Raw genomic sequence first — 72089 nt, 5'->3', positions numbered from 1 at the left:
TTTGCAGCAGTGACAAACAAAAGCCAGTGAACAGGCTCTCCCTGAAAGACTGCCATGTATCAGAGGAGCAGTGGCAGAGGGGGCACTTCCTACCCCGGGCAAGGCAAGCTGAGGGCTTTTGTGCAGGAGGCCGCCTGGCAGTGTGGGTGCCTCTGGGCACTTGACTCAGGGAGCTGGGCTTTGCTGACCCCCTCAGATTTAGCCTTCAAGTCGAGGCTCCCAGTGGAGTGATAAACCCCGTTGGACGTTTGTTAGCAGACCTGAAAGACTTTGTAACTTGTCCTGATAACTCAACCCTGAGCATTTCTCACTGGCATTAAGACTTCTGTTTTCAGTGTTATTTGTAAACTCAAGATAAGCGTTTGTATTTGCAGTATGGCCTCAGTGAACCAAGTCCCACCACCCCACCCCCCCAAAAGAAGAAACAAGGAAACACACATAGTTTCAGTCAGTGAAAATTTTACTGTCTATTTAGAATTGGAAGTATTTTTCTCAACCCCCCCCCCCCAAAAAAACCCCCAAAACTAAGGAGAACACTTGGCCTAAAGTGTGTTAATAAAATGATATCTTAAAGTGAAAAAAAAAAGACTTCTTAACTTCCTTAGGAAATCCTTACATCATCTATTTTGGGACAGGGGTGCAGGGAGGGATAAAGAGGAGCTGACACCAAGGGCTCAAGTAGAAAGAAAATGTCCTGAAAATGATGATGGCAGCTTATGTACAAATGTGCTTGATTCAGTTGATGTGTGGATTGTTATAAGAGCCGTAAAAGCCCCCAATAAAATGATTCATAGAAAAAAAAGAATTTTGTCTGTGAGTTTGTGTATGCATTGCAATGGATATTGGACCTAGAGAACAAGTAGAGAATATTAGGTGATTAGGTCAATACAGTTTCAAGTCTCCTTTGATAACTTTTACCAGGGTCAGTGCTTTGTGTGGACAGGACTCCAAGACAGCCTAGAATGTAGATTAAACGGGGACAGATTTTTTTCTTTTGACTAAAAATAAGATAACCTTTTTTAATGTACAGCATGGATGTGTCGCTTATGACTGTGTTGGCTACAGAATGATCAGCTTTAGCATTGTTTCTGGATACTGGAAGCTCCTTGGTCACCAGAAGCTCAATCAGTACATTGTAGGGCATATTTGATTTACAACATGAGGGTAGCTTTTGAACTTAGAGACATTGGGTCCAATTTAAATTTACCTGTGATTGCAATCCTCTAGTATTTTCTCTTTTAAAAATAATTGTTTTCTTTTTTGTATTTATTTTTAGAGATTATCCTTTCACTCTTGAGGAAGTTTTCTAGTATCTTTACGGTAGAGATGGGTTTCCGGAGAAAAGCGCCTGTTGTAACTATTTTTTTGTTTGAACTGGTGCAAATTAAATGTGGATAATTTAAAGGAAACAATAATTTAGAATAATATAATTTGTGATTGCATTATCCCTATAATTTTTATATGATATGCAAGATGGGAGGATAGTAAAGATATGAGTAAGTTCAGTAGCTTTAACAAGCACAGTGGCTGGAGTGACTTTTGTGGAGCTTCACCTCAGAGCGAGGGCTTTTCCCATCGAGGGACCATATTTTGGACAACAAATAAAACTTAATAAATTTTAAATGACTGAAAATTTGTAGAATAAGTTCTCCAATGATAATGGAATTGACTTTGAAAAATAGCAACCTTTAAACTTAAGCCTCTGACTGCAGAGTCCTTTCAACTCAGTGCAGTCCTGTCGGACAGCATAGAACTGCCCTGCCAAATTTCTCAAGTTATGAATCGTTAGGAAAGCAGGTTGCCATCTCTCTCTTTATTTTCCCCGTATCTTTCTGACATGGAGTAGTTGATGGATTTGAACCACCAACCTGCCAGTGAATCAGTGCACCAAGAGTGGCTGTAAATATTCTAAAGTTAACCACAAGTCTGCATTACTTCTAAGTACATTGGTCAAGGAATAAATTGTCAGGGTAATTAAACATGACTTTGAGTTAATGGTAATAAAATACAGCATATCAGTTTGTGAGATGCAGCTGAACAATGCTTAGAGAGAAAAGTATAGCTTTAAAAGCCATAAAAGGGATATTTAAAGTCAATGATCTAAGATTACACTTACACTAGAAAGAGACAAGCAGATCAGATAAAATAAAAAGCGGAATTAAGAGTAGATGCCACTAAAATAAGTGTTTGGGTCCATGTATTTTGAATTTGCTGTGAAGTGAGTAATTGCTACGTTACTCGGTGACTCAGCTCGCTTTCTTCCAGCGTGAACAGTCTCTTCCTGCGGTTACTTCTTGAGTCTGCTATGTGCGATGCTGATTTAGCTATTCCAGTTTTCTCATGCTCGCCTTTTGCATTGCCTGTCTCTTGTGGTACCAAAGACACACATGGTGCCCTTTTACTTTCAATCAAACCGAATATTTCTATTTAAAGATTTGAGGCAGCCTATTGTTGGCATTGCTTTCTTAATAAAAGTATTGATATAGTTGGACTTATATTTATCATCTTGCTATTTGTTTTCAATTTGTTCCATATGCTTTTTGTTGCCTTATTTCTTTACTGCCTTTTTTGTGGTTAATCAAATCATAGTATTCTATTTTGATTTATATATTGCAGTTTTAGCTACTCTTCACATTTTTTAGTTTTGTGGTTGCTCTGGAGTGATTATAATAAGTATCTCAATCTTCAAGATCTACTTAGAGTTAATATTGTACCAAATCGTGTAAAACATAAGAAACTCTGCAGTAAAGTTCATTCTACTTTCACCTACCTGCTGTGTAAGTCCTTAGCAGTCTTTTGACTTTTGCTTTAAATAGTCACTTGCCCTTTCTTTTTTTTTAAAAAAGGGACATAAAACTGGTCATTTGTACTTCATATTTGTGATCCTGGGAGTTTGTTAAAAAGAAAACAATATGTATTACAGTTTGGCTCGCAGGCAGTTGAGAGGTCTTTATTGGCCAAATAGTAGTGGCTTCTTCATTGGAGTCTCCTGACTCCAGCTGCCTTGGAGAAGTGAACAGGAGCCGTGATGCACATGGTTAATGTAACAACGATCCTCTCTCTGTTTCAACACAGGATTGCCCCATTCAAAAATCAAGGACTTAAGATCTGGCATTGTTCTGTGAAGATGCTATGTTAGCAACATTTTTCCATCGGGGAGGCTTATTCCATCCCAAAGCCGTGAAGCACTGAGACAACAAAGATGCTAAGGCATATGCAATATGGAACAGCTGCTTGGCCAATCCAGGCTGCTCACTTGAAGTGATAGCACACCCCTCCTTTGAACTCAAAAATGAGTGCAAAGCTTTCCTATCATTCACACCGTCTTTATTTACTTGACCAGCTTATGATCAGAATTAGCACTCAGTAGAGTCAAGTATAAAGAGTCCATAACAGCTGTCCAAATGTGACCTTTTCAGACTGTGATTTTGCCATGTTGGCTGAATTTGAACCTTTGTTTTAGATGTTGATAACCAGTCCTTGCAGTGATTTAGGCTATTGAATGTGTACTTAAATGTTTAACTATTTTTTGTTATGATGTTTTATTAGGACCCGATGAATTAAGATTAGTTGCAAGTTAGTGAACTTAAGCATTGGGGTGCTAACCACAAGGTGAGCAAGTTAGATCCATTATCTTCTGTGGGAGCAAGATGAGTCTTTCTGCTCTCGACAAGAGTTGGTGTCAGAAACCGCAGTTCTGCGCTGTCCCACGTGATGCTGTGAGTGGGCATCAGCGTGATGGCAGTGAGGGTCGTTTCTCCCAGTAGCTCCTCTGGTGTAAATGGTACCTGGAGTTTCTTTCCTGTTTTGCAGTTGAGAACATGGTAGCTGCTGGAAAAGCCATCCTGGAAAGGAATAATTTCACTGACTTGAAAAATGCAAGGTATGTATACCTTCAGATATAAATCTTTTGTACGTGATTGGTTTTTATGCCACTTTATTTCTTAATTGGAGAATGGAAGGAAAGGTGACAGAGTTCCTGGTTGAAACAGGTTTCCTAAAAGTGACAATTAATTCATTTGTAGTATAAATTTAAGAAACAGCGGTCCTTTTCCTCTTGTAGTGACGTTGTTGAGTCATCTTCACTGACTGGTGGCAGACAGGCATAGACAGTGGGTTGTTGTGTGCCGTCAGGCAGAGTCGGACACAGCGTAATCCTGTTGGACTGCTCGAACTGCCCTGCGACTCTGCTTGCTGTCTGCTGTCCTGGCACCGTTGGATAGGTGCTGGCCGTCAGTTGCAAAGTTGGTGTTCAGTCACACCAGGGCTCAGCTGGAGAAACATGAGGCCACCAGCTGCCATAGAGACTTATAGCCTCAGAGCTACTGTATGGTTGCTGTAACGAGTGGGCTTTGACTCACCGACTGTCACACCTGTCTCCTTCAGGGCAACTGGTGGATTTGAACTCCCAGCCTTTCAGTTAGCTGAGTGCTTAGCCTCTGCACCAGCAGGCCTCCTTCACTGGGTGTGCTCTCTGCCCTCAAACTGGTCTGACGCGCAGCAATCCCATGGGACAGAGTAGGATTGGTTCGCAGGGTGTCCAAGGCTGTGCGTCCTTCTAGAAGCAGAGTGCGATGTCTTTCTCCTAGAGAGTGAGCAACCCTTAGACCTGCTCACCTTTTCATCAGCAGCCCAGCATGTCAACAACGGCCCAACCAGGGTAAAAGCAGTGAAACATAGCATGCACTTAAAAAATTATTTATTTTTGCATGCATTCTTATAGAACTCTGTGTAAATTGCATTTTCAAAGAAAAACGTGATTGTATATACATACTCAGATGTCTAGCATGCAATTAACTTTGAGGCCATTATCTGCTGACTTAATGATTGAATGATTGTCAGAGTATGCAAAAGCACGTAACGGTCAATTTGTCAACTGTTTTAATGAATGTGAGCAGCGTTCTTGTTTTGAAAGATAGATGACTTTGCCGGAAGGGACGAAGGCGGGAGTCTATGGAGGTTACTTCCAGCAAACTGTTGTGTGTGGTTTGAGTGGGGGGCAAGCCCCTCAGCACTAATCACGGACTCAGCAAGCCCAATTGTACGGTTGAGATGTATAAGTATATTATATTAAAGTCATCGAGAGCATGAGAGATAAAAGTGGAGTCAGACACATTTCATGGTAGCATGCTCACCTCAGCCCCTGCTAGATGTTCCACCTGGAGAGAGGGGGAAGGGCAGGAGGGCAAGGGAACAAGGGAACAGGGGAAGGGAGAGGAGAGGGGGAGCCAAGAGAGTGAGAGCACAAGAGAGGAGAGACTCTCTTGCTAAGCCAGGCCTATATACCTTTGGGGGCCTGCAAGCCCACTAATTACAGGCAAAGACATACGTCACAGGAAGGGGTTGCACTATAGGTTATACAACAGTGAGAGGGAGTGGTCTAGGGACATACACACAATAGGAAGAGAAGGGATCTGGGGTATACGTGTGACAAGATGGGCGGATCCTCACTGCTGTAGTATATATGGTAATTTCTTACACCCAATGTGAGTTACAGTAACTAACATGACCATTAAGCATTGTGGTCCGATTCCCATCCTCCCCTAAGGTTTGATCTCAGTCTCATCCCAGTCCTGTTAGCAAATAATGCACTTCAGAAAGGGACCACAGCCACGGGCGAATGAAATGCAGAATTCTATAGCGCATAGGAGTAGGGTTGGAAGAGCCGTGTTCACTGAGTGTAACTCATGCTCCGACAGTCCTCTGAGACTGAGGCACAAAGCAAGCGTGCTCATGACAAAGAGTAGTGGTGTTTGAGAAGCTTTGGCTAGAAGCAGCACAGGTATTCTTGCTCCACTCAAAGTAGATGGACTTGACAAACTGTTAATAAATTGAATTTTAAGATTTCAAATCATTTTTGTCTTAAATATTTAAAGTGAATCTCTTTTAAATATTTTAATTAAAAATTAGAATTAGCACAAAATTTATTTCAAGTATTAACAGATACTTATGCAATAATGAGAGCTTTTTTATGGTCATATAATTCTTTTCACTACTGAAACCCTTGTTGGTTGGTAAGGAAATGGATGGTCCCTTTATTAGCAGTAGGGAGAAAGAGCACCATCTACTGGCCACGTTGTGGAGGGAGTGAACATTTCTACTTAATCCAGTCATTTAAAGATTCATTGTAGGAACCTAATCTGAAAAGAATGAAAGCTTTACATGATGAGAACTGAAGCACTATGACCGAGTGGCAACCCAGACTCCTGAATTACTGTACTGACCGTCATACTCTGCTGGTAAGGCCTTCTTTCTTGGTGAAGAGTTACTGTGAGCTTCGCTGGAAAGGAAGAAGAATTGTGGCTCTCTGGTGTATAAAGAAAACTAATACTGTTGAATGTCTTTAACATTTGTGTGTTTCGGCATGAAAAATAGGTTTAATCAATTTTAGAAGACATATCAATGTAAATTAACCTTTCTGTTTCAGGATGGGTTTCCATATGCCGCCATTCTGTTCCATTTCCCACTTACACCTTCATGTTCTAGCACCAGTGAATCAGCTTGGCTTCATATCAAAATTGGTTTATAGAGTCAATTCCTACTGGTTTATAACAGTAAGTGTTATTGTTGTGTCAGCATACAAATGTATGTAAAATGTCCTTTTTGGTTTAGATTTTATTTGACAACAGTATGTACTTAGTGCTTTTATAGACTGATCAACTATTTTAGCATATTGTTTGCATATATCCAGATAATAGTTTTAATTTACGGACTTTTCCAGGTGGGAAGAAGAGCTATGGCCACGTCTTCCTGTTGCAAGCAGGGGATGTGATAGAGACTTTGAAGTTGTATGTAGATTTAAATTCCTGGTCTACTATTTAATTGAGGTACCAGGTTCAAGTTAATTACAATTTTTAAGGCTCAAGTTCCTTAGATGCTATGTTCATCTGGATAAAAATACTTACATGATAAGGATAATAAGGAGATGGATGAGATAGTTAACCTGTATAACATTTAATAGAAACAGCAAGAACGTAAGAAATATCACCTGCTGCTTCTACAGCAAACACCCACGTCAGCCTCGCAGAAGAGGAGTGTGTCTGGTTTCTGACAGCTCTAGCACCGTCGTGAGTTCTGTATTGGTAACACCGACTCCCAGATCTGAGATTGAAGCTATGTGTGTACAATAAAATTGAGAATTTTGCTTTGCCGAGGCAAAAGTGGATAGAATTTACCAGAAACATGGCCTATGCTTGACAGTCAAGCCTCAGGAGGGCTTCGTGACCAGTAATTGACAAGGTTCCTTTTTACTCATGATGCTGAGGGGATATATAGTTGCTATATATCAGAACCCATCCAATTATATTTCTTTACCATTAGTTTATTCTTGGTGATATTCTATTCATAGTAACCCCAAACCAAATACCCTAGTGGAAACCCTTACAGGAGAAGAAAGTGTTTATCTTTCGCCCTCTGAGAGGCTGGTGTTCAGATCTGCAGTGCAATGCTTACCTGACAGTGCCACCAGGGCTCCTAATACATGGTAGATGAAGCTAACAAACATCTGATTTCTAGAAACATGTTTTAGACATACCCCTCTTTTTAACTTGGCTTTTCTTTAGCTGAAAAATAATATGCACACATATTTTTAAGAGATATGTATGTGTGATTCAGCTGGCATTTGTTGACCATTTATATATTTTCATACATATGTGTGCTTACATATATTTGCATACATACTTAATATGCTTATATGTGTATGTGAGCACTCATTTACTTGAAAATGAGAAATTCTGTAGACTAGCTGGTATTGTCTCTCTAAATCCAGTGTGCTACCTAATTCAAATTTTAAAAAGTACTAAAGATGCGATGTGTTTCATAAGATATATCAGCCAATTTTTTATGCAGCTTTTGTGGCAAAATTAGGTGCTTTGGCTGATATGCGGGTTGGCTTATACTTGAATATATACGGTACATTTCTGTAATGTTTTTAAACTGTTATCTTATACAAAAGACTAACATATTTTTAAATTGGAAAAAAAACAAAATTACAAGATTTTGCTAGTGGTTTATACTGGGAATCTGAACTCTTCTTAAACCTTGGACTTGGTCAGTGTTTATATTGTAAGACTAAAGAAATTAACATATTGATATTTATTCCACAATATTTTATATAATGTTCCATATTATATCAAATGATTGAGGAAAAGCTCTCCGAATTGATATAAAGGGAAGACTAGTTTCCTTTTTAAAACTTTAATAGGCACTCTGGTGGCAGAATGGGCTATGCCGTGAGCTGCAAGCCACTAGGTTAGCAGTTCAAAACCATCAGCTGCTCCAAGGGAGAAAGGTAAGGCTTCCTGTTTCCTTAAGGATTTATAGCCTCAGCAATCCACAGGGCAGTTCTCAGTCAGAGTGAGTTTGGTTTGGTTTTAACTGAATTTTAAAAATGAATATTCAAGGTGGATAGGTAACAGCCTGTCAGTATGTAATATAGAGTAACTAAGCTCTTTTGTTGTGGCTTATTTTAATCGGGATGCCAGTGGAATTATCTGATAAAGGTTATCAGAACTAGCATTGATTTTTTTTCTTTTAAATTACAGGTTGATTATTTGATTGAGAAATTAAGAACATGAAAATGTCAACAGTGGAAGAGTTTCCTAATTTTGGCTTAATATAAACTAATAACTGGCCCTTTTGAGGTCCAATTGCATCTTTTCAGGTTTGTTGGGTTTCATAAGAGGCTCCTGAGCATCTGCAAGTCCATTCTGAATGTGTGCTTCCTGAAATCACTGACAGAGTTACATTAATACTTGGTGATGGAACTATTGTTTCAATGGTTGCTTATCTAAGGCATAAGGAATTTGATGGTAAAATAACACTAAATCCAATACCATTAATTAAGAAATCCTCATTAAAAAATTCAAATAATTGGAAACATTATTTCTGTAAAGAAGAAACAGAATTAACTAGTTAGTGAGAGTTTATACACTTTCAAAATACAGAATATGATAATACACAACATCCTCTGATTTTGTTGGTGGAAAGCATGATATATGGGTGATTTTACCCTCAAATTCCAGATGTCAGTTTTCACTTCCTGAAAGCCTCATTTCTTTGTTATAGATTGTTCCTGGAAGCTGGAAATATAATTTCTAACAGAAGTCACTGTAATGAATTTAGCCTTTAAGAACATAAATCAGGAAGAAGTATATGTATTAAACTAGAGAACATATTGCTTTATGACTTTTTTTTCTGTTTCAAAAGAAAATTGGAATAAAAAAGTAGATAAATCTAGCAAGAAAAAGGCCTGATTTGAAAGTGGAGATAAGCTTCGATAAAAAAATTCTTTAATTAACTATGATTGTACTATTGATATTTCATAAGGCATATTTCTTAGGAATTGCCATTTGGTGCTAAGCCATTTTCAATACTGTTGTGTACTCTGTAGTAACGGTGACTAGTGAAATCATACATTGTGCACTGTACATGAGCATAAATGCACATGACAGTGAATGTATGGGTGTTAGATACAGGCTGTGATTGCTAGTTTTTCTTTGCGCCCATTAGGGAGGGATATTATTAACAGACAAATAACAATGTTGTTTTAAGTAATGAAATACTTACTGTAATGTTTGGGTAAAACATCTGGCTTCATTGTGTAGTTCACTCATTGATCAGCAGGCGTTTGTTGAACATTTAACATGTACCAGACCCTGTGCTCAGTGAGTACAGCAGCGAGACAAAACAATTGCTAATTCAGGGGTCAGACACTATTAGGGATCAGAATTTAGTGTAGCAAGTGGTGTACGGGTTTCATGTCCATAGAAGAAGCTGTGGAAGGGAAGTCATCCTGGGAATAAATGACAGGCAGATAGTACCCCCTCATGCACTTTATGTTCTTCTCCACTCGATTGTACAATGGAAATGAATGTCGACTTCACTTTAATCACTGGAAGGTAGGGGGAGGGTATTTGAAAGTTGGGGTTATGGGCTTTCAAAATTGCATTACAAATTTTTCAGCCCTGCTTTGTGAAGTAGCTCCTAGAAGACCTCTGAGGAGTTGCACGAACACTAGTTAAAATCGGACCCTCTCCAGCAATGGGATTTTTAACACGTGCAACCTGTGAAAGCTTTCCTCTGCCAACTTGCAGTGGTATAATTGACAAAGGCGTGCAAGGTAGTTCAGGATCCTTTAGACCTTTGGGTGGTTATTTAAATACATGTGATTAGCCCATTACTTAATCGATGCAGACTTAATACCTTCGTTAGAAAACCTTAGAAGCTCCTTTTTTTTAAGTGTAGCTTTTACGTGGAAAGATTAAGATCAATCAAAACTCACTTAGCTTTTCAATAGTATCTTATGTACTGTATATACTAGAGTGTAAGCTGACCCGACTATCAGCTGAGGCACCTAATTTTCCCACAAAAACTGCATAAAAAATATGCCAAAAAACTTGGCTTATACATGAGTATATATGGTAATGACTAGCTATGGAGTGGTTACTAACCAACACAAAGCTAATTCAGAACCTCTCTTTAAGACCATTTATGGGAGAATTGAAATTTTTGTGTGCGTGCATGCTCTGATATGATTTATCATTGCAAAATTATAAATTATTTAAAACTATGCTCACTTACCTAGAAGAAAGCTAAATAAAAATGGAAAAATACTTTACCAAAGTTTGACTCTCATGTCTTTTTTAATATTACTAAAACCAGAATTTCAACTGAAAGTGTGTGATATACTGGCTCATTGTAACACATGAAGAATTTACTGTCAGAGATGTTGAAATTTCTCTAATTTTCTTAGAATTAAAGGTCAAGAGCCCAGTCTGTTTTGTACTAATATTGATATACTTCTGGATTTTAATATCAGAATGTGACCTGCCAATGTTAATGCTCATAACTTTAGTAAGGGCCAAGTACTCCACGCTGGTAAAGCGAAGTTGATGCCTATTGATGCATCTGTTCTTCAGTCAGCCTGTGTTCTACTTAGGTAAATACAAATATTTAGTTCTCAAACCAGATCGCCATTGTCTGATTATTTCAAACCACACAGCTATAGATAGATCTATAATCAATAATTGTGTATTTATTAAACTTATCCCCAAGCCACATAAGCTTTTAAGTAAGTGTATTATATTTTCTGATATACAATAGGCATCTCAAACTTAAAATGTTCCACCTTCCCAACCTTTACCTGTCTTTCTCTGTCATTGTTAATGGCAACTGCCATCTTGTTCATTGCTCACCTGAAAATCTTAGAGTCTCTTTTGACTCCTCTCTGCCATATGTAACTTAGTAGTAAACCCTGTTGGCAATAACCTTCAGAACTTATTCAGAAGTCAACTGGTTCTCACCATTCATATTGCTGTCACTTTGGTCAAGTAATCCTTTCTTGTCTTAATTATTCGTCGCCCGCTCCTTGATCTCCCTGTATTTGTCCTGCCCAGTCTGCAGTGGAGCATGGCCTGGAGAGCACCCACCGCAGATGCTGCCACTGCTCAAACCTTCCCATGGATTCTCCTGTTTGCTCAGCCACACCAGACTCCCTGCTGTTGTTTCCAAAGGCTGATCGGATGAACCCTGTACTCTTCCCTCTCATCAATTCATTTCCTTTCTTCCTTGTTGATGAAGTCACATGGTTTTCCTTGCTGGGCCTCAGTTGTACCAGGCTCGGGTCCTGCATTTATACTTGTCGTTCCCACTACCCTATTAAAGAAAAAATGCCTGTTGTAATTTCTTATCCTATTAAACACTTATACCTATCTTATGACTGAGAAATTCTACTGCAATGCAAGAAAATAGAGAATAAAAAGATGTGTACAGCAACTTTATTCATAATAATCGTCAGTAGGAAACTGGAGAAGTAAACTGGGATATTCACACTGCTAACCAACAAAAAGGAAAGGACTCTATCAGGAGGCTGCAAAAAGTTATCGGAAAAGTGGAATTAAAGGAGAATGAAATTTCCCACAAACCTCGAAGACCCTTTGAACATGCAGCAACGTAGATGATCATAGAAGCATGTGGGAAAATTTTTCATAGCAGCATATATGATTCCATTTATATGCAATATTAGAACAGGCAGAATGAGGTCGAAAAATCAGAACAACGGTTGCTCTGGGGGGTGGTGTGGGGCAGAAACTGAGTCAGAAAGGGCATGCGGGAACTAATGTGATACTAGTTTTAAATATCTTGATAGGAATTTGGGTCATGTAGGTTGTGTTACATGGATCACATGACTTCTGCTAGGACCAGTTATCTGCTCATTTACTTCACTGTGCTGAAGCGGTCTCAACAACTGTTGTGGTATACAAGGGGTACACCCCAAGAAACAATAATTTTTTTTCCCAAAGCAATGTAGTTTCCCCCCCCCCTTTTTTTTACAAAACAACCTTTTCACCTTCAAAGTACTTTCCATTATACTTAATGTATTTGTCAAATCTGCGATTCCATTCTTGGAAACATTTTGCAGATTCATCTATTTGGATGGACAAGAGCACCTCCTTTTTTGGTCACCTCTTCTATGTTGTCAAATAGATGTCCTTTCATGTCCCTCTTCATTCATGGAAACAAGTCGCGTACAGGGTGGTCAGGTGAGTAAGTGCATGGGGAAGAGAGGCATGTTGGGTTTTGCTAAGCTGGGCTCTGAGATGGCTGAGTGAGGAGGCGCATTGTAGTCAAACTAGTCCCTGTTTGCCACACACCAGGCCTTTTTTTTATTGCAGTTACTCAATCTTTTCAAAACCTCTAAATAGAAAGTACCACTAATTGTCTGACCTGGTGGAAAGAACTCCAAATGCACTATCGGTCTCACATCAAAAAACAAACGAGCATCGTTTTTTACGGGGTACCTCCTTGTATTCTAACCACAACTCAAAATTCCCCGAACTCCTGGTGCTTCTCAGGAGTGGCTGTTTTTCTGTGCCTGAAGCTCTGGTGCATTGGTGCTTAACCTTCCTAATGCTGCGACCCTTTAATACAGTTCCTCATGTATGGTGACCCCAACCATAAAATTACTTTCATTGCTACTTCATAACTAATTTTGCCACTGTTATGAACCGTAATGTAAATATTTGATATGCAGGATTTATGAGATGGCCCCTGTGAAAGGGTTGTTCGACCCCCAAGTTGAGAACCGCTTCTCTAGTGTTTGCACTATAGCATCCGTTCCTACAAGAGCACAGTCTTCAGGAGTCCTGTCCACGTGAAGAACCAGCTCTCCCAAGATGATGAACCTTCTTGTCCCTTCCAGTACATAGAAACAAGCAAGTCTCAATCAACTTGTTTGAACACTAACTTTCAAAGTTCCCATTCTTTTCCAGCTATTTAATAATTCTGGTAAGCTCAGAACCATTAGGGACGTCTGGCTGGGGGCCTCCTGAAAATAGTTTCATTAATCGCAGAGTAGATATGTTAGGTTTTTGGAGTGGTTTACCTCTGTTCTATGCTTTATACACTGAATTCATGTGGCAGAAGCACTTTTGCAATCCAAGTGAGTTTTTATGGAATAATGGGAAGTTTCAGGTATTAGTCTTGAAAAGGTATACACTTTTCTGGAAAGCTCTGAGGGGGCACGCAGGCACAGGTGTGCCCACATGCAGGAGGCCCTCCACTTAACAGCATGCACCTGAGCAAGAGCAGAGTAAACGAGAGACTGACCATAAGGCAAGAGCTGGTGCCGAGTGCCAGGCTTTGTGCCTGGCTCTTCTGTCCAGCCCCCGGTTTGGAAAGGCATGGTTGAAGGTATTGACCGAGTTTAGGCCCACCTGTGGTGGGTGTGCCAGGTTAGGTTTACCTGGGCCTAGGGGGCTTGTGTCTGAGCATGCTCAGCTCTGAATTTTCCCATAGGTGTCCAATGGCTACCTGATTTATTTTCAACCCCTCTCTGGGCCTTTGCAGGCACTGGGGAGACAGCTCCCTTTGTCCCTAATCTAGTGACCTACTAGTTCCACACTAAGTCTCATGACCTGTGCTGTTAATTTTTTACTTCCAACATTCTCTTAGTTACCTAGTGCTTTTGTAGCAAAAAGCACAGTCCTGGAGGGGAAAGGTCCAAGTCAAGATCTTGGCTGAGTCAATTCCTCTGATGGGCCATTCTTCCAGTTTCTGCTGACTGCTGGCAAGCCAGCTGTCACATGGTACCTTTCTTAGTTCATCTCTATTTGAGTTCGTTTAACTCAAGTGATTGGGGTCACGGGCCCAGCGTACTAAGCTGCATTGCATTAACCTAACAAACCCTTATTTTTAAGCAAGGTCCTATTTCTAGGTAGACAGCTTAGGATGTGGACACATGTTTTGAGGAGATACAATTCCATCCACAACATCATGATTCCAACAGTGTGAGATTCAGGACACCGATGTTCTCCTGATAACAGGAGAGGAGATTTAGTGTCCAACAACACAACTTTCTGAACCTGAAGGAAAAGGATCTTGGTTGGAGAATCACTATCACCTAATCCCATCTGGTTCTCTTGGCCTCAGTCTTCTCCGTTGGGATCTCTCCACAGCATCCGATTCGTTCAGATGTGGAAAGGAACAAATATTTTGCGTTTGGAAATCGTACTGAAGATTTGGTAGGTCCGGGGCTGGGTTTTACCTACTAGCACTGCACACACTTTCCTTCCCACAGCCCCCTCCGTTCATTCAGACCTCCCACTGCGCAGGGAGGTGGGGTTTTGCCCTCCTGAAAGGAATGGTTTTTGCTGGCAGTGAGGTGGGGTGGTGTTTAAAACGCTGCCACTGTTGGGGGGAAAGGCTCCCAGCCAAGGTGGGGACCCAAACAAGCTGAGTATGAGGTGGGCTGGTTTTCCTCTGAGTGTGGCTGTTGGTGTTTGAAAGACAGCTAAAAGGGCAGTTATCGACCTTCAATGAATTAGCAAAAAAGTAGGTAACAACATTAGCCCCCAGGCGTGGCTGTTGGAGCTTCAAAAGGTTTGGGGTGGGGGGAATTAAAAGCCAATGGATTTTCCATATGAGCCTTTTGTAGTCCTGTGTATAGCTACCTGGTGCTGAGGCTTTAGTGAGTTACCAGTTGACTTGTCAACTGAAAGGTCAGCAATTGCAGAGGCAAAGATGCGGCTGTCGGCTCCTATGAAGGCAGGCAGTCTAGGAACCCCACCAGGGAAGTTCTACTCTGTCCTATAGGGTAGCTATGAATTGGAATCATGGTTTCTGAAGTTTTGCATAGGTGGTAAAAGGTAGTAAAGTCTGAATCCAGGGCTGACCTTCGTAATAACCATTGAAGTACTGATTTCTCACCGCCATGGTCGTTTCCAACTCATAGGCGCTCATTAGGACCGAGTAGAAGTGTCCCTGTGGGTTTCCGAGATGATAAAGGAATAGGACAGCCTCATCCTTCTCCTGCTGAGCGGTTGGTGGTTTCGAACTGATGACCCTGCAGCCAGCAGCTCAACATATAACTATATCCGATTTATGTTCGTCATGTCACATTCCATGGGAGGGAACCATGCGCGTGGAAACAACACCCGTTATGTCCTGGCGTCAAGATTGAGCTCTTGTGGAAAGGGCATATGCTAGGGCCGTCTGGCCAGTCAGAGAGGCCAGGGTCGCGAGAGAGGTCTGCGAAGAGCTCAGGCCCTCTTCCGCCGCGCCCTGCTTCCGTTTCCGGTCCAGGTCCCGCCCCTCGGCGGAAACGCGGCCGAGTGCTGAGCGCCGGCGTGGGAGCGGAACCCCGCGCGGGCCGCGCGTGCGCACTGCGGGAGACTGCGATGGCTTTGCCGTGCACCTTGACCAGGTATCTGCTGCTCATGGCGCAGGAGCACCTGGAGTTCCGCTCACCGGTGAGCCCGCTGCGCCGTTCGCAACCTTCGGCCGGGAGAGGAGAGCGCAGTGGGGTGTGTTTAGCTATGGGGCCCGGCGGCGCGTGCAGGTGGGTCCTTACTCAAGGATTCCGGGCGCTGCTTGTTTGGGGTTGTGCGTCCGAGTTGGGCAGCGACCCCACTGGTCGACAGTTCGAAACCACCAGCAGCTCCGCGGGACAAAGATCGGGCTTTCTTCTCCCGTAAGACGTCTCGGAAACCCCCTGGGGATCGCTGTGGGTCAGCTTGACCAGCAATGCACCCCCGGGGTGCGTCCGAACGCGGCTAAGGGTGTGTGAAAAAGGAGCGTGAGATGGACCACCGCAACCTGACCAACTCCTTCCATTCATCCTCCGCTCCTGTGCCAGGCACGGAGTTAGGCAGGGGAATAGCCTCGGGCCCTTGCCCTCAAGAGCTCATAATCTAGCGGAGGACAGAGACGTCTGATGGAAACCTGCTATGTTAAGACTTCAAAGATGCGGGTCAAGGTCAAGGGGCATGGGGTGTGATGGGGAAGTTGAGAAAGTTGTTTTCTTTATTCACTCAATAAGTCTTCTCAGACTTTGCTGCAGTTGGGTGGGCCCTCAAGAGCCACACTCTTACTGGCTGAGCCACGCAAAAGGCTGAGGAAAATATAACTCAAAACTCACAGCCATTGAGTTGGCCCATAGCCACCCTATTAGGGGTGCTCTTAGAGGCCATCCAGCAGGGAAGCAACAAAGCGCACCCGGAAGAAGCACACCAGCCGGTGTGATAGGAGGTGTCAACTGGAAGAGGTATCAGAAGTTAAGAAACTAGCAATCAAATCGATATGAAGGGGTGTGAGTGTAGTGGAGACCCAAAATCCACCTGTGAGATTATTGGAAAGTCCCTCTCAGAAGGGCCACACAGAAGGCATGAAGAATCAGGGTGCGGGATAGCACTGTGGAACCCCATAACTAGTCATTAGTTCTTTATACTTCCTTCCCGTACTATGATGGGTTTTTAAACTCTGTTTTGCCTCATGGATCATGTTAGGTTTGCATTTGTTCATTTGTGTATTACATATCATTTGGTACATGAAAACCGAGATAGCTAACCCTTAAGAAACAGTAACAGGAGTAATGGTTCCCTGGGAGTAGAATAAGAGAGCGGGGAAGGGGGAAATAGGGAGCTGATAACATTGATGACTATATACTCCCATTCCATGGGATCAAACAACAGAATTCTATGTGAATGGATATATTGGATTGTGTAAGATATGGCAAAACCCCCAAAAAACTATTATAGGGGGAAAAATAAGAGTTCCTGTGGGTAAGGTGGGGAAGGGCGGGATTACGAAGGAGCTGATAGCAAGGAGTTCAAGAAGAAAGAAAATGTTTGGAAACTGATTGTGGTAGAAATTTATGATATTGCTTGTTGTGACTGAACCATGGAATATTAGGATATCTGTAAGATAGCTCAATGAAATGATTAAAAGTTTTTGAAGTATAGGATTAAGTAATAACATGGCAAATGTAGTGATGGGTGGATACACCGGGTAATGTGAGAGAATGCTGAAGAGGGATCCAGTTTCCAAGGGCAGATGCCTTATAAACCAGTTAGTATAAGTTTCTGAGCACTGGTACCGTTGCTGGTTGTGGGGCAGGCTGGTCTCTGGAGGATTCCATTGGAAGAGGGCACTTAAACGGTCATCTCAGTGAGGAGGAGGAGGAGGAGGAGGAGGTGTTGTTAGGGGTCAGGGCTTCGGTTCCCTCTCATAGCAACTGAACAAACAACAGAAGGAAACACTGTGCCCACACTCAACAATCCCTTCAACTTGGCGCCCCTTGTTGCAAGCACTGCGGTCAGTCCATCTCTATTCAGGATATTGTTGGTTTCACTTCAGTCAGATGTCTCCTTAGTTGCGTGAAGTTCAATAAACTAACCCTTTCTTCTCTGCCATCTTCCAGGTGAACTTCAGATCAGTTAAGATTTTATCAGTTGCTTACTTTTACTCGAATATTTCTGCCAGTGAAGTCCCCATGACTATTGTCTTGCCAACATTCTGTTCTCTTCATGCGGCCTGTAGAATGCCTCGTCACCTGTTACTCCTTCCCTTCTCTCCCGTTAGGCTTTTCCGTGCATTCTTTATTGTCCCCAATTTGTAGGTTTGTGAGTTTTCATCAAGAATGCTTTTTTGACTTGGTTCTATTTTTAATTAATAAGTGATTGGACTCCTGTTAAATGCTTCCATTACATGATTTTAAACTAAGAATTTATGGATATGTTTTTAAAACTACCACACCCTCAAAATACTGGTTTCTCATTGTGTCTCAGTTGTGTAGTCACCCCTTTCTCCTGGCAACAGTGTTGCACAGTTCACTACTGAAGGCGATGAAAGAGGACCAGAGGTCAGGCATGTTCCCCTCTCTCCCTGCCATTTCCTCAGCTGCCCACCCAGCTGTCTTCTTTTCAACGATTGTGCTTGGATATTCAGCAGAAGTGGTTTATGGTGTTAGACTTTTCCACACAGACTCAAAGTTGAAGTTTTATTCTATAGTTTCCCAAGAGCTGATATTTAAACAAATCCTTAAAAAAAATTTCTTAAAAAAAAAAATTTCTTTATCAAGAACACTCACGTGTTACTTGCCCCTCTTCCTTTTTTGCCTTTAATGGGAGTGTTCGTGATGAATGCACTTTGGTGCCACTACCTTGACTTTGGCTCAGGTGCAGCACTGTACCCACTAATGCTTTTGAACTTACTGCACACGTCAAGAAGAAACCAGTACATCGCATACTAGTATGATTTTGAGGACCTTTAAAATGTGCTGGCCTCCGTTGTCTTCACGTTCCATATGCCCAGGAAGATGGTGAGACCTCATCGTTCGTACTTTGGACATGTTGTCAGGAGAGACCAGTCCCTAGAGCAGGACAGCATGCTTCTTTAAGGGAAGGAACAGCAAAAGGTAGGAAGGCCCTCAGGGAGATGGAGTGACGCAGGGGCTACAGCAATGGGCTCAGCCTAGGAATAATTAGGAGGATGGCACAGAGTCAGGCAGTGTTTTGTTCTGTGGTGTGTAGGGTCACTTTGTATTGGAACTAACTTTATAGCATCTAACAACAACATCAATACCACCACCATCATCATCACCACCACCACCATCATCACCACCACCATCATCATCATCACTACCACCACCACCACCACCCACAGCAACACCAACAGCAGCAGCTGCAGCATTCTTTGGGTATTTGGCATCTTTATTAGGAACTCTTAATCCTGCTGTCAGGTAAGCCTCAAACTGCTAACCACAAGACCTGAGGTTCAGACTCAGGGGAAAGTTGAGACTGTCTATTCCCATAAAGATTTAAAGCTTCAGAAACCCCATAATAGGACCACTGTGAGTTGGAATCGACTCAATAACAGTGGGTTTGGTTTGTAAGGTAGAGAGTTTTTCTACAAACATTTGAAAGTTGCTTTTACAAGAGCAAGATGGACGAAAACACTGCTGAGCATGTGAGGCAGTCATGGCTTTGGTACATATTTGCTAAGTGATTGCTTCGTGCTTGCGCGGGGACTAAGCCCTGGCAGTCATTGAGGGAATTTTGCAACTTCGACTTATTTTTGGACACCAGACATTTCGTGTATGACCACTTCCTGAAAACTTGCTGCAACGTGGCTGTCTTTGTTCGTCACCTGCCCGGTTTGTTAGTGCGGGCACTCAGGTTGTTTTAAGAGACTGGAAACACGCAATTGAGGGTGTTGTAGGTTGAACAATTTTGTGACTTCAAAAATTACTGAGTTGTACTATTTAAACTGAAGAATTATATGGGATATGTTTATATCTCCATCTTTTTGGTTTTAGTTGCTTTTAAATTGGTGACTTTAAGGTAGATAAGAACAAATTGTTGCTATTGCTATGCCACCTTCAAGATTTTTGATGTCGTTGAGCTCAGTAAAATGTCACGAAAAGTCAAATGTCTAAACACATTAGCATGTGATTTCTGATAATAGTAGTTTGCCAACCTGATTTACTCCATGTTTGTCAGACTAGTTGTAGTCCATTAAATAGTTTTAGAAATTGACCTCTGTAAGACACCTGAGTCTCCACCCTTAGTTTTTCTTCATGCCTTTTTGCACAAAGGAGCTCCGGTGGCTGAGTGGATGCACATGGGGCCATTCCTCTGAAGCTCAGCAGTTCCAAACCAGCTGCTCCATGGGAGAAAGATGGCATTTCCTACTTTTGAGTTACAGACTGGGAAACACACGGGCATTTCTACTCAGTCCTAACAGGTCACTGTGAATTGGCATCGGTTCTAAAGTCATGAACTTGGTTTGGTTTGCTTGTGCGCATGAATGATTCTTAATGTCCCCCATCCCCACCTTTGTTCGGGTTACGATGTGAGGAAATGGTTTGGGGCTGCATGTAACCCCGGCCAGCTTCAGAAGGGAGGAACATCCAGTCCTTCCACGAGGCGGGTTCCCCAGAGGCCGAGGTCCCTCCTTATCTCTGAAATCCCTGCTCCCACAGCCCTCTACTGCTCTGCTGAGGATGATCACTCCGATCCAGGGATGATGAACAGTACTCGGCTCACACTACTCAGGATCGTGGGGCTTTACTAGGTAGCTAATCAGTTACAAAATCCTAAGGATACTGTTCTTTTGTCCATTCAAACCACTTCTGAGTCAGGCTAGCTGCGTGTCTGTCTCTGCCCTGTGCACTCTCAGCCACCAGGTCCCTTAGCCTCTGCCTCTGTGGGTATAGTCTGCCCACTGCTCTGCCTCACCGTCTCTGCCCCGCTCCTCTGCCCTGTCTCACAGTCTCCGTGTAGCTCCTGGCTCCCACCGATTCAGACAGCGTTGTCCTGCACGTTCCACTGGCAGCTCATCTTTCAGGATGGTTTCAGGATGTTCTGTTCCTGTTTTTGAGATGCCTTACTCTTCGATCCAGAGAAATGGCTAAACTGACCATTCCTCTCTGTTCGTGTTTCACACACCCTTTATGCAAGGTCCCCGCCACTCATTTAGTGGGAGTTACAAAGAGCATATGTAAGCTAAAATCTTCACTTCACCACAATATGTAATTAATATTGATAACGGGGCAATCAATTGATGGCGGATTTTCCCTCTATAAAGTTCTTTCTGCCTAATGTGATATCACCAAAATAAATTTCTTACTAATGCCCACGGGAGTGGTTATTCTCCATACCAGGAACATTGCTGTGAATTCTGAGGGTAGGGCAGAATCTAGAACATTGGCCACATAAATCCTTGGTATCTGAATCGCGCACAGCAGCCTGTAGCGTTTCCTTTTTTATTTGTCAGACTGTGATCTGGATAAATGATGTAAGTGATGTGATACTCTTGTAACGTTCTTTAAGGAGAACACATTTGAAGTGTTTTTTTTTAAATGCTGTTACCAAAACCTGAAATTAAATATGAGTGTGATGTTAAAATGCTTTCTCTCTATCATATTTTCATTATAGGAAATAAAGTCTTTGGTTTCTCTTTTTGGCGGTCAGTTCACCAGCAGTCAGGAAACTTATGGAAAGGTAAGTTATATATATACATATACACACACATATATATACACACACACAAATATATGTATATCATATGGTATATATTTATAAACAAAACTTGGAATTTTAAGAGAAAAACTGTACATCTTCATTTATGTTTTTTATCTCCATTTATGTTTTGTGAGGTTATTTTGTGTCCATTGCCAGAGGTAATTTAATGAAAAGGATGTTTTGAAAAATTGTAGTTTTGGAACCAAATTTAGATTTATTTTCAGAATTTTATTCATTTCGTTAATTGATACTTTTAAGTTACATAGCTGTACCTTAATTTATGACTGTATCCTTTCCCTGGAAAGAAGTCGTCATCTATTGATGAGGATATGTAGAATCAGAGTTTATCACGTTAGAAACTGAAATTTGGGCTTTCACGGGGAATAATTTTCAGCCTTGAATTGGGCATTATTGCGATTATGCATTTATGTGCTTTCTCTGTTATATGCTTTTCTTCTGAATGTGCTGTTTCCCTCTCTGCCACCGTAGTTGTAAGAATTCCGCTGTCTTCACTTTACACCACATCATCCACAGCACCCTTGCCCCCCGTGGGGCCCTCCTTGTACCCCCTCCCCAGGCTCCTTTAGCTTGGGAGACTAAAAGAGGCCTGAGCCGGTAGAATCAGGGCTGTAGAATGGACAGGGCAAGGTTCCCAGGGAGATTCTCAAGGGGAGCCCTAGCGGAATAAGTGTACCCTAGCGGAATAAGCCGGTGCATTGTCATGATGTGAGAAAACAAAAACAAAAAGTCAATGGGTGCCAATTTCTTGGCTTTTTCCTCATCGAGGCAGTTTTTACTTATCATTTTTCCTAATAAGACCTTCTGATAATTGTGTCCTTTGGTAATCCTCCAAACTAGCCTCTATAACCTCTGAACTGACTTCTTAGACTTGGAAACCGCATTTTTTTTTTGAGGTATTGTTCTATCAGGACCAAGACAAATGTTTTACTGAGAGAACTCGTCTGCAACCATCCACTGGTCAAGGCGACATGCAAACACAGTGTTTGCCACGCGCTGCGCACGAAGGGCCTGGGACCCTCCTGGCCACGCTCTGCTCTGCCCCCTCCGTTGTCCCCGTCCTTACCGTGGTCAGCGTTGTGGTGTCTCCCTGGTAGAATTCTTAAAGGCACTTAGCTGCAGCACAGCCGTGATCACCAACTTGGCCATGTAATCGTTCCCATGGGCTACTTGTACCATCAGTAGCCAGCGATATTTCGTTGCAGTCAGGTGGCTATAACTTTTTACCTAATAAGAAAAATACTACAGTGAGGCCTTTTTCCCACTCTGATTATTTTTTCTCCCAGGTAGAGTAAACGTTAGAAGAAGAAAATCGATATGACAGGGAGACTTTTTGGCAAGTATAGAGGGAGCTTATATTGAAAGGCCCCATGGAGCGAACTTGGATTCCTGAGTGTTTTCACTGAAGGGCAGAGGGGGAGGCAAGAGGAGAGAGTGGGTCGACTGGATGAGCATGATGAACAGAAGTTGGCTTTCTGGGTTTGCTGTGTCCCAGCAGGGGCTTATTTGAGTGGGCCTTCACAGTGCTCTGTATCTTTGGTGCGAAGCTGGAATGGGAGGAATTCCCTGGAGCTATTTTGCCCTCTCAGAGCAGAGCTTCCCAAAGTGAGTGAGACTCCCCACGGGGGGCGATGCAGGCACAGATACCTACACTTTATCCTGGGTTATGGGATGCAAGAGTTTAGTTTCCGTCGGGGCCGTGAGTGCCACCGCCCCCCTTGGAAAAGGGACAGTAGGCTGAATAAGTTTGGGAACCACTGCCATGGAGGAAATTATAAAGTGGAAAAATTACTGATATTAAAAATATCTTCCATGACTTTCTGTCTGTGGTAGTTAATCCAGAAGGGCCCTCCTTCACCTTTAGGGTGGCCACAAGGGGCTGCAAAAAGAGGGCTCACTTAGCTACAAAGAAATGGGTTCCTTAGAAGTCAATAATAGAATAAATGCCTGTGTTACCAGGAGTGATTAACAACGATAGAAAATGAAAAATTCTAGAGATTATATTTTGGAGCATGAAAGGTATTCGTTTAGTCATTCAACTTTAATATGAGGGCAAACACAAAATTAACCTTAAACTTACATACATTTTCATTTAGTTCACTAACATCTTCATCTATATTCACGCCATTCATTGCCTTTTAGTTGATTCTGGCGCATGGTGACCCTCTGGGGTCATTTGTGAAAGCGTTCTTGCGTTGTGCCCCTACACCGTTACAGGTCATCTGCCTAGTTGCCTTCGTCGTGTTGGAGACACTGTAGGATGGCCAGCCCTGTGTGTTCTCACATGAAATAGGATGTCTTGAGTAGACGTCCGTGGGTCACAGAACCATCAGGAAGAAATTGCATGTTGTTGTTTTTCCCTTTCAGTCTCCGTTTTGGATTCTTAGCATTCCCTCGGAAGAGATTGCCAGAAACTTAATGAAACGGACAGTGTGTGCCAAGTAAGAGACTGGTAACGTTCACCACGCTCCTTAGGACTCCTGTGACCTTGTGCTAACTTGCCCGCAGGTAGAGGGGTGGGCTGGTGGTGAAGGAGGGTGCCGGGCCATGGGGGGCACCGGAGGCTGCAATTACACGCTTGTGCCACTGGGTGGCGGTGGGGGAGCAGGAGAGTCATCCCACTGAAACAGGGCGAGGTGTTAGAAACACTTGCCTTGGAATACTTTTCTCAGACTTCCACATTAAGCCGGAGTACAGCATGAAACATACATGTGGTGTTATGAATAGGATAGATGCCACTTTTAATTAGGTCTAAAGTAGTGGAGATCAAAAAAACGTTTCTCTTGGACTTAGACCATCCGTCGTTGCTGTCAAGTTGACTCGGGTGACCTGAAGACCTCCGAGGTGTGGCCCCGCCTGCGCTCCTGGAGTCTTTCCGTGCAGGTTTCCCCATCCATCTCTCCACGCGGGCCGTCCACTCTAGACCTGGTGTTGCTTAGCCATCGGCCCTCCGGGCCAGAGCAAGGCAGTTGGGTGGTGTTCTGTTTCGACCCATGACGTTTTCATTGGCTAGTTTGTCCCCAACTACAGTGCCCAGCGTCCCTCCATGTCTCTTAGTCTGGAAGCCCCGCTGGTGCTCCGGCTGGCATTTGGTACATCAGCGGCACAACTGCCAGCGCCATGGCAACCTGTAAGCTACCAGGCGTTGGTGGCCTTGTACTCGCAATTAATATCCACCCTTACTATTTTTTGTTATTTTGCTTTTCAATGTTTGACCTACTCAGAGTCTTCCCTGCCCAGAGTTATTTTTGGATTGCCAGCTTTCTGCTTTCAGGTTATATGCTTCCCAGAAAGCTCTCTCCCCCCTTACAATGTAAGCTGTCTGATGGCGGTCAGATTTGTTTCTGTTCTGTTTCAGTGCCTGGGAGGGTTCTGGGCCTGAAGTAGTCTATAATAGATATGCGTTTGTGAGTGAATGTAGCAAGCTTACTGTTTCTTCAACACTGAGACTAAGAACAGAACTGCATGCATAGGCCTACGGATTTTTCACAGTCGAGGTGGGTCTTTACGTGGTTGCTAAGTGAGGGTGTGGTGGTCCCTTCCCACGTGGGAGCCCTGAGTTCTGTTCTCAGCCGATCCAACTTCTGACCATCCACGACCTGCCTCTTTGTGAGGGGGTACAAGGTCTGAGACATTTCAGTGAAGCTGCCAGACGAACACACACTAGAGGAAAGGCTTGGGAACCTACATCTGCAAAGTAGCTGATGAAAACCCGACGAAAGTCAATAATTGGTGGGGTTTTATTTTATCTCAACAATTAATCTAATGAATAATGGGGGTGACATAGAGCCACACAAGGTTTTGTTTCTGTTGTTCATGGAGTGGATTGCAGCTAATAAACTGGAGTAGTATTACCTTTGGGGCCCATATTCGGAATTTAGTAGGAAGGAAAGAAGGAATTAGTTTTCAAATGAAGGAATTAGTTTTCAAATGAAGGAATTAGTTTTCAAATGAAAGAATTAGTTTTCAAATGATAATGTTTATGTTCTATGTGCAGCATTATTTACAATTATGTAATACCACTTGAATTTAGATCAACAAAACTGATGTTATGGAGATCGAATTCTCTTGCAACCAACCATCAAACTCAACGCCATCGAGTCGATGCCGACTCACAGCAGCCCCGCAGCACGGGGTGGACCTGCCCCTGCGAGTTGCTGAGACTGTCGCTCTGTACTTGTCTTTCTTCCGTGAAATGGCTGGTGGTTTTGAACTGGTGACCTTAAAGATTGCAGCCCAACATGGAACCTCTATGCCGCCAACTCTTTAAGAGCTGTCTAAGCTGATGAAATAAGAGTTTGCTTGTAATTGCTTAAATGCTCTCCCTGAATGATGAGCGTTAGAAACTTTTTCTAGCACACTGTTTTTTTAACAGTTTTGATAGTAAGTATTAGTAAATGTTACTAAATAGTAGCTACATTTTAATACTGTCATCTTTATCTGGCTCTTTTATACACAGAGAGAGAAAACAGGTAAAAATTGAATTTCATGCCGACTTTTAACAGTTCCACTAAAGTAATTTAATCTTATTGTATCATTTGTTCTAATACAGCACTATAATAGTGAAATGTTCCAAACCAACCACAACAAGAAGAACAACAATAAACCCTGATGTCTTGCTCATACGTGAAGGTCAACTCCTCTATGTGGTTGGGAATGGAGCTGTATTTGCCTCCAGGATTCCTCTTTAACAGCATGTCACTGATGCTTTCTGATGGCTGTAATGGATTGCACATAAAGACCCAGTGGAACGACACGCTTCACTGTGTGAACACATTTCCTCACTGGGGTTAGTTGTGACTGTTTATTTCCTAGGTCTATATTTGAACTGTGGGGTCATGGAAAATCTCGGGAGGAGCTGCACACTTCTCTGAAAAAGTACCCTGTGGAAAAGATGGTGCGTACAGCAACATGGCTTTAAATCAGGGTGCCTGCTGATGCTGTCGGCTTGCCAAGCTTCAAAGGTTATCTGCTTTTATCTTAGGTTCCCTATCTACAAGCAAACTCTACGTACAAGATACAAATTCATACTTTCAACAAAACTTTGACACAAGAAGAGAAAGTCAACCGCATAGACGTAAGTGAACGTCCCGGATTCATCCAGTCTGGGCGCCATTGCCGTACCGTAAACACTGACGTCTGCGAAGCGCTCGGTTTGTACCACGTTTTACGCTGAGTACTTTTCATGGGTGAGCTTGCTCACTGCCGACCCCAGGCTTGCAAGGTGGTCCGTATAATCAGAAATGCGGCATTTCCCTTTAACATTCTAGTGGGGCATTCGAAGTTTCTTTCGTTTCTCCCACCCACCCCTCAGGCACTGGAGTTTCTGCCATTTGAAGGAAAAGTGGATTTAAAGAAGCCACAGCACATATTCTTCATTCTGGAGGATTATGGTCTGGACCCAAACCGCATCCCCGAGAGGCCGCATAATATTTACTTTGGCAGATGGGTAAGCCGGGGTCCGTCCCATCTCCGTTTGTGGCTCACGTTCAAAGCGAAGCCCAGCTTGTTTCTCTAAAAGCGAAACTCGACTTGTCACTGGTCGAGCTTCAAAGTAGCTGAAGGGTCAGAACTCGGTGCTGATGACAGTCGACGGGGGTAAGTGGCTACGGTCTCGAAGCAAGTGGGGAGCGTGTTAAATCCAGAACTGCAGGAAGAAGCGAGGGACCCAGAAACATGAAGGCAAGGCTTACTAGGAAATAAGACGGTTGTGTTCTTTTTTTAGCGAGAAAAGGCAGAGCTCCTTTGATGACGGCTGAGGAATCTCGCTTGTGTAACTTCCCCGGCTAAGTTTTCTGAGTGATAGACTTACTGCAGAGCCATTCTGCCTACGCCCTGGAGGCTTTCGGGGTCAGTGGTAACTAGTTTACATCACAGAATCGTGTCACTTAGGATAGGCCAAAGTTATTTACCAGCAAGACCTGGAATAGTTATGTTCGAATCCAATTTAGACTTGAGACACCCTGTAGACAGACAGACACATCAAGAAAGTCCATGAATACTACCTCAGTCACCGTTTTTTAAAGGGACAAGTTTAAACTTTACAAAGTGGTAAGAGGGGTCTCATCAAGAAATTGGTATGGTGAAGATGATCTCACACCTTTTCTGAAGGTTTATGCTAATTTTTAAAATACTTCTGATCTAGATTGCAGACGGACAGAGGGAACTTATCGAGTCATATAGTGTGAAAAAGAGGCACTATATTGGAAATACAAGTATGGACGCTGGTTTATCATTTATCATGGCCAACCATGGAAAAGTAAAAGAGAATGATATTGTCTTTGATCCATTTGTGGGAACAGGTATTTCTCTATTTATATTTCACCACTAGTCTTGCAGAGATGCTACTCGTTTGCAGTGTTGATAGTGCTGTGCGAGTAAATGGCCAGAAGAATGTCTTAAAACCCAGTCGGTAGAGGGTAAGGGATAGCCACGGACACCTGGGATAGCAAGTAGCTAACCGTTTTGCACTTGGAGAAAGCATGCTGATGGAGTTTTATGGATCACCCGCCCCCCATGCCCACGCCCACCGCCCCAGGTGAGAGAGTAGCATCAGAACTGAAGATGAGGACTAGCATTCCAAGGTTTTAATACTAGATAGAATTAGCGATACCATGTATTGTAGGGCTGGGATAAGCATGGTGCCTATTTAAACAGGAACGCTCTTTCAGGGAGAAAAGCCCAAGAAGGTAAAAAATGTATTCATGTTTTTAGATTGCTAGCTGTCTACTTAGCTGGGTGGGGGTTGTGGGGTGTGTGTGTGTCTTAGTCTTTGTGTCGTCTGATTGATTGAGTTAGTGAAAGTTTGCAAGTACGTGAGAAGATCACGAAAGTGACTGGTTGTTGTGGCCTGGCCACGACTTGAATTATTTGGGCACTTCATTGGAATGTCCTTTTAATTTACTTTTTTTTTTGCCTAAGACTTAATGTTGCTTCAACTCCCCGCCGCTTTTCACTTTAAAGAAGAGAAAGCTATTTTCCCACGTTCAGGAGGCTAGAAGTCCCACAGGATGTCACCTTAAATGGAAGGTTCCCTTTCTGTTACTTCCGCAGGAGAAGCTGGCCCGCAATGGGTATCCCTTCTTTGCTTGACATTTTTACAAGGCATCTAGCTTACCCCATTTATTTGTCCTTCTTAAAGTATTTTAGGTGAAAGTTTGTACAGCAAATTAGGTTCCCCCTCAATTTTTCTACAAATTGCTCAGTGACAGTGGTTACCATTTTCACAATGGGCCCGTCTTCTCATGATTTCCATGATCCTTGCTGCGTTTCCATCTGTTAACTCCCCCTTCCCACCCACCCACTCCTTCCCCACCTTCTTGTCTTTGCTTTGGAGCGAATGCCGGCTGTTTGGTGTCATCTAGTCAATGACTTAAGGGAGCCCACTACTACTCATGGGTTCTACGGCTTGCTTTATCAGCTGTCTGTCGTTTGCCTGAAAGGTGACCTCAAGGAGTAGCTTCGATGTCAAGTTCAAAGGGTGTCGATCATAGGGGCTCCTCCAGTCTCTCTCAGTCCAGTAAGTCTGGTCTTTGAGAACTTCAGCCCTGGTTTCCTTGATCTAGACCTTCCTCAGGGAACACTGACATTTAGGTTTGTCCACAGAACCCACTGTGGCTCAGATTCCGGAGGAACAAATTATGCCTGTGGTTGGGGTTTCTCCCTGAGGCCAGCTGTACACATCTGGACCTTCTGCAGCAGTGGCGGTGCCAGAGCTCACTCTTGTTGAATGTAAATATGTCAGGAACAAAGACCTACATGGTTCTGTACAACTTACGTCTTCCATCAACTAGGTGGAGAGATCTTCAATGACACATGAGGACATTATGACCCAGAGAGAAGTTACGGGGCTTGGCCAGTGGTGTATATTTTCCACGTTTTGTGGCCGGGATTGCTCTTCACACCTCTTCCTCCAGAGCTCAGCCATGCTCAACTCTTTAGCAGCCGTATTCCGGCGGCGTTACTGCGTGACCTTGGAGCAGTGTCCCTCGTGGGAGCTTCTCGCTGTAGCACAGAGCTGTATAGTATCCCGTCCTGCGTTTTGTTGTCCGAGTGCCTTGATCTCGTTAAGCTGGATGATTTCCCACCCTGCCTTCTCTTCCTCCACCCCCTTCTAAAGTGAAATTGATGCTTGGGAAGAATACTAGCTAGGCTTATTTTTGACCAGAATGTTTCTTATTTGAGGTTTGTCTGATACTTCTTTGTGATTAGATTTAAGTCGGCATTCACAGGTGGACTGCTTCTCAGGCCATCCTGGCTGGAGGCACAGGATGGCCGCCTGATCGTCATTGGCAGTGCTGATTTTGGTCAGCTGCACAAGTATTGTCTGATCCCGCCACCCCCCCCCCACCCCCACCCCCCACCCCCCCCCGCCTCTGCTCGATGCAGTTACCGAGCAGCCCGTAGGGAGATAGTACTTCGGGTTAGACGTTGGGCTGCTAACTCCAAGGCTTACCGTTCAAAGCCAGCAGCTGCTCCTGGGGGGGAAAGATGAGGCTGTCTGCTTCCATGAAGAGTCCTTGATCGTCTTGGGAAAGCCATTTAGGGTTGCTAGGACTGTGAATGAACTCCATGGCAATCGACGGGGTTTGAGAGATACAGTCAGACCGTGTAGCTCCTCTGGTCCTCATTTACATCACCAAGGGATGCTACGCCTGATAGAGATGGGTCTTATGGTAATTCATGACTGCCTGAACCAGTCTTCTATTTATTTGTGGTGAAAGTCGCAGATCATAAAATTAACCATTTTAAAGTGGTATTTGTGATACTCACTTTTTGGGGAGAATATAGTATTTTCATTCCTAGAGAGTCCTTATGCCTATTAAGCAATCACACCTATCCTCCCTGCTCTCCCTTAATCACTCGTTACTTTGATGGTAGCAAGTGATGATGCCCCACCTCTAGCCTGCCCGCCGTTTGGACCAGTTCCCCCTTAGCATTAGACTGGAATCAAGAGCCTTCCCCTCCCCGCCCCCCACATTTACTTACCTCTCTATAGTTTTGTGGATTGCCCATCTACTTCTTTGGCCTCTAATAATTATATTTTGATGATCAGATTGCTCTAGATTTGGCCAGCTTGGTGACACGCTCATATCAATGCAGAACCCTGACTTGCTTTAGAGGAAGGGGTATCAGAACCCAAGATCTAGGCGCTAGATGTCCTTGCTTCCAGACTTCTTCAGTGGAAACCGTTAACACATATGAGCATGTTATTATGCATATATTCTTATACACCATCCTGGAACTGGGTATCCCCCTACACATGCCTGTGCATATACATACTTTAGAAGTTTGGGATTTTCATCTATACTGAATTCCAGTTCATTTCCATAGGGATCTTTCTTGCCTTTTCCCATTCTTATTTATTTTCCCTTTCTTCCACAGTTAAAACTTAGAAAGCTGAAAATAGGATTTTTGGGTCCAGGTTAAATTTGTTTCCTTTACATCGATGAGGCCAAGTTTATTGTGCATTGGCTGGTTCTGCAGTAATGAAGGAAGGAGCAAGCAAGCCGTCTTCAGTGTGGTCAGCCACAGGTAGACTGGCCCCTAATCACTTTAGGGTAGCTCCTTATAAACGGGGCCTCAGCTGGCCATTTGATTCTTCATATGGGGCAATTAATGGAGAATGTAATGAAGATTTTTGCAAAGATGCTGTTAAATATTTTCAGAATTGATACTGGTGATGTAAGCATAACATTAGGATCTTAGCCTGTCTCTGGTGCTTGGGTTGGGAACTGGTAATCGCCAGTAGTTAGGAAGATATGTAATTCCTGTGGGAGTCTCGGCACTCTGGAGAAACACATCCACAGAAACTCATGTAGAAGAGAGAGTTTTATATAACGGGTAAGTGCACACCTAGAAAACACCCCAACCCAGTGCTGCCCAAGCCCACAAGTCCAACATTAGCTCATTAACCCATATGTCCAACACCAATCCACAAAGTCCTCCTCCATCTCACAAAACAGACACAGTGATGCCGACTGCAGGAGGAAAGCCGAGGCAGTGAACGTGTAAACATCTCAGTGCTGGCAGGGGTCTCCACCCGGCTGCTCCAGCACCCAGGGCTGCATCGGGGTAGGTTCATGTGGCTTCTCCTTGGGGATGTCTTGTAGGAAGTGAGCCTTGTCAGTTGAAGCAGGGAACTGGCTAAGGCAGCTGCACCCTGGTCCGACCATCACAAAGCAAGAGACCCGAGAACTAGAAAGGCAAGAGTCACTGAGTCATTTATCCCTCCGTCCTTCAATTAACCCACATGTGTTAATCGGCCAGGTTGGCACAATAAACTAACGACCTCAATTCCTAAGCAGTTTGTTCTCCTTGGGCCTTTTGCCGACTTGAAGGAAATATGGGGGAGCCTTGGGTGTTCCTCCTTTGCCTAAGTTTCCCAAATGTGTTGCCCTCTGATTACTAATGGTTGTCCTTTTCTCAAGGTGGTAATGGATAGAAAAGTCTGAGGAAACAGAGAGAGAATCATTTCCTGCAGAAATACATTTCCTTGGACTTTCATACAGGAAGCTGCTGTTATCTAGAAAGATGCTGTAAGCTTTGGAAACACGGAACACACTTTCCTTCCCATTTTAGCCAATGCAGCGCTTCTCATATTAGTACTTTTTAAAAGTTACGTGTCTCCATTTTCCTCTGGGGGAACTCTCAGTTCGCAGGAAATGGTAGGAGTACCTGGGTGGTAAAAATGGGTGTTCGACTGCTGGCCAAAAAGATTGGCGGTTCAAACCCACCTAGGAAAGTGGGCTTTGCAGTCCACTTCCAAGAGGCTAGAGTCTTGGAAGTCTTGGGGAGCAATTCTGCTGTGCCTGAAGGCGTTGTCTTGAGCTGAAATTGCCTCAGTGACGACGACGGCGACTGTTTTGCTCTGAGTGTGTCTAGATCAAGGCACAGCTTCAGTATATTGAATGCCTGCCAATGGCAAAGCCCGACCTGTGATGGGGTGCACACCACAGTCACTCAGTGTGCGGCTTTACTAAATACATTTCATAACAGATTTTGCTCTGTATATATAATTGGTAAGCGGATGGCCATTTCTTTCCATCGATGCCCCATTTAAAGGAGGTAAGATAATATAGAGAAAAGAGCAAATAGAAACAGCTTTAAGCCCTTGCTCTTGTCAGTCCAGTGCGACTTTGGGCTTGACCTTAGTGCCCCTTCAGGTGTGTTATCTGTAAACTGGGAGCACTAGTGTGTGTGATGACCACAGGAGGTAGCACTGTGCGTGCGGACAGTCAGCTGCCACGTGGTGGACAATAGGCTGCAGGGGTTATCACTGTTTTCTAAGATTAATGGCGGTTAAGCCTGTGAGTGCTCTTTGGGTGAGGGTTTCAATAGTGACTAGTGCTGATCAACAGTTTGGCCGTAAACTCATCGTGGGCCCCCTCTGTGGCTCGTTTCCAGCCTACATCTCATCATTGGGCAACTGTTGGCCACTTATGGCAGCAGGCAAGGGAATTGAGGCTAAAATGAATGAGCCGTATTCTTTGTTATGAGACGGATGTGTCCTCAGGGGCCTTTCGTGCCTCCAGGGAATGCTCTTTCCTTGCCCAGCCGATGGGCACAGAGCCGGACATTGGGAACAGCGCTTGTCTCCGTCTGGGAGGAAACTCCGGGGAGGGAAAGAGATGTCGGAGCGTGACGCGGTGGCTTGTTGTAGATCTGTGGGTCTGGCCTGGTTTCTGCTTCCCATGTTGTCTGACCTTTTGGGGTCCCACTTGTGCCAGTCACATGGCTTGTCGCGTAGCATTTCTATTTGCTAGCAGTGTCCTTTGGCCAGTTTATTTAGTTAGGGCTCTTAAAAAGTAGTGTTTTTCCTCTGTTTCCCCCTTTCCTCCAACCAAACCAAAGCTCAGCCTCTCATTTTCACATGTTTGTGAAGATTAGTACTTACCGGATATACTCAAGTATAAGCCGACCCGACTATCAGCTGAGTATATACGGTGGATCTCTAAAGATGGAAATCACGTATTTGTTTCTGCATAGATACACATATCCTAGAGAAAGAAGTCAATTTGCTTTTGTATTCTTTTGCCTACAAGATATTGCCCTTCAATGTGAGGTGGCCACTATTTTAAGCAATAAGGCGTTGAAGCCCCAATTTGACTGTCTAGATAAGTTAGGGGCTGGACTTCCATTTAATGTCATAAATCAATGAGTCATGGTAGCGCCCCCTCAACACTTCACCTGTCCTGTCTCGTACTTTTCTTCCACCAAAGCAGCTCTGAAGAAAATGCCAATTAAAGTGTAACTAAGTGCAAAAGGGCACTTCCGTTTAATAAAATTAAAAAAAGAAGAAAAGAACTGATTGCCCAGTGACCAGTTCAGAGTAGCTAATTTACTGTGACTTATTTTGTAAAGATTTGAAGCTTGAAGATAATGCTCAGATGCAGTCTAACAGATTATTCATCTCCTTCCAGCAGTGTACTGTAAATTGGGTCTCCTCAAAACTCACTCTAAGCAAATGGATCAGGGTCTGTTTCAGGAAGCACAGGAACACATTTCTGTTCCCTTGGCACCTAGTGCTTCTCGGTGAGTATCTGCCTCGCCTGGCAGACTTGCAGTAGTAAGTCCTCGTGACTGGGTGAAGGGACTTTGTGAGTGGCCCAAGCCATCACGTTCTAGTGCCAGCCCTCGCTGTGGATTGGTCACAGCAAGGAAGGCTTGCCAGGCGGCCTGCACACCGCTTCCACCCCAGCACTCTGTAGAGCTAGTGTGAGGGACCTACGTTTGGTTTCTGCTGTCCTCCCAGGCTCCCATCTCCCCCCTCCTTCAATAGGAAGCCAGCGTCCGTCAGCTACAATGTTTTTCCAGAGCCCAAGTATTTTCCACGTATAAGTCGCTCGACTCTTTCAAGTGGCTGTGGCAGGGACACCATGTGCTTCTTAGACCTTGGGCCTCTGGAGGCGATCCCCACCTTCATCTCAAGCCCACGTTTAGGAAGGCCTGCAAAGAAAGCGCCCCACCTGGGTCTCCCATGTCAAGATGTGCGTTTCCTCATCTAAGACGAGGTTCCTGCTTGACTGAAAGCTCTTACTGAGATTTGCCCACTGAGAATGTTTTAATTCTGACGATAAAAAAGTAGAGTTTAGTAGAAAGAATCCTTATTATTATTATCTAAGTTTATAGAGAAAATTTTGCAAAATTTAAAAAAACTACTGTTTTAAGGGATTTCTTAAATGTTCTTATCTTTTTAAATGTCTTTTAGGGCCTTTGTGACATGCAAGTGGTCACACTTACCAAGTAGCTTAATCTAGTAGTTGAATTGTATTGGGACATTTCTTCTTACTTTGGTTACAGGACTAAATAACAAAGAACAGTATTTATATGAGTTGTTTTTGCCAATGTTTCAGAATTGTTATTTTGCAGCTTACATTTACAGCTAGCTCCAAAAGGAGGCATAGTTATTTGACCGAATAAAACAGTAACTGTATCTGATCCTCATCGTTTACGTTTGTGAAAAAATAATGCCTCCTGTTAGGTATGCCTCTTTCATGATTTGAGGCCGCCCAGCTTTGCTGGGTATTGGGTCCAATGGTCAGTTTGTCAGTTTGCGTTTCTCTTGCCACTCACTGGTGAGTGTAGCAGCCTGATGTGCTCATTTGTAAAAAAGATGTGTGAGGAGCTTCGGAATTGAGCTGTCAAAATAAACTGTATAAATATGCATTATTTTGAGCACCAAGATAGTACATTTTCAAGTGTTAGTACCAGGGCATATACGTCACTTCCTTGTGACCATTTTAGTTATTGCAGCCTACGTGTTTGTTTTTACACGCCTGAGGCCAGGAGCAGGGTCCTTCCAGGGTACTCTGCCTGTCCCCCGTTTGTAAGATTCTGTTCATCTTAAACATGGGGAATCGGGAGTCAGAGATTTTCTGGTAACGAGTCTTCCTTGTGTAATCTTTCAGGTGGCCTCCTGATAGCATCTGCTCATTTTGGTGCATACGTCTGTGGGACAGACATAGACTACAACACAGTTCATGGCTTGGGTGAGTACAGGTTCCACACAATATTACAACCTTCGGGTTGTACAGAATAGTTTTACGTGGTATTGTACATGCACATCTTCATTTTTAATGTTCAAACACAAAGTTGTGGTAGAATTTGACAACATTGAGACCTGGTTTGGTATCAACTTTCTGTAAAGAGGGTTCCGTGTGTGCTAGGTGATTTCCTCCGGGAACACCAAGATAAGCGGAACACAGCCCTCCTCCTCAGAGGTATGTGCAGTCTTGGAAAGAGAGCCAGCAATATGTGGGCAGGCTGTGTGTAAGGTTGTAGACTTGAGGCTTGGGGGAGAAAAGCAGGGGTAGGCACTCAGCATTTTGTTCATCGGCATCTGCTGTCACTGAAGCATGTACGGTTGTTTCATTTGGGTTTAAGATGAGCAGCATTCTTTTTTCGGTAATCGTACATTGTGCACACACTGGGTTAGTTTGAGGCCTTCAGGTTCTGTATATGTTTCTAGTTTCATCCCCAATCAGGACATCTTTAAAATACTCAGAGGTGTAAAGAGGTAGCTCTACAGATTCAGCCTCGATTGAGGGTGCATGAAGATAGATCTGCTTTGCTTTTGAGGCAAGTTTGGAAAGTATTTTCAATGTTAAAGGTTTCTAATGATGTGTGAGGGATTGGAATGGAATCAAACTTAAGGAAAGCATTCCCTTGTAGCTGAACACTACTCAAACTGGTCACCTTTTCCTCGGCGTTTGAAATGGCATGCGTGCTCGTGTTGGAGTACGGCAGCCTGAGACTGCCCTCGGGGCTTCTCCAGTCATCCCATCGAGAAGCACCTGTGTGTCTTTGTGACTCTCCCGTAGTTCCGTTCTTTTGTCAAAGCATGATGATAGATTCTACTCGGTGGCCTGTCCCTTTTTTCTCTCCCCTTGTTTATAAGAAATGCAGTCATCTGAGGAAATGGGTTCTGTTTTATGCACTACATGTAAACGAGATAACCAAATGAGGACGGCCTCTGTCTGCAGTGTGGTAGAGTAGCCACCGTGCAGAGACTTAGCCCAGTTGGCTTTACGTGAAGCTCTGAGCACTGAAGTTCTGTTTGGAAGCCATGGCCTGACTGTCAGGTTCCTTGAGTAGAACCCTATGTGAGGGCATTTCCTCAGAGCTTAGCCCACGTGCGGTCCGGTGGGCCCTTAGTCCCCCGTGCTGCTAACCTCTCTTGAGGCCCCAAATTCTCAGGTTTCTCCCCAGAGTACAAACACCTTTTCTGTCAATCCTACATTGCCACTTTGTGTGTTACTTCCTGTTGCCCAAGAGCTACTTAAAATGAGATGGTCATGATAAAATTAGACCAATGAGTTGTATGATATGTCCAGTATAACTCAATTAAAAAAAATTCAGATCCTTTGATTCAATAAATTCCTTTCCTCAGAGTCAATCAAATTAGAATGTAATAGGTTCTCAAGATTGAATGAGCATTTTAAGGCAGTTTTACTTGAAAAGAACATGGAGTAAGGACATATTTATAACACCTTGAAAGAATAATTATGTACATAAATAAACAACATTTAAAATAAAAGCATATTCTATTTCAGTGAATGTAGGCTTAGATTACCTGATTTATTACTTTGAGCCAAATGTCAGGAAATAAGCACATCTTGTTTAATTTTGTACTTTCTACCTGTCTTTTTCCGTTCCTCCAGGAAAGGCTAGTAGGAAAAACCAGAAATGGAGAGGACCAGATGAAAACATTAGAGCCAATCTTCGCCAGTATGGTTTAGAGAAACATTACCTTGACGTCTTGGTTGCAGACGCATCGACACCATCCTGGAGGAAAGGCACACACTTTGACGCAATCATCACTGACCGTAAGTTCCGTTTTATTCAAAGGTAGAAGTAATATTAGTTTCCTAAAGTCACTGACACGTAAGGAACAAAATTAATCTACGCACACACACAGATGCTAACTTGCGCTATAGTGCATCTCATCCATCGTTTCTTCGTAGTGTTAAGCGAACAGTGATTAATTGAGCTCGGTAAGATTTTGCGAGTTGCATCTATTGTGGCCTTTACCCTATAGTCAAAAGGAGAGCCATCCCTCTCAGTCGTCATACAGGACGTGTATAGAGAGCCATCTGAGTTTGTCCGTTGACCCCGTCAGATCCTCCTCTGTGACAGGATCCAGTCTCGGGTCAGTGACGCATTTAGTAGTCAGATCTCCTCTTTCCTCCTTACATCTTTTTTGCCTTTTATGACAGTGACGATTTTGAACAACATAGTTTCACCCCCTTTTGAAACTTAGAAACTAAAGCGTTCATCTTGTTATTCAGTCTCACCCCAATATTGCCTGATCCCCTGAAGAGTCCCCACGGATGTCTTTCTGCCCCTCAGTGGTGACTGCATGACTTTGACTCTCCTTGTTGCCTCTGTTTCTGCTCAGCACCTTACGGCATCAGAGAATCCACGAGGCGAACGGGCTCACAGAAGGAAATACCGAAAGGGGTCGAAAAATGGTGCGTGTGAAATATGAGATGACGGATATTGCTACTTCTTAGTTAATTCAACGTTCTTAACATTTTAACTTAGTTTTAAATTTCCTTTTTAGCCCAGAAAGCCATGTTCCTGTGTCCTTGAGCTATCATCTGAGTGATATGTTCTTTGACCTACTCACTTTTGCTGCTGAGATGCTTGTATTGGGTGGAAGACTGGTGTACTGGCTACCAGTGTACACGCCAGAGTATGTAACCTTAAAGAGATTTTACTTTTAATTCCATTTGTGTTGTAAATTTGACTTTTTCCCCCCTCTTGAGCCTTATCTCTCAGGGTTAAAGCCTTTGTTTACAGATAGTTATATATAAAACGCTCCCCTTATCTCACTTGAATTGCTTTTATCTTTGTACTGTGGGATAAATCTGGCCTGTTGAGACTGTTTTTGGCATTTTTACAGGGTTCTTTTAAAAAAAGTGTGACAGGCGTCATCTATAATATACAAATATTAACTACCAAAAATTTGCCTACCCCTATTGGTACCTCACGCTTAACGCGTTGACTGATTTACCATAGCTCTTTTATCAGGCCGCCAGCAAAAGTCTTTTCAAACCATTTTACTTATTTGATCAACATAACAAGTCTCCTCAACATACACGCTGTCTGCTCTGTCCACTGCTCTGCCCTTCGCTCCCTAGAGGCACCTCGTGTGGTCAGTGTCCGCAGACGACATCACTTTGTTGGCCTGCCGCTGAGCGGGGGGCCTCTGCACTGTTAGCATGAGGCCTGGGGGGTGGCATGGGAAGGCCCGTGGAGCTAAGTTTCAGCTAAAGATAAATTGTAGCTGATTGTCACTCTTTCACCTATTGTTTAACGTTGAAGTGCCACGTGGCTGAGAATGCCTTTGGGCTTGTCTAATTTATTCCTTCATTTTTTAGCCAGTACTATTGGAGGCACTTTTAACCACTTTTCAGTATTCAGAGATGTGAAAGGTGACCACCAGATGCTTCCTAGGTGACTTCTTTATTTTAGGGGCGTTTCCAAATGCATGTACCCAAAGGGACATTGTCAGAGAGTGAAATGAGAGGTGCGCTTTGGATCAGTTCCCCTGTTAGCTTTTCCGTGGATGATGCTACTCCATGTTGTCGACATTGCGAAGTCTCCTGATGCATCATGGCCGACCCTGAGAAGAGGGAGGAGGGACTATGTGAGGGCTCTGGCCCTGGGTCTGTGGGCTGCTGCCCTACAGCTAGACTTGCCTGGTTATTTCATGGGATCTTCATGTCATATAAAAAAGCAATTGCTTTGAGAAAACTCGTGCTTCCACCTTCTTCCAGGCTCTCTTATTAACGCGTTACTAGTCAGAATTGACTCCAAGGTAGTGCGCTTGGTCGTTGAGTTTTTATTATTGATTAGCTTACTTATGAAGTGACTACTTAAACTCACACTTATCATAGAATGGACATTTTTTGCTTTTGCAGCATATTTTATTCAAAATATTCACTTCAAAAAATAACATGTCATCAAGATGAATGTAAGGCTTTAATATCATCTGTAATAGTTTGAAATAATGTCCTTGTTTGTCGGCAGTTTAGAATTGCTGTATATACTCGTGTATAGGCCAAGTTTTTCAGCACAAAAAAATGTGCTGAAAAACTGGGGTTCGGCTTATACATGGGTCAGTGGTACCCCAGTGAGGTGTAACATCTCGCGGGTGATTGCTGTCCCTCCGCTGTTCATTCAAAGCCCCACTGACACTGCAGGGCTTTGAATGTTTGTTTACTCACGTCTAACCCATCAGAGCCGTCCTATGACGTGGACGGCTCCAATTCGCAGAAGAACCCGTAGTGATTCACTTACAACGGCAGCTGAAGTGGTAAGGATGTGTCTGTGGCTGCGCTCCATCTCTCCTCTCTGGTCTCTGTGTTAATTCACATCCTGCATCCCCCGCCCACATGCCCTCCTCCCCCTCCTCCCCCTCCTCCCCCCTCCAACCCCCTCCTCCCGGCTAACACATCAGCAATGTGTGTGTGTGTGTGTGTGTGTGGGAGGAGGGGGGGCGGAGGGCATTACCATGAAAGTTCTTTTTCAAAGTCTTATTTTTTCATCCTATTAGAAATGGATACTCTTGAACCAAAACATAAACGCCAGTAATATGAGGCTGGTTTCAAAATGGAGGTTGTGTCAAGAGCAGGAGAGAGCAATAACAGTATTGCAAGTAGGGAATTCTGTGTTGACGAAAAGCAAGTGAGGGAGTGGCGGAAAACGAAGGCTCACTTGGAACAGATTCGAAAAGCTAAAAAAGCTCGTCGTGGTTTAACATCTTTTTATGGGGTTCTAGAGAGTGCATGGCATAAATGGGTTATGGAGTGTCGTCAAAATAGTTACTGTGCAACACGCATGGGAATCCGCAGACGTGCTCTACAAATGGCTAAGGATGACAAATGTAAAGCACCGGGCATTGAAAAATTTGCTGCATCAGCAGGGTGGTGTACCCGCTTCATGGATAGGTTTGGCCTACTATGTTTGAGACAAAGAACAAAGATTTCCCAGAAATTGCCATAAGACTTTGAAGAAAAAAATTACTGCACAGCTTAGTTACATGTGAAAAGTAGTCAGAGCTGTTGGTTGGAAAGGTTTCCTCACCGTCTGACAATTGAAATAGCAGTCAGGAACCTGCCCCCACAGGCTTCGACCGCCCTCCTTCCTCTAGTGCAGAGTCCCCGCTCCAGAGAGACTGGACTGACCTTGTGAGAGCACTCAGATTCTGTGCGAGTACAGTTATGTATGGATTGTTCTGGGCGCTGGACGAGCCCCCAAGAAAGTGATTTATTAGAATTTAAAAAAGAAAGAGAAAAAAGATCTTTGTGCACTTACCTCTTGTCATGTGGGTTCTGTCCGTGTTGCTGGACGCCCCCTTTCCTCAGCTGGTAAAACTCCAGTTATATTTCAAGGTCTGCTCAAGTGTGCGACCCTCTCTCTGAGGCTGCTCTCGTCAGCTCCTCCTCTGTGTCCTCACCGCTCAGGGTACCACAGACTGTGACTGTCTGTGAGCCGGGTACCCACGCTTCCAGCCGCGGGCACGGGCCGTTGAAGACCTGCGCTGTGTGTGTAGATGGTGCATAAAGTCAACCCCTATGTGTGAAAGCGTTTCAGGAGCTAGTCGCTAAGGTGTACTGAGCGCACATAACTGCGTGCCCACCTATCCTACCCTGCTACACCTTGGCTGGCTCGTTGTTCCCAGGTGTAGGCACTCTGTCCTCTAATTACAAACTTTGTGTCCTTAATTACAAACTCTGTGTCTTTGTGAGAGATGACGTGATAGAAGTGTTGCCAGTGAAGGGGCTTTGATATGTGACCCGAAGTAGGATTTGGGGATGACTCTTAATTGTAGCCAACTCGGCATTGTGGTTGCGCCGATGGATGAAGGGAACATGGTGAGTCTGGGAACGTTTCAGCAAGGGCATCCACCAGGGTGAAACCTCTCAGGCGCGCACTAGAGCTCTATTGACATTTGAAAAGTCCTTAACTTGAAGCACGAGGACAGTTCCTGGACAGTGGGTGTCGATTAAAATTATGCATGTAAAAGCTAGGAGCCTAAACACACATTTTTTGTTGTTTTATGCTTGGAAACGGACATACGATTTACACAAAACATGCCCCTTTAAAACGTATGATTAGTGTTTTCGTTAATATATTCACAAAGCTGTGCATCACCACGGTCTGATTCCAGAACCTTTTCATCACCCTCATTTCTGTTAGCCATCCTCCCTCTACACTCCTCTCTCTCTCTCTCTGGAGTTGCCTCCTCCAGACGGACTGAGGTTTTAAAATAGCTCACGTAGCTGGAAGGGGGACAGACACACAACAGGGGTAGAGATAGGCTTCTGTGCTGTCATAGTGCTGTTTACATAGGAATTTCTCTCCGGTTCAGAATTTGCAAAAAGTTCATTAGTAAAGATGCAATGAATAATTTTCCTACGCTATTTTGGAACTACACTGTGAAATTGATTGGCTCATTAAATTACTAAGTTAGTGATGTCCATTCATGTAAAATACTAAAAGGATAAAGTTGAAGAATTTAAAAGAGCATTTTTCTTCTTTTCGGCCAAACTCTGGCAACTTCATGTCAGAAATTTATCATCGTTCGTTTCACAAATAACCATTGAAATTATATTGGTTTTGTACTTTGAATTTAATTTATACATTTGTTACGGTTTCATAGGTTTTATTAAATTGTTACAGCTTTCTTAGTTATACTAGAGATAGAGCACTAAGAGCTTATATATAGTTTACACAAGCATTTTAATTAAAAAAATTTTGAGTCCATCTGGGACATTGGAGTTGTCTTTCCCCATTGAATGGGTACGTTACTGAGGTGCAGAGGCACCTGCAGCAGCCCCGGGTGTAGGAAGAAGCCCCACAGCCACTCTAGGGATCCCCAAGGTCATCGTTCTGTGCTCCTGACAGCCCCGTGCTCTCTCCTCAGATACACTGACGAGATGGTTCCCTGGCACCCCTGCCTGCAGCTCATTAGCAACTGTGAGCAGAAACTCTCCAGTCACACATCCAGGCGCCTGATAACCATGGAAAAGGTGAAGCAATTTGAGGTAAATAATACTAGTATTTTCAGGATAAATTCTGAGCGCTTCAGAGGTACATGTTCTGGTCGCCATGGTTTTCCTCTACTGAGGTTTAGGAATGTTGCCCTTCGTTTTGTTTTAAATCGTGGATGAATTCGGCTGACTCAGAAGTTAGAGAGCCTTATGATGCTTGGTTTGGAGTAGAACAGTGGCTCCCCACCTTCCTCATGCCGCGGCCCTTTCAGATAATTCCTCATGTGGTGCTGACCCCCCCAACCATAAAATTATTTTCGTTGCTACTTCATCACTGTAATTCTGCTACTGTTATGAATTGGGAGAGCCCTGTGAAAAGGTCGTTGGACCCATAGGTTGCGAACCACTGGGGTAGAGCATCGGAGTCGGACATAGAAGCTCATAGAAGACTAGGAGTAGACGCCAACCTGAACGTCTCAGACTTTGCTTGAGATCTTTTTGCTAGCTTGGTTAGAAAACAAAGTACTCTCAGCTAAATAGTTACTATTTAATTTTCAACCTTGAGGTGCTGTTTTTCTCTGAAAGCCGATCCTGTTTGCTTGCACACCCTACTGAACAGAAAATCTCACATTGTAAAGGAGAAAGTAACATCACCTCCGTTTGCTAGGACACTTGCGCTGGTTTCTCTCTCTCTGACACCCACCCACCCTCTGCACCCGATGGGCTCTTCTCTCCTTCGTCTTTATTACTGCCTCCAAGGGGGTGCGGGCAGTGTTGCTGCTGTGGGAGCCGTGAGCCGACCTCCCAGCGTTCCAGCGCCCGGAATGAGTACAGCTGCGCGGCTCCACGCAGGAATTAAGGATTTTTTCGTAGCAATGAAAATGATTATTTTGTGTAGTGCTTTAGGGAATTCTGACTGTAACCAGGCAAATGATAGTAAGATTCTGAATTAGAAACACAATGTCAATCTAAAGAAAATTGATGGAGTAATTGCATTTTTTGGTGTAACCTTATCATTATGTACCTGGCTTATTGTATTCACAGTCTCCTAAATGATCTCTCTGCTTCTGTTTTTCACATGTCTACTGCTTACCTTCAGGTAGGCCCTGGTTCAGAAATGTCTGACTTATATACAGCCTGTGGTTAACAAGCCCAACCTTGTGAAGCCAATTATTAAAATCTCCAAGAAAAGGCAGTGGTTCACTAAAAGTAGACACTACGTTGCAGTGCACATAAACATATTATTGTATTAACAATGTTTTAATGTATTTGGAAGTATTTTGTTAGCAAATAGAAAGGCACACTATCTACAAGACAAAAAATTGAATAATTGGCTTGAGATACAAATTATATCTAACTTTTCTGACTTATGTAAAAATTAGACTTAAAGATTTGGGAGCAGAACTTTTTAAATAATCTGAAGACTGCAGGTAAACACATCGCTTTAACATTCTATACACTGTATTGCTTCCTTTTTTATTTAATCATTTTATTGGGGAAGCAAACAACTATTATCACAATCCGTACATACATCCATTGGGTCAAGCACATTTGTACATTTGTTGCCATCATCATTCTCAAAACAATTGTTTTCTACTTAAGCCCTTGGTATCAGCTCTTCATTTTTCCCCTCTCCCTCCCCGCTCCCCCTCCTTCATTAACCCTTGATAATTTATAAATTATTATTATATTGGCATATCTTACCCACTCCCTTCACCCACTTTTCGGTTGTCCATCCCTCAGGGAGGAGGTTATATGTAGATACATGTAATAAGTTCTTCCTTTCCACCCCACCCTCCCACTACCTTCCCGGTATCACCACTCTCACCACTGGTCCTGAAGGGATCATCTGTCCTGGATTCCCTGTGTTTCCAGTTTCTACCTGTACCAGTGTAGATCCTCTGGTCTAGCCAGATTTGTAAGGTAGAATTGGGATCATGATAGTGGGTGGGGAGGAAGCATTTAGGAACTAGAGGAAAGTTGTATGTTTCATCATTGCTACACTGTACCCTGATTGTCTCATCTCCTCCCCACAACCCTTCTGTAAGGGGATGTCCAGTTGCCTACAGATGGGTCTTGGTTCCCCAATCTGCATTCCCCTCATTCACAATGATTTGATTTTTTGTTCTTTGATGCCTGATATCTGATCCCCTCGACATTTCATGATCACATAGGCTGGTCTGCTTCTTCCATGTGGACTTTGTTGCTTCTGAGCTAGATGGTCGCTTGTTTACATTCAAGCCTTTAAAACCCCAGGCTCTATATCTTTTGATAGCCGGGGACCAGCAGCTTTCTTCACCACATTTGGTTGTTCACCTGTTTTGTCTTCAGTGGTTGTGTTGGGAAGGTGAGCATCATAGAATGCCAATTTAATAGAACAAAGTATTCTTGCATTGAGGAAGTACTTGAGTGGAGGCCCAATGTCCTTCTGCTACCTTAATAATAAATCTATAAATATATGTATATAGATCTATTTCCCCATCCTCATATAAATATATTTGCATATGTACAAGTCTTTATCTAGACCTCTATAAATGCCCTTTGCCTCCCAGCTCTATTTCCCTTGTTTTTGTTTCCACAAATGAAGAGGAGCATAAAAGACAACGATCTGATGACATAGAATAGGTGAAGAAAAACAAAACAAAACGAGGGAGGTGCTGTCAGCATCCAAACAGATGAGCTTGAAAAAATGTTCCCAAGAATGGAATCACAGATGTGACAAATGTATTAAGTTTAATGGAGAGTACTTTTAAGATGATAAGATTGTTTTGTAAAACAAATTAGATACATAGCTTTTGGGGAGAAGATTCCGCTTGTCTTGAGGTGCCCCTCCTGCATGTAGGTTAGCTGTGAACACATGGACACATGCAGCCACGTTCGAAAGAAAGAGCAGAACTTCACGTTCAAGTAACAGCTATCTTCGAACAGGTCTCTGTACTCATTCTATTTGTGCTACAATTCTTCAGGATGTTCCTGAAATTTTGTCTAATATTTACCTTGAAAGGAACGTGTTACTCATATTAAGCAGTCATTTTGCTTCAGAGTAATCCCATTTTTTCCCTTCCAAATTTGATCGCGGAACCTTACCAGCGATGTCTGATAGATACAGACTCAGATATTCTGAGGGATTTTCAAATTTTTTGATACAGTGACAACCTTTTAAAATGCCATTTTGAAAGACCAACATTTACTTAAATATAGAGTAGAAACTTTGTAATCTCATTTCAGATTCGGTTGGTTAACAGATTCTCTCTGTTCCTGCTCACAAGCACACTGCCTGATGCCTGTCAGGTGGTGCACGCCCTCAGCTATTCAGTGGTCGCCGTTTGGTGACGTCGGTGCGTGCAGCACCTACCAGCTGACCCGTTTACCCAGAGTTAGCTGTATTTGTAGCCGAAATGATACATTCTGCTTGTATACGAAATTCTTTGTGGAAGAATTCCACTGTCTTTCAATTCTGTTTGTCCAGACACTTTTGGTATGCTATGTTCCTTGTATAATCTGATTAAACCTTGTTAAAACACTGAAATGTGCATGTGGAAATAAGGTTGTCATGTCTGGAAAATGAAGCTGAGTGCCTCAGAAAGGTGGGATACTCTGCGTTACTGAAAACGACTCGTGAGTGGGCAATGGGGGAGATTCGGATTAAAGACTGGGAAAAGGTTGTCACAGTCTAGGTTTCTCTACCCACAGTGCTTTGTGTCGTAGCTAGTGCTGCTGTAATAGACATAACACCAGTGCGTGGTTTTAAATAATTCCAACTAATTTTCCTACAGTGTGGAGGCTCCAAATTCAAGGGGGGCATCTCTCGGGCCAGCACCCCCCTGGGCCTGCGTTGGCTGTGAGGAAGGACCTGGTGTGTCTTCAGCCTCTAGTCGTTGGCTACTTGGTGATCATTCTGTGGTGTGGCGTCTTCCATCTCAGCTTCACCCGACGTGTTGTCCAGCCCGGCCCCTGCCAGCAGTTTGCTCGTCTTCTAACTGCTCCAGGGATGAGCTTTTCTGTTCCTAGAGGACAACGGAGGTGGCTCCCATGGCCTATTGCCTACTTGTAGAATATCAAGAGGCAGCTAGAGAGCTTCTCTTTGTTCTGTCTGACTCCCCTTCAGTCTAAGCCAATGGGCTTCCCGGTGTGGTAGTGGATCACATCAGGTCACGGGCTCAGTCTGGTTAACACAAGATTGTGTAGCCGACTCTTTGGTAAAAATTTGAGAACACATGCCCTGGATTTCTCTAAGAGCGTTCTCTAGCTTGTTTGTTATTATTTTGCACTGGTAGTTTTTACATGTGGTGTGTTGGGTTGCCTTCTGAAATAGCATGGGTGCCATGCGACAGCTGTGATGACGTGGCACATTGTTTCAGAGACTCAAAAAGGGATCTAGGATATTATTTAAGACTCTTTAATCATTAGTGAGATCACATTGCTAAGTCAGCTATTCCTATTTTCATGGAAAATGTGGAATAAATATGTATTTGCTTTCTGCTGAGTTTTATTTAAAAAGTATAATATGTATTCCCAGACTTATAATTTTTCTCCAAGAAAATCTGAGACTTAGACGAAGAGATGAGGAGATGACCTGAGAATGCTTTTTGAGAATTTTCTTCTGACGTAAAAATGAGAAATAAGGACACTGAGATATTTTAAAAACTATAAAAGGCAGTGTTTGTTTGGTTTGACTGCCTTTGATCATTTTACTTTTGCTGTTTCAAATTGAAATAAGGAGAAGCCTAATGCTTCATTAATTAAAAAAAAAATTGGGTTCTTTACTGAACCCAAATACCAAAATGTCCCATTTCACTGGGAGTTAATACAGATATCGTATCATTCCATAGTTCACGCACATCAAGCAGTGGTGCACAGTTACTACCAGGATCAGTTTCAACACATTCTTCACTTTCTGAACTCCCCCTCCACCACCACTGTACCCCGTAACACATTTTTTGAAATGATCTTCAAATTCAATCGGTTAGTTTTAACAAGTATAGAGTTTCTAATGGTGAAAAATAGGAGGTTGTCATTTTAAATTATTCATGTTTGGTTTTCAATTAATTACTTCATTTCTCCTTTTTGTTTGTATGGAGAGAAGTGTATGTAATTGCAGCAAGATCCCGTGGTTTATAAAACAGGCGATGACATACAATTGTCAAACAGTTCTCATAAGCAGCTAACAGATGATACTCCGGCTTGGGAAGCGTTGCTGATTTTGGCAACAGGAGGCTGTGCATTTTAGACTTTTACATGTTTGTGCACCCTGCCTTCTCACTTTTGATTTCTCGCTTGTTGGGTTTCACTTCAGTATCATGTTTCTCCCACTTGTTAGGTTATAAAATGTCTTCTCCCTATAATTTTATGCATATGTAAGTTAGAAATGCAGATATTGTCCAAAATTATGGGTATTTTCTTACAATTTTATTGCTCTACATCTTTGGGGATAGCATTTAGACATGGTTGTTGAGAAATTTGATATTGATGTTAAAGTTAGGAGGCTGTCTGATTAAAAGGCCATCTTGAGATTCATTATTCCTGTGTATATATTCTGCAACTAAATAAATAAGAACTATTGCTTTTATGCCCTATCATTTCTAAAACTTTTAAATCCATTGAGCCTTATTATTTCCCCCATTTTAGAGGTAAGAATGTGGCTTGGGCCTGCTGAAGTTGACTTGGACGTTACTAATGGTCAGAGTGGAGACCAGAACCTCAAATTCTGCCTTTTTTGTTGCAGTGGTTCTCAACCTGTCTGACGGCTGTTGCATGGCCACCACCTTGGGGCCCTGATCCTTCTTCTTCTTCTATCGTTTTATTAGGAGCTCCTATAACTCTTACACAATCCATGCATACATCAGTTGTGTCAAGCACATTTTTACATTCATTGCCCTCATCATTCTCAAAACATTTGCTCTCCACCTAAAGCCCCAGGCATCAGCTCCTCATTTTTTCCCTTCCCTCCCCGCTTCCCCCTTCCTCATGAGCCCTTGATAATTTATAGATTATTATTTTGTCATATCTTGCCCTGTCCGACGTCTCCCTTCACCCACTGTTCTGTTGTCCATCCCCCAGGGAGGAGGTTATATGTAGATCCTTGTAATCGGTTCCCCCTTTCCAATCCACCCTCCTTGCAACCTTCCGGCATCACCACTTACACCACTGGTCCTGAAGGGATCACCTGCCCTGGATTCCCTGTGTTTCCAGTTCCTATCTGCACCAGTGTGCATCCTCTGGTCTAGCCAGATTTTTAAGGTAAAATTGGGATCATGATCATGGGGGAGGAGGAAGCATTTAGGAACTAGAGGAAAGTTCTATGTTTCATCGTTGCTACATCGCCCCCTGACTGGCTCGTGTTCTCCCTGAGACTCTTCTGTAAGGGATGCCTGGCGACCTACAAATGGGCTTAGGGTCTCCACTCCGCAACCCCCCTCTCATTCACTATGATATGATTTTTTGTTCTGATGATGCCTGATCCCTGATCCCTTTGATACCTCGTGATCGCACAGGCTGGTGTGCTTCTTCCATGTGGGCTTTGTTGCTTCTGAGCTAGATGGCTGCTTGTTTACCTTCATGCTTTTAAGACCCCAGTCATTATATCTTTTGTTAGCCGGGCACCATCAGCTTTCTTCACCACATTTGCTTATTCACCCATTTTGTCTTCAGTGATTGTGTCAGGAAGGTGAGCATCATAGAATGCCAGTTTAATAGAGGAAAGTATTCTGGCATTGAGGGAGTACTTGAGTGGAGGCCCAATGTCCATCTGCTACCTTATACTAAACCTATCAATATATGCCTGTAGATCTATTTCCCCATCCTCATATCTAAATATATTTACATATGTACATGGCTTTATTTAGACCTCTATAAATGCCCTTTGCCTCCTAGTTCTTTCCTCTATTTCCTTTGACTTTCCTCCTGTCCCACTATCATGCTCAGTCTTCATTTGGGTTTCAGTAATTCCTCTTGGTTACATTACCCTTGGTCATGCCCTACCAGGCCTCCTACCTCTACCTCACCACCGAATTGGATCACTTGTTGTTCCTTTGTCCCTGGGTTTATTAACACCACTTCCTTTCCCCCCCTTTCCCCTCCCCCATGTCCACCCAGAACTGTCAGTCCTGTTGTTTTCTCTTCCAGATTGTTCATCCAGTCTATCTTATTTAGACAGACCTGAGGAGATAATAACATGCACAAAAACAAGACAGAGCAGAATCAAGCAACAATATACAACAAAACAACAACAACAAACCAATGACAAAAAACAAAATACAACACAACAAGAAAGAAAAGCTTGTAGTTAGTTCAAGAACTGTTTGTTGGCCTTTAGGAATGTTTTCCAGTCCAGTCTGTTGGGGCACCAAGCCCTGGCCCCAAAGTTCACCTTCGGCATTCCTTGGGGACCTCACTGCTCTGTTCCCTTGCTGTACTGTTGCACCCCCTTAGTGCTTTGCCTTGGTGTGGCAGGATCAGATTGGGCGCAATTCCCACACTGTGTCTCCGGTGTTGTCCCTGTAGGGCTATGGGTCAGTGAGGGAAGTCGTGTCTCATAGTGGGTCCGGCCATGTGATCCTTCTTGTCAGCACCGTTGCCCCAAGAGCCTGCTCACCCCCCATCTTTTCCAGTACCACGTTTGCCTTTGGGCGGCATCTTTGAAATTGCATCTCGAGAGAGAACCTTTTTCAAAATTATTTACGTAGCAATTGAGATGGGAAGCAAGTTTGCATTATACATTTTGTTTGTACTTAACAGTGTTTGAGAAAGTCGCCAAGAAGCCTCTGGTGCTGCGTCTCATGGTGGGTCAATCTGGTTGTAAGCTGTCAATTAGGTGAGCGTGGCTGGTGTCTGATGGGAAAGAAGCATCAACGTCAGCATCTCTCCTAGGTCCATTGGAATGAGGCATGGGCCCAGCATGCCTCTCCCTCTAACCTCTACTGATTCTGACACCAGCCCGCTCTTCCAAGTCACTGTACGTTTGTGCTGAGTTCCGTAATCCATTAGCATGGCCAAACAGAACTCACAGAGCATACGCGCCAATATGGGGTTTGTTAGGAAAGTTTGTTAGATGCCGCTCCTTTGCTTCCGTCAGTAGTGACCGTGTGTGCAACCGAAGGAAACCCCTGGCCGGGCCTGTGCCGCCCCATCATCACGACTCTGTTAATGTTAGACCCGTGACGTGACGGCAGCCACTGTTGTCAGTCCATCTCATTGAAGGCTTGCTGGTTTTCCCAGACCCTCCTCCAAGTTTGATGTTCTTTTCCAGAGAGGGGTCTCTCCTGATAACACGTCCCAAGTGTATGAGATAAAGTCTCCTCATTCCCGTTTCTAAGGCATATCTTGACTTCATTTCTCCCAAGACAGATGTGCTTGTTCTCTGGCAAGCCTTCGGACTTGCAGTATTCGGTCCCAGCACCTTCGCTCAGATGCCTCAGCTCTCCGGGCTTTCTTGCCCATTGCTCGTCTCTCACTTGCAGACCAGGCCATTCGAAATACCTCGGCTCCGCTAAGGCACACCATAGTCCTCCAAGTGATGTCTTTGCTCTGTAACACTTTACAGAAGTCTTGTGCTACAGATGCGCCCAATACAATACGCTATTTGATTTCTTGGCTATTAATTACTTCTAGGGGTGCTAATTGTGTATCCAAATAAAATGAAATCCCTGAGAACTTTAATCCTCTCTCCCTTTTCCATGATGTGTTCAGTTGTGATGTCTTGTTTTTTAAAGGGAAAGTGACAGGTTATAATTCAGCATGGGGGCCACTTACGATACAGTTCTTTGTTGCTGACAGATCCTCCTCTCTTCGTACTCTGTCTGGAAACCACACGGTCTGTTGACCTCTGCCAATAAATACCCCCAAACACTCCACGTTACCAGTAGCCTCGGCCAGAAGCTCGCAGACAAACCTAGCTCTGCAGACATGCACCCAGGAGGGAGCGCACTCTGCTGGCAAGGCTCCTGCCCAGAGGCCTCGCCATCTCGCTGTGCCAGCCAGCAATCCCACCCCTCTGGCTTGCGCCCTTGGTGCTGCAGCCTCTGCTGCTTGTACTCCCCCTCAGGGAACCTAGACAGCTCGGCATGACTGGAAGGCTGTGTACTTGTGGGTAAATGGCTGGCGAGAGACCAAGTGTATTTAAAGGATGCATACTGTTGTTGGGACTCTCTCTTCCTGAGAGTGAGAGTGTGTGGGGGCTCGCGGGTGGCTTATTGATCCTTTGCTGCCTAAGAGAGTAAGCGAGAGCCTACTCAGTTTTAATGAAGATTAGAAATAAGAACTCATATAGTCATTCCATCGTTGTGTGATGTTATTGACTCTGTATGTTAGTAGTTGAGGTTAAGCTTTGAGTTTCATAAAGTTGCAGACTGTAGTACAGGCGAGGTAGAAAGTGTTCATAGTTCTGTATCGTGATCGCTGAGTGTGCACAGTGCTGGTGTAACAGCTAGAGAGAAGTGGTGTGGGGAGGGTCGGACGCCAGCGTTCCGTGGCTCATTTTCACTTAGGTGTCAGAACTTTAGACAGGGAGATTTACGCACGCACACATACATAACTTCCGTAGACTTTAGGTAATTAATTCCCTTGTTCACACATGGTCGTGGGTCAATGCTGACTCAGGAATCCTGAAGGGCAAGGCAGAACTGCCCCTGTGAGTTTCCTAGACTAAGTCTTTCCAAGAATAAACGCCCCCTGTACTCTTGCTGTCTAATGATTTTATCTTAGGTACTGAGTCTAAGTAAAGACCTCATTGAGGGATGAGGATTTTCAGCCTTGCCTTGTTTCCATTCAGAGTAACGTTTGGGGTGAGTCTGCAGGCTCGTGCACTGCCAAACTTCTGACCTGCTTGTCCTTGGGGTGGAAATGGTGTTTATAGTTGTCGGACTTTAACACAGGCGTTTCTATAGCTACTGTCCAGTACCAGATGTCGAACAGTGGGAAGCTTTGATAAGGGGAGCAAGATTTTTTAAACAAAAGCCGGACGTGGGCAATTACCCTGCAGCTGAACTGAGGCCCATTATATTCAGCACTGCCATTTACATTTCATATCACTCGCTGCTAATTACCAGAAAGAAAATCCACCCGCTGGGTTTCTCTGCCATCTCTGTGCCTCCCCTCTCGCACTTCATCTGAGACTGTGGAGCGGAGCTGGTCTGCTCCGTGACCCCGGAGTCCTTCCCGGCCAAGGGCGGCGGCGTTGCTGGCGATGGTGGGGTGCTCGTGTCCTAGAGGACCGCTCACTCGGGAGCCATTTGTAGTTCAGTCGCGTGTTGGCATGAAATCACTGTCGTGTATACACGGCTGTCGCTCTGAGCATACAAATAACCTCAGGTCAATCTGAACGAGGTAAAAGAAACCCTTATGTCATTATCAGGAACCGGCAGGGAGGAGAAAGACAAGTTGACCTGACCCATGATGGAAGTGGAAGCCAAGCGGATTTCTGCTGAAGGCTTGTTCTCTGAAATGACGCCTTTCCTTACTCGTAAAGGACTGTCATTTTGTATTTTAATGCTCGGTCCGGATGTCCCATTGCTGAAGTTTGGGCAGCATAAGGCCACACGGCGAGAGCATTGTGGCTTTACCAGATGGTGGCGAGGAGCGGCGTGCCCACTGAGGCTGCGGGCAGTCTCTGCCCGGTGACTGCATTGGGCTCTGTTTCAGTCCACTGCTGCACTTGTCCGAACTTGAGGGCAAGTGTACTTTGAACCTTCTGCTATGAGAAATGAAAGCTATAGCCTGGACCATTTTGATCTTTTTCTACTTCCCCCGGCCTGTTCAGGGATCCCGTCAGGGGAAAGCCAGGACTTTCTGCGCTCTGTGTGTGTTCGGGGTCTTTGAGGCCAGGTACTGGACAAGTGGTTGCACGAATATTGCAGCACAAGAAGCTGTGACTACGTGTGACCTGTAAACGATGCCCCGTGGAGACAGCTCCATGAGCAATGACCTGAGGAGAAGGCGCCTGGGGTGACAGATGCGGGTCCGCGGGTCCGCTTCAGAAGCCGGTGGCAGTCGGTGGTCCAGGTGGCTCGAAGTGTGGACGGTTATCAGCGGTGCCAGTCAGGCAACCGCGAGGAGGCGCTCACGGAATGACGGTGGATCGCAGGTTGTAAAGCAGGTTGTAATTGCAGGCAGTGGAGGAGATTGTGGAGGTGAAGTTCTGGGCAGGTGAATGATTGTGAAGCCGCCAAGGAGGAGACAGGAATTGAGTCTGGCTTTCAGAAAGGCACCGTGGGCTCACCGAGTGGGTTAGGGATGTTCCTGGATTCTGTTATCCGCCCCCAGACGGAACCACAGGGAAGAGTAGCTCTCTTGGCTGATGGCAGTAGTCCCTGACCTGACTTCCCTCCGCCTGCATTTGTTCTCGCCGTGCCATTTCTTAGCCTGTAACCAGAATCTCTTCCAAATATAGACAGTGAAACTCCCCTGCTCAAAACTCAGGTGACTGTGTGTGCCGTTTAGGATGTTGAGGCCTAAGATTCTTGACGTCGTCACCAAGGCCCCGGCCTGGCTGGCCAGTCTCATGGTGTGCCACCTTCCTTTTGGCTCACCAGGCCGTCGCACACTGGCGTGTGGCTTGTTCCCAGGATGTCCTTAACACTTTCCAGTCCCCGGGCTTCCTCCGACAGTTTCCTCTCCCTCGACTGTTCCTCTCTGCCCTGTGTCTCGGATAAAGTTCTTTCTTTTTTAAAAATCGTTTTATTAGGGGTTCATACAACTCTTATCACAATCCATACATGCATCAATTGTGTAATGCACATTTGTACATTCATTGGCCTCAGCATTCTCGAAACATTTGTTCTCCACTTAAGCCCCTGGCATCAGGGCCTCATTTTCCCTCCCTCCCCGCGCACACAGTGTACTCACAGTGAGTAAAGTCCCTCATTAGCGTGGCACACTTCAGACGTCAGGGGTACAAGCGCCCTGCATTCCCATTCTGTTCTTTATTCTGCTTGTTTTTCATGGAAAGTAAATCAAAAAAGCAGATGACTGTGGCAACATTGTAATATTTTCTCTGTAGTTGTTTAGGGAGTAGATGATAAAAAGGATGGCAGATATCGTAGAAAAGACACCGATCTAAAAAGGACAGTTTTACCGAAGTGGGGCCCTCAGTCTAGAATCTTGAGTTCCCTTCCAATCTGAGCAGTTTCGGAGGCTTCTTAAGAAAGATACATGTGTGTGTGTAGATGCCTAGAGATATATTTCTTTGAGAAAAGATGCGTATGTGCAAGTATACACACATACTCACTCGTCTTTCTCAAAGACGTGTGTGTCACAATAGCCCAAGATGTCAAAATTAGTTCCATTCAATTGTCAATTTCAAATATTACTACAGAACATAGTTTTACTTCTTGTGAATTTGTTCTCTTTCAGATGAAAATGATATACTCAAGTATGGAGTGCCTTTTGGGGGGTTTCCTTTGCTGCTCTGGTTTTAGGCGGGCTATGTGTCGGTCTGCTGGCCAGAGCCCGCAGGTTGAACCCTACCAGTAGCTCCGTCGGAGAGGGCTGAGGCTTTGGGTTTGCGTGCAGTTAGCTACCCGCAGGGGCAGCTTGCTGCCTTAGGGAGCGGCATGGCTCTACGAGTCAGAGTCAGTCTACTCCATCGAACTTGAGTTTGGCTAGTCAGTTAATAGTAAAACAATTAAGGATGATTTGGCTGAAGTTCCTATGTTTCCAGGATTCTTTTTCAAAATAATAACTTGCAATGTAGGTTGGGGGCAGTTATCAATGATCTCTGAATCATCAAGGTATGATGATTCATTCCCACGTTATTCTTTCAAAATATGAAACGGCGTGACTGTGCCATGAATACACGAAGGGACAAGGTGAAAACTACCCAGGTCACGTGGGGCCCGTGACCATCTGCATGTTTACAGCGACGGGGATTCGCAAACTGCCAGGGCGGCTGGCGCGAGTTTCAAAGTCCTGTGAGGATGTCTCTGCTGTGGCCAGCAGAGGGCAGGGCACGCACAAAAGCGCACTGCCAGCCCTTAGGCTCGCTTTGGTTTCCTTGGCAAGGGTGTTAAATTCCTCCAGTGGTTTATGTTTAGAATTAGCGTACTGATAGGACAGGAAATTGGTTGGGTGGGACAGTGGTTAACAGGGCTCTGTCTCAAAGTTTCGATCTGAAATATGTGCTACCATAATGTGCTATTCAGCGAGGCAAGTCTTGTAGATGTCCAGCTCCGTTTTGTCAGACCCACTAACCCACCGCATGGGAAATGGACTCGTTAGCTGCTGCTTTGATGTAATTTCTCCTAAGAGAGAAAAGCGTAATGGGAAAAACATGAACTTGGAAGTCTGATCTCTACCACAGCTCAGACAGTGCTGCCTGTTAACGAGCGCCATCCCTTTGGCAGATTAAGCGCCTTCAGCCTCAGTTTCTCTAGGTAAAAGAGGTCAAATAATAATGGGTGTGTGTCAAGAAAGTGGCAGATTTGAACTTGTACATTATAGTTTTAGAAAGTGGTTGAGGCCTGTTTGTTAGCTCCACAGAGGCCCTGGGCGGTGCGGACAGGCTGGTCCTTGGCTCCTCAGGCTGGTGGTTTCAGTCCATTCGCAGGTGCCTCCAAAGAAAGGCCTGGAAATCTCTGAGAGGTCACAGCCAGGAAAGCACTGCGGGCTGCATGTCTCCTGGCCACCACGTGCGGTTGCCATGGGCTGGAATTGAACTCCATGGCAAGTGCTTCTCATGGTGTGGGCTCCGTGGAAAGGCTTTCCATGTCTCGACCCTCTTGGGCGCAGGCCACCGGGCCTTTGTTCCAAGGCACCTCTAGCTGGACTCACCCCATCACTCTTTGGGCTAGGAGCTGAGCGCACACTGTTCCTCTCAGGGGCTCCTGTTTCTCGTCTTATTTTTAACCACGGACCATCTCGTAAGATTAAGGGGCAGGTCTGAAAGCTCTGTATGTCCATTATAGACCGGAGGTTCCCATGCTTATTTAACTCACTGGCCCCCTTTACAGAAAAGCAATTACTTTGTGTCCCCCTGGCAATGATAAACTTTTATACTGTAGCCTGGAATCCAGGGTCAAGTGTAGATCCCTGTATCCTTTCAGCCACACAACCCCATTCCCCACAGTGGGGTGATATAACCCACTTCGAAAACACCGATGTAGACATTTTTCTACAGGCAATTTTAACTGGTAATAGCAATGCTATTAATTGGTGCACAGTGTAATCAGCAGCCTCGAGATAACAGTGGACCCAGTTCCTGTTACTGTAGCCAGGCTCTATACCTAGAGAGCGGTGCCTGAAATTTGGGAAAGGTCTCTTTCTGATCTTTCACCATTCAGTTTATTCCTTGGTGTTTCATAACTGTGTGTTGTTTTTCACCAAGTATTTCATGCTCACTAAAAATGGACAGATCTCAGGTTTTATGATCTATAGATGTTATCCTGACTAACAGTGGTCGGTGGATTGGGAAATTTTAGAGAAGTAAGAATTCACACACGAGGACAAGGGGGAGGGAAGGTCGGACTGCTTGAGGACACTCTTCCCCTTTTAAGTAAACACTTTGGCCTTTGTGATCCTGAATTGGGAGAAGAAGAAAAAAACCCACAAACGGGAGATATCCTTGAGTTGAGATGGGTGGGAATGTGAACAGAGAAGAGACATGAAAAGGTGGTGACAAATATGTCAAGTTGAATATCATCATCTCAAGTGTTGGCCCTGGTAAACCGAACTCTCGATAGGATGAAAGAGCCAGAGAGAGGGCGACCTTGAGGTTGCCGCCCCTCTGGCAGGGAAGCTGTGCAAATGCTGCGTGCTGCCAGCACTATGGTGTATTTCAGGTGGACCAGGGTCTGTTTTAAACGTACAATGGTCAGAGGTGCCCGGCCTTTATATCTCATGCTGTGCGTTTAGTGATGTGTGCTAGAACAAGACAGTAAACCACGGGAGACATTTTATGTCTTTTCCACATAAAAATGGTCGCCCACCCCCCATGAGAACTCCCCGCTGGAGCAGCCTTCTGAGAAAGAATGTGCGTTCCTGGGCAGAGTGTGGCTGCACAACGAGCCTGGGGATTGTGAGGATGGCCCTGTTCACTGGGTGTGCACAGTCCTGTAGCAACGAGTGTTCCAGCACATTCCAGCCTTCACCTGACTCTCCAGTACCACGTGGAAGTCAAAGAAAAGAGCTTGGTTAGTGGGTTTCCTTCGGTGGTTGCGTTTCTGAGGTTTGGACGCCCCAGTGTTTCCGGGAGGGTGTAGCTCTTTTCCTCTGAACACCCTGTCTATTAAGGGCCCATTGCATTTTCACTTTGTTCTGAATTGTTCGATGAAGAACGCCATCCGTAGGTAGTGCATATTTTCTTGAAAAGTGATCATTAACATAGATTTTAAGCATCGCTTTTAGGTGTCCCAGGCTTCTCTCATTCATTCCCGATTTCCGGCTCTGCTCTTTACAGTCTCTTGTCCTGTGTCGTGAGTCGCTTGCCCTATTGATAGCCTCCAGTGAAAGACAGGCTATGGGGGATCTCTGTTGTTTTCTTCTTGTGAGGCGCCCTGGAGTCAGCTCTAACGCGGAGTGACCCTGTGTAAACAGAAGGAACGGCCATCCCCTGCACCAGCCCCCCGGGTCTCTGAGCCAGTGCGCAGCCACTGTGTCAGTCCATCTTGCCGAAGACCTGCCTCTGCACCTCCTGGCCTCTCCACTTGACCAAGCATGACATCCTTTTCCAGGGTCTGACCTCCTGATAACATGTCCAGAGTATATGGGACCAAGTCTGGCATCCTTGTCTCTCGGAAGCATTCTGTTTGTGCTTCTTCAAGGCAGATGCATTTTTTGAGATTCATCACCAACACCAGAATTGGAAGGCACCACTTCTTTGATCTTCCTTATTTAGTGTCCGACTTCCACATGCGTCTGTGGCGAGGGAAGACACCATGGCCTGGGTCAGGCACACTGAGTCCTCCAAGTGACATCCTTGCTTCTCAATCCCTAAAGAGGCCTTGTGCAGCAGATTGACAGACCGAAAGCCTTTTCATCTCTTTTGCAAATTTGTCTTTGGATCTCTTGACTGCTGCTTCCGTGAACGTTGATGGTGGCTGCAAGCCTGACAAAATCTGTGACAACTTAAACGTTTGCTCTCTTTACCCTCATGTTACCTGTGGGTCCTGTTCGAGGATTTGGGTCTTCTTGACAATGAGCTGTAATCTGTACTGAAGACTGCAGTCTTTGATCTTCGTTAGCGAGTGCTTCAAGTCCTCATTTTCAGCAAGCAAGGTGTGTCGTCTGTATATCACAGACTGTTAATAAACCTTCTTCCAGTCCTGATGCCAGATTCTTCGTATATAATCCAGCTTCTCTTCTAGATCCAATTATGCTTCCTCCTGCCTGGTGCCTAATGGCATATCCTCACCTATCGCGACAACTCTGCCATCTAAGATGGCACGCTGGAGTCACCTGTCTGCCCCACGCATCGTCCTTGCTACTCCAGCTCCGATACAGTCAAGATTCCAGGAAGGGGTCCTCAGCACAATGGGTCGCCATGGTCTTGCATGGTGTAGAGCCACAGGGAAAATAGAGGACAGGAGGGTGGAGCTGGGAAGGACTTTATTGCCCAGAGGTGTTCTCATCCCTCCTGTACAGGTGAGGGATGGGGGAGATGCCATCCAGCAACGAGTCATTGAGTCTGACTCCTGAATATGAAGGGGAAAGCCTCAGACTTGGACAGTTTTGCATTTTAATCAGTTGAGTTTGGTCAAAATATGGAGAATGGGGTGGAAAGCGAACCACTGAAGATAGGAGAACAGGACAGTTTAGAGGGTGGGAGATGAGAAAGGTCTAAATGACATTCATAGAGTTAGGGGCAGAGGAGGATGCTGAGATATAGACGCTGAGGATGATGATGTAGATACTGAGGATGTAGACGCTCTAAGAGTTGGTGACTGAACACATGCGAGAGGAGGAGAGAGGGGTTAGAACCGGGTTTCTGTTTGGGATGACAGCAGAGAATGATGTAAAGAGCTGTAAAGGGAATTAAGGGAACAGGCCAGGGGACAACATCTGGACATCAGTTTAAAATCTAACCCAGAGAAGACATTTCTGCCAGGATTTAGTGAACATAGTTCAGGAAGCGGACAGCCTTCTCTGATTATCTTATTTGACAAAAGGACAGAGTCAGACTATGTGGAGGGATGGTAGCATATCCCTTCCTTTCATATGGCTTTTCAGTCAGGCTCTCAAGAAATGTTCAAATGAGCACATCAAGGTCCAGTCTGGGAATTGGTGTGCGCTGTGTTGCTGCTGCCCGAGTTCAGGGCTGAGACGTGAATCGACTGCACTCCCAGGGGGACTGCGTGCCTCTCTGTCCTCCTGCTAGGAACAGCTTGCATCATTGAAATGCACCCTCTGGAGGACTAGAAACACCATTGTACTGCTCCTCTAGCTTGCTCCTTTCTTGGTAGGCTGCCCTGCTCTCCAGACCTGGTTACTCCCAGAGTGCACATCCTCCTTGCACTGGGGAAAGGCAGTTAGTTCTGAAGTCAGCCTTCGTGCTGGCCTGTCATCGTGAGTGCAGCCTCTGGGGTCAAACGGTTCTTGTTACTGTCAGGGCTGCCGGTCCACGCTCTCAGCCACCTCCATCCAACAGAACGGAGCACTGCGCAGCCCCGCGCCGCCTCAGAGTCAGTGCCCTATTGGTGCTCATTGTTGCAGCTTCCTTCTGTGCCAGTTCATAGCCAAGGCGTGGGCTTTTTCTCAAGCCCTCACACCTAACCAAGCATGAAAGCTTTTTCCAGGACCTGGTCCTTCCTGATAACATGCCACTTGAGAAGTCTCACTATCGCTGCTCTTAAGGAGCATTCGACTGTATTTCTTCCAAGACAGAGTTGTTCATCCAGGGCAGAGCAGGGCACACGTTGCCCCTTCTGTGGCTCAAGTGCGTCCATTCCTCTTCAGGCCCTCGTTCATTGCCCAGCTCGGGCGTGCATGTGAGGGTGCCCCTCAGCCCTCAGCCCTCAGCGTGACAGCTCTGCTTTTCACTGCTCTCAGGTCTGCAGAAAGTGTGTCCCCGCTTGATTTCTGACGGCTGTCTCTTAACAGTGTCGACTGTGGATCCAAGTTAAAATGAAATCCTTGAACATTTCGATCATTTCTGTGTCTGTCATGATGCTGTTTATTAGTCCACTTTTGAGAAACTTTGTTTTCTTTGCCTTGAGTGTAAATCCTAGCTGTGCTACCCACTAGCCCTGTTGTTTTTAGCCTGAACTTTCAGATATGTGCTGTCTGTGAAAGGATGATAACAGTGTACCTTGGCCTGTCAAAAATGTCAAGTAAATACTACCTTTACTTTGCTATTTTTTCAATGGTTTACCTAGAAGCTAACTAGGAAAAAAAGCCCTGTATCTCTGGGGATTGTGAGATGTTGCAAGCATTGTGTTATTAGTGAACATTGGCTACTGGACATGCAGGAATTTGGGACTACAATAATCATATTACCATAAAATTGAAGTCACCTCCTACTTATTTTTTGTGCACTAGGAAGTCTGTGAAATAATTTAAAATATTTTTTGTTGTATTTGTGAATTTTTATAGTACGTAGCAAAAGAGTTTTTGAATAAACAACTGAGCAACATACTTTTATCTTGGTTAAGCTTGAGTTTATTTATGGTAGATAGGAGGGAAGAACGAAGGTAAATCATTTCACACCAGAATCACCAAAAACACTTTGAGGATTCATCTGGACCAAACATTGGTAGTGTCATGGAAGCATTGGGCTGTGATCCACAAGTTCAGCAGTTCGAAACCACCAGCCGCACTGCAGGAGAAAGACTGGACTGTGTAATCCTGTAAACAGTTAAAGTCTTGGAAGCCCACAGGGGGTCACTGTGAGTCAGCATTGGCTCCATGGCCGTGAGTAATCGTTTGATACAGAAGTCACGATGAAAAGTTGGATGTCATCGCTTCTCATGGATTTTCCTTACCTGTTTCCAAAATCACTTTCATCCTTGTGTAATCGAACATGATTTTCCAGTCGTGCCAAGAACGAGATTTTATTTCTAATGAGATTTTCCTTGTCATATTTTGGGAAAGTTAGTGATACTGTGTGCAAAGCCGATGGTGCGGCGTTTCCTGCCTGTCTTCCTTGTCCCCCGTGTTCTAAGCCTAAGAGCATTGGCAGAGTCTCCACACCGGACGGACAGCTGCAGGGTCCAGTGTCAAAGTGAGGACCAGCCCTGGCTTTGCCTGCATTGGGAGATCACTTGTTTAACCCACATCTTCATCAACTGTGCTTACAGATGGCTCAGGCATCATTTACGTTCTTGTGAATGTGAACATGTCCCCAAATAGTTGTTCTCATCTGGACGGCATCACGCAAATGCATGGTGGTGTTGGTTTGCACTTCTTCCTCGGCAGGGGAAGCTTCCTCCTTCTTAGCACCGTAGCGGTGGGGCTTGTGCAAACTTGGGGTCCGGAAGAGCGAGTATGGTTAGAGGGGGTTTGCTTGCGGTAAGCTCCTTGCCGGAGGCGAGCCCTGGGTTTGTTTTCTCCAGAAGAGTTTGCTCCACGATTGCAGGGGAGTGAAGGTGCAGGTAACTGGGTGCCTGCGTGTGGTCCAGGTGTAGACATGCGGATTTTTCTACCCCACGCAAATACACACCAGAAAATGAGAGCTTGTGATTCTAGCAAATGGCTGCTGTGGTCGCAAGCTAAGGAAGCAGACATCTTTACTCTCTCTCTTTTCCAACCCCACAGAACCGGGACCAGTATTCCCACCTGCTGAGTGACCAGACCCTGCCATACCACGGTCACAATTCCTTTCGGGAGAAATACTTCAGTGGGGTAACAAAGAGAATTATGCCAAGGAAGAAAAGTCCAACCAGGAGTGAACATTAAGATTTTGACAATGAAGAAAATGTAAAGATTCCACTGGGGGGGTGGGGCGCGGAATGACCTTTCTGGATTCGAACTTCCATCCCGAAAACATGTACTTTGAAAATTTATTTCACATTGGAAAGCAACAACAAAACTACTAAGTAAATTGAGCAATCCTTTACAATGTCACTTTGTTTTATAGAATCTTTTTTCTGTATGTGGTTGTTTGAACTTAATTTATATTTGTACTTTCAAGTATTGATGAAAACAGACTCAGCACAGTTATATTTCCTTACCCCGAATTTACAAAGGGGGCGTTCTTATTGTTGGTTTTTCAAACGCTCCTCTGTTGGGCGTGGTGGAGGCGGTGCGCGGCAGTCGAGCATTCATGCATTAGGTAGATTTGTTTAATTTGGGTTTCGATCGTCCTTGATTTACCCCGCCACTAATCAAGCGTGCTGAGAACTCTTCAAGCCGTGCGGCACCCAGTGTGTCTGAGGGGGGACGAGCTGGAGTTGAGGTTAGTCACAGCCGCGAGCTGGGGCGGAGAGAAACGGAGGCCCTGACAAGTGAAAAGAGGCCCGGCTTGGGGAGGCCTGTCTACATCTGAGGCTCATAGGTTCCTGGGATTTGCTCTCGCATTCCACAACCTAGACGGTCCGTCAAGTTAACTGCCCACAAGTTTTGGTTTAGCAAGTCGCTGACTGTGAAGGCAGCAGCAACAAGGACAGTAATCCTCGATGGCTCTCTAATGGTATGAAGTCTAATCAGTGCACTCTGAAATAGAAGCTCTATTTTCCGGCAGGAGAGACTTGCTGAGCCCACATTGTGTCCATCGTGCAAATAGCTCATTTGAAAACTCGACGTTCATTAATTCAGGGTGCTAATAGCCTTCTGCCTTCAGTGGTCCCGCGGACCTCAGTCGCCAGGGTAGTGGATCCCCCCCTTCTAACCAGAGGCCACTTTCATTTCTGTTGTCATTGTTATTTTAATGCTCACTGGCTTTTGTGGACTGGGGTAGTAAAGCGCTGGGGCTGGGCCCCCGAGGAGGCCCGGGCGGCCGTGGCCTTGGCGGGCTGTGTGCTGGGTGCTCCCTCCTGGGCGTGCAGCTCCGGGTTCTGCAGCCGGCCTCAAGCATGTCAGTGACTGTTGTGCTTTGGGTTACTGGATGTGATTTGTGGTGCGCTGGGGAAAATCTAAAGTATTCAAGGGTGATTTATTTTCAGTATTTCTCTTAAAAAACATCTTATTTGAAAAAACAAAAACAAACCAACAACAGCCCAAAAAACTCTTTGAGGTTAGAATGGAGGGTGAGTTTGAAACTTTGTAGCTGACTATATTTGCCATGTAAGATGGTTTGTTCGTTTTTTTGCCATGTAAAATTTTAACTTAGCCCTTTTCATTGTCGTCAGAGTTGCAAAAATTAGTCCAAGTAGTTGGGGGGGACGGTTGGAATGCAAATTTTTTTGTCACTTTGTTTTTTAAAACATCATCTAACATTAAAACAGTTATTTTATATTGCTACTAACCGAATCTCCTGATCCGTCCTGTGTCTCGTGTGAGGCTCGTGTGCGCACCAGTTCAGTCTCGCTCCTGGAACAGGACGAGGGTCGGAGCTGGAGGATCGCGATGGGTCGGAATCAGCTTGGGCAGCGCATGGACCAGAGTGGAAAACAACCGGATCACTTTGAGCCGATCTTGATGACAGAGCCCTCTTTCTCCAAAGAGAAAAAGGAACCTCACTATCTGACATCCCGGGCCTTACTTTAATACTTTTTGCTAAGTTTTAGCAAATCACTTCCAGGATTGTTTTAGCTTTATGTGTGACGCCTGCTTCCCTGTGTACCTAGCAGAGCAATATCCCCCAGCACACAGCCCAGTGGTTTGAATTTACAGTACAATGTGAGAGGGGCCTCCAGGTGTTTGCACAACACTGTCCTTTGTTTTCTGGCATGCACTAAATATCCATAAAACCCAAACAGAATGCCAACGTTGTGTCTTCTCCAAAGTAACCTCCTTCCAGTTCATTCTGTTTGGGGTTTTTGTTTTGCTGTGGCAGTGAGGAGGTTAATAGTGGAATAAATGCTCCTTGGTGTGCTTAGCTAAACTGACTAGCAGATGAAAAAAAAAATTAAATCTGCTACAAATTTTCCAGCCACATCCTGCCAGAGTGCCCTAGCTTTCAGCTAGTTTACCACTTATGACTGATTCTGTAAAAGTAAGAATTTATCAGTAAGACATTTTCAGATTGTTCAATCTTTCGGAGATAAGCCCGGTGGTGCTGCTGTTTCCTTGCTGGAAAACACACCCCGACTTTTAGGTGCCCTACGCCCATAAGAAAAGGAGCCCTCGTGGCATAGTGGTTACACATTGGGCTGCTAACTGCAAGATCGGCAGTTCAAAACCACCAGTTGCTCGCAGTCTCGGAAACTCATGGTCAGTTCTAGCCTGTCCTAAGTGCCTCTGTACGTCAACATCGACTCAGTGGCAGTGAGTGTGTGCACCAGATGGGAGATTACATTGAAAGAACATCGTCTTTCTAGTTTGGTGGAGGGAAATAGACTGAGTTCACATCACCAGGTGCATTATAGTAAGTAATGTTTATGTTAGAATGATAAGTGGGTTTTAAAAGTTAGAGACGTAGAAGTGAGTTTCTAGTGAACATGTTTTATATTTGACACAGTGTAATTTGTAAAAACCAGGATTTGACTTTGTTGTAACATGAGGATATTAATTGGGTATTAAGATTGAGTTATCTAGATACCAATATGAGCAAATCTAGCTCTTGGATCAAGGGCCTTAGCTGTTTGGGGTTGGAAGGACTTGCTGCTATTTTGTGCTACAAGTATTGCCAAGTCTGGTTAATCCACAGAGATACAGAATAAAATGTTTGTGTGTTTAAAATTGATGTGACTTTTAAAACAAATTTTCCTGTATCATTTTAATAAGTCTCTTTTGAAAAAGGAACTATGCTGATGGTAGTATTTCTAATGGCAAAGAAATCCTTTGTAGGTAGACAGCAGGAGGCAGAGGCCAGCACGTCCCCCCCTCCATCTTCCTTTGCCTATTTTGTCCAGCCCTCCCTGCGCCCGCGTCCCCCCCCATCTTCCTTTGCCTATTCTGACACTGGTCGTTCCGCCCAGGGCACTTAGTCTATGGACTTGCTGCAGTGCCCACACACCACTCACAGTACTAATGAGGAGCGTGTGTGCATGCGTGTTCTTTAACAGGTTACCACAAGCCAGTGTCAAAGAACATTGAGAATACAGGCAGTGGTCCACAGCAGCGCCTCTCCACAGCCAACAGTTTGGTCCCCTGGCCTCTGCCTTCATGGGCCAGGAAGCCAGTCTACTGCTCTACCTTACAATCCCACAATCTGAGCACTGCTTGTCTGTTCTGTCATGGTCTTGCCCCAGCCTCTGGTGCCTCAGCCACTTAAGACAGAGATTCCCAATGTGTTCCTCGGTTGGCTCTTCTTCCGATGGTCTGGGGGTTTCTGTTTCCAAGGTGACTCTTAGGCCCAGAGGCATGGTTTGCTGAAGGCATGGTTTCTGTCTTTCAGCAGACCATACCTTCCCAAAGGAATCAAAGAGGATGACTTGAGTCACGCCGTCTCCTGAGGGGGAGGCTCAGAATATATACTCACCTTGACCCTAGAACAGAGACTTCCTTCCCAAAGGGGGCTTGTAACCACGGGCACAGAGGCTAGGATTTATAATGCACTGTAGAAGGGATCACAGCTAGATGGGCCATTGTGTTTCTTGTCTGCTCTTGCAGCGCACAAGTGAGCTCACGAATGGAGCGTAGAGGTGGATGCTGTTGAGGAAACATGGCCTTGTTTTCTATTGTCGTGCTTTACCGCACAGGTAACTTATTCCAGAGAAAGGACCTTGGATCTTTGTACACGAGCATAAGTTTGTTCTATCACAAAGTTATTTTCAAAACTAAACACTTTAGCAAGTTTAGCAAGAGTCATTCTTTTAAAGGATTGTATTTACAGAACCAGTGGAATCCACTTTTCCTTCCAACTCACCCACTCCCATTTTTCTCAGATATTTATCCAGTTTTGTGGCTGGAATAAGTGCCTGATCCCAGATCATGTACCTGAACACAGTAACCCTAGACTGATGGCGTGTGTGTGCTTCCCTCAAGCATCGAGACAGTCTCTGCAGCAGAGTGGTCTGAGAGCCGGAGTGTAAAGAATTGTAACGGAAGGGTAAACATATTGCGTGTCTCATCTCACCAGGGAATCCCAGAGACGGCACATTCTCATATAAAAAAAGCTTCCTAGGGAACCTGACCCTATTCCTCCAGCGGACGTCTGCCTTGCGAGGTGCACATGCTTCACTGTGCTGGGTAGCCAACTTGACCTTCAGACATGACTGACGAGTCTGGCTCTTACCCGCCTTTGCTGGCTGGGGTAGACAGGACCTTGGGAAATGGAGGTCCATTGGTTGTCAAGGCAGTCTCTTAAGGCACCTGGGCTCTGGAGCAAAATGGGGCTTACAGATGAAAGGATAAGCCAGCTTCTCTTAGGTAACCGCTTGCCTATTTCTTAGACTATCACGATGTGCTCAGTATATTTTTGTTGTAGAATTTGAATGTTCTTAATAACGATAGTCACGGTATAGTAGGAGTCTGCTTTAACTTCTCTTTAAAATCTCTGCTTTAATCAGAGATTACTCTCCTGAAAGCATCCCCCAAAGAACTCTTATCACGACATACGTCTAGCAATGAAGATTAGCTGGGTTTATGTGTAAAGTTCACCACCTTTACCCCATCCTGCCCCACAGAAGAAAAAAAGTAGACATGGAAACCTGGTTTATGATCTTGGAGTTGTGCTGTGATAGCCTGCCAGAGCTTTCTATACTGGAAGTTTTTGAAGTGGGTCAAGATGGTCAGAGCCAGTACTGGTGAGCTTTAAAATCTGTACGAGCCTCTTCATACTTGTTTATAAATTGTGGGTTGGAGCATTATACCACACGTGTGGATGCTCCCAGCACGAAGAGTGAAGTGTGTGTTTTGGTGTGGGGAGTGTCTGTTTGAGCACTGCTTCGTTTTCTTCCTGCAGTTGATACTTCTTGCAAGGCGATTCTCCGTGACCATGCATTTCCGCAAGTACCATTGCTCAAGTGAGGCACCGGTCCCACTGCCCTAGACGCTTGTAGGGTAAACAGCCCTGGAGGCTCCCCCTTTTCTTGTGCTCCCTACCCCCGGGCAAAGAGCAAGTTTGTACAGCCTTGGAAGATAATGTCTTCTCTTCAAGGTTAAGGACAGGCTGCTGACTGACTGCCGATGATAAAAGATTTAGGTTCTTAAGTTCAGGGTTCCTTTCCTATAAGGGAACTTGCTGCAGGTATAGGTACCCATATGGGCCTGTCCAGGTCACCCCTTTGGGATAAGGAACAACACAGCCAAATAGGCACCTTGTCATGCTGCTTTCTGTGACCTGGACCCCCAAAATGAAGCCATCGATGTGAAATAGTTTGAGGGAGCAGAGGCGTAGCACAAGGCGGTGTGTAGGGCACGTCGTGCACTTCCAGATCACTGAAGCGTGACCTGATGAGAGGACAGCACAGCGTGGCTAGGGAACTTCCTCTGGAGAGCCAGGCCTCGCTGTTCTTGAGGGAAGGGAGCCAGCTCAAGGGTTTTCAGTGAGAAGGTGACATGATCACGCTGGCCATCACAGGTAGTGATGTGAAGTGCAGGGAGGTGAGCCCAAGACTGAGGAGGACAATGGGATACTGCATGATTTAAAGCCAGAAAGGTGTGTTCAGGCCGTATGCTAAGCAAGAAATCCGAGGACCTGAGCGCCGTGAAGAAGAACACAGCATCCTGATTGGAGGAACGCTCATGAGCAACCAGAGCGAGGCAGAGGACAGACAGGCTCGGGTGCTGAAAGTGAGGAGGAAACACGACTGATCAAGATCAAAACCACTCCCCACTCAACCCTGCGGATTACACCTCAACATTAAAAACATCATTTACAGCTGGACCAATAAGCAGCATGATGGTAAATGGAGGAATTGTTGAAGTTGTCAGGATTTCATTTTATTTGAGTCTGCAGTCAACACCCCGGGAAACTGTAATCACATCTTCAAATGACTTACTGCCTTATAGCTCCAAAATGCTTTAAAGTGCTAAAAAGCACAGGTGTTATTTTTGAAGACTATGGTGCACCTGACCCAAGCCATAGGATTTTCAATCACTTTATATGTATATAAAAGCTGGACCATGAAAACGAAAGACCAAAGAATTGATATATTTTGTTGTTGAGAAATAAACAACAGTCTACAATTAGCAATATGATATCACATCTACAGTCATTCACTACAAACATCCTTTAGAAAATCCTGTATATCTGTATACCAAGACCAATGTCCAGACCGTGCAGAAGAGAGAAAATGATTTCACTTCAATTTGTAAGAGTTTCATTTTATCCCATAGAATGGATACATTTCAATTGTATTGGTGAATAATTTTGAATATACCAGACTCCCAGAACACTCCACAAATGTCTTAGAAGAGGTACGAAATTTGTGGAAAAATAGAATTGAAAAGTATCAAGAATTCTCCACGAACTGTTCGGCGTCTCCTTGTGTCATCAGATTGCTCCTAGGAAGAGAATGGTGAGCCTTTGTCTCCTGTACCACGTACACGGTAACAGGAGGGACTAGTCCCCGGAGAAGGGCGTCATGCTTGGTGGCGTGTTAGTGAAAAGGAAACCAGTGTGGCAGTAGCTGCGACACTGGTCTGGGGCATAGCAACGATTTGGGGATGGCATAGACCTGTTTTGTTCTGCTGTACGTAGGGTTGCTAGGAATCAGAGCCAACTGTAGAACGCGTAACCATGACAGAGACTGGAGTGCTAGTCAGAGACTGATGCAGCATTAGGTGAGAGAGATAAAGCATAGGGATAGATGGGAGGAATACTTAGGAGGTGAAAAAGCAGGTCTTGGCGATTTGGGGTTGGAGATGAACACTCAGTGATGGCTGGGTGGATGGTGTAACACAAATTGGAATTGAAGATGGTGGGGAGAGCATGAGTTTAGATTTGAACATCCTGAACATGTCTAGGCGATGCAATGGGCATCAAGAATTGCCCGGCGGGAGCATGAAGCAACCAAGGTGCACAATGATGACCTCGTGGGACTGGAGCGGCCCTTTATGAGACAAATGACCACTGAGTGAGGATACACGGTTCGGCTCTACGATTCCTTTTATGTGCTCCCCCCATCTCCCCCCTCTTTTTGGGGGGATGCTACATGTCTTTGGCAAAGAGAATTGACATAGCACAACACTCATGAAACTGGATCAGGCAATTCCAAGTTTACTACAGGCAATTTATACTCAAAATACTAATGAGATGGAATTACTCCATTGCACCACTCAAAGATGCTGAGAGCAACACTGGCTTTGAATTGATGTGCTTCTGCCCAAACTCTTTTTGTTCCATGCATTCTGTGCATGCTGTCTCGCACAGGGCCGAGAGGTAGAGGGACTGACCGCTAAGAATGCAGCCGGACTCAGGGTGTGAAAAGAAAAACTGCGTATTTTCCTTCTCCTCCTCCGAGCCTTTGAAATTAAAAATCGCCCTCTTCCTTTCCCTTGTTTAACTAACTGCATAATAGCTTTTGGACAGCGACATGAAAATTGCAGGGTAGGCCAGAATACGGGGAACATTTTAATTAAATCTGGAGCTTCATTTGCTTTCTTCATTTATTAAAAAATAGTTGCCAAAAATCTTAATTTCCCCCTGCCCCTTTTTATATATCCGTATGCATTTGGCAGAGTTCGTGGCGAAACCTCTTTCCAGCTGTGGACCAGCCAGAAGGTTTTTTCCAAAGCTCCTACTAATTTGGATTAAACTGACTGGTGAAAGACTTCACACACTTTCTGCCAGGAAATCGTATGAGGCCCCTTGACATTTACTTCTATAAACAGTCTTATCTTTTGGAGAAAAATAAATGAATAGGGATTTTTTTAATCTTACATTTGTTAGCATGTTTTTCCCCCTTCTTTCTTGTGTTGGAGAAACAGGTCAAGAGCCTGAAAAGTGTAGCATCTTGGTTTTGCCTCTTGGTTTGGCTTTCTGGACCCGAGAGAGACTCCGGTGAGATTCTAAGTGAGTTCCTAAGTAGAGAAAATTAAGGCTCAGGCTTCTAGGCAAGCAGTATTGCCGTACTTCCATGCAAACAACATGCACCTGATAAGTTTTTGAGAACAGTTCCCACCCCTGGCACATTAGCCTCTGTGCATGCTCCAGACATTATAGATGGAGTACCCCCAAGAAAACCGAAAAAAATGTTCAAAGCTCTATATTAATTTTTTTTTACAAAACAATCATACCATCTTCAAAATACTCTCTAGTACACTTAATACATTTGTCAAATCTGTAATTCTATTTATGGAAACATGTTTCAAGCACATCTGTTTGAATGGCTGACAGTACCTTGTTTTTTTCTTCACCTCTTCTATGTCATCAAATCGCTGTCCTTTCCCTCTTCATTCGTGGAAACAAAAACGTCTCATAGGCTCAGGTCAGGTGAGTATGGTGTGGGGGGCAAGAGAGGCATGCTGTCTTTTGCCAAACATGGTGCACTGAGATGGCTGTGTGAGCAGGTACATTGTCCCAGTGGCAAAACCATTCTCCCAACAGCAGGACTGATGGTTCAGGAGGGATTTGAGGGAAGAAGGCAGCAGGGGAAGGGAGCAGTGAGCAAGCAATGTCATAGACGGGAACAACTAGGGAATTAAAATCAACGAGGAGATTGTAGAGATCCTGGTGTTGGAGCAACAGCAATCTAGCTGAGAGGAATTACTAAGAGGCAGCAGAAGAACAAGTGATGGTGGGGCAGGAGGAAGGTAAAAGGAAACAGTGGTGGATGGAGGTATAAGTATAGGTATGTACATATGTAAATATATTAATTCATAAAAATAGGGGTATTGGCCTATATACATACATTTATATGGCAATGCAATGGACTTTGAGCCTCTTCTCAAATCCTCCCTCAATGTAAGAATACTTTGTAATAACAACCTGTGACGGTCACCCTCCCAATATGATTGCATAAACAAATATGGTGAAGAAAGCTGATGGTACCCCGCTATCAAAAGATACAGTGCCTGGAGTCTTAAAGGCTTGAATAAGCAACCATCAGGGAAGCAACAAGCCCACATGGAAGAAGCAAAGCAGCCTATGCGATCCTGAGGTGTTGATGGGATCAGGTAATAGGCATCAAAATAATAATAATTAAAGAAACATCTATTGTTGAGAACCAGTGGGGGGGGGTTGTACCCAAACCCATCTGTAAATAATAGGGCATCCCCTCACAAGGAAGGGATGAGCCAATCAGGGTACAGTATAGCACCAATAAAACACACAATGTTCCTCCCGTTCTTTGAGGCTTCCTCACGCCCCACTGTTATGACCTAAGTTCTGCCTTTCACTTTGGGCTAGACCGGAGCATGTAGACTGGTACAGATCGGAGCTCACGACACATGGAATCCAGGTCAGGTAAACCCCTCAGGAACAGAAATGGGAGTAGTGATACCATGAGTGTCGGGTGAAGGTTGGGGGAGGAGGGGAGATAGGGGGGTACTAATCACAATGATTAACATGTACCATCACCCCCTCCTTGCAGGGGGATGACCAATAGAAACGTGGATGAAGGGAGACAGTGGTCAGTGTAAGGTAGGAAAACGATAATTTATAATTTATCGAGGGATTACAAGAGGGGAGGGGAAAGGGAAGGAAGAGGAGCTGATACCAAGGGCTCGAATAGAAAGTCAATGTTTAGACGATGATGGCAACATATGTACAAATACGCTTGATACAATTGCTGTACGAATTGTTATAAGAGTTGTAAGATTAAAATTATCTTTAAAAAAACCCCAAAACAGTCCCGTCTGCCACAAAGTTGGCCTTTTTTTGGGCACATGCTGTTTTGCAATCTTTTAAGAACCT

The 72089-nt window shown here is 44.4% G+C and overlaps 2 protein-coding genes across 2 annotated transcripts in view; both read left to right on the top strand.

The window, feature by feature from the left end:
* Positions 1 to 10623, top strand: part of HINT3 (histidine triad nucleotide binding protein 3) — a 16693-nt gene extending 6070 nt beyond the window's left edge. The window contains exons 3-5 of the mRNA XM_075554594.1: positions 3814 to 3883; positions 6428 to 6554; positions 8544 to 10623. Coding sequence (XP_075410709.1) covers positions 3814 to 3883; positions 6428 to 6554; positions 8544 to 8576 — 230 coding nt within the window. The 3' untranslated portion in view covers positions 8577 to 10623. The remainder of the gene's footprint in view (positions 1 to 3813; positions 3884 to 6427; positions 6555 to 8543) is intronic.
* A 4984-nt stretch (positions 10624 to 15607) lies between these two features.
* TRMT11 (tRNA methyltransferase 11) lies at positions 15608 to 62311 on the top strand. Its single transcript, XM_075554593.1, is given in 14 exon segments — positions 15608 to 15749; positions 21216 to 21281; positions 23688 to 23761; positions 26136 to 26217; positions 26305 to 26397; positions 26635 to 26769; positions 27466 to 27622; positions 35231 to 35311; positions 36983 to 37147; positions 37720 to 37792; positions 37885 to 38016; positions 42256 to 42376; positions 62003 to 62104; positions 62107 to 62311. Coding segments are annotated over 14 exon segments (1383 nt in total). The 5' UTR covers positions 15608 to 15677; the 3' UTR covers positions 62137 to 62311.
* Positions 62312 to 72089: the final 9778 nt, after the last annotated feature.

This window comes from Tenrec ecaudatus, chromosome 7, assembly GCF_050624435.1.
Source record: "Tenrec ecaudatus isolate mTenEca1 chromosome 7, mTenEca1.hap1, whole genome shotgun sequence".
Classification (NCBI taxonomy): domain Eukaryota; kingdom Metazoa; phylum Chordata; class Mammalia; order Afrosoricida; family Tenrecidae; genus Tenrec; species Tenrec ecaudatus.
The sequence above is the reverse complement of the archived record's forward strand: the minus strand, read 5'-3'. Positions and strand labels throughout refer to the sequence as shown.